The sequence below is a fragment of the Euleptes europaea genome, chromosome 3 (assembly GCF_029931775.1).
Source record: "Euleptes europaea isolate rEulEur1 chromosome 3, rEulEur1.hap1, whole genome shotgun sequence".
NCBI classification, from domain to species: domain Eukaryota; kingdom Metazoa; phylum Chordata; class Lepidosauria; order Squamata; family Sphaerodactylidae; genus Euleptes; species Euleptes europaea.
The window spans coordinates 26,765,470-26,837,558 of NC_079314.1; the positions used below are offsets into that span (position 1 = coordinate 26,765,470).

The 72,089-nt window shown below is 45.6% G+C and overlaps 1 protein-coding gene across 1 annotated transcript; it reads right to left on the minus strand.

Moving 5' to 3' along the window:
- Window positions 1-1,436: 1,436 nt before the first annotated feature.
- On the minus strand, window positions 1,437-55,067 carry KIAA0319L (KIAA0319 like). Its single transcript, XM_056846126.1, has 20 exons — window positions 54,926-55,067; window positions 38,590-39,275; window positions 32,608-32,899; window positions 30,850-30,951; window positions 30,001-30,098; window positions 29,409-29,496; window positions 24,797-24,889; window positions 23,577-23,709; window positions 17,890-18,118; window positions 14,485-14,608; window positions 12,735-12,867; window positions 11,601-11,749; window positions 10,951-11,102; window positions 9,055-9,193; window positions 7,783-7,942; window positions 6,011-6,153; window positions 5,221-5,343; window positions 4,899-4,989; window positions 3,456-3,547; window positions 1,437-1,646 (listed from the first exon to the last, which is right to left on the minus strand). Exons 1-20 carry the CDS (start codon window positions 55,065-55,067, stop codon window positions 1,459-1,461), a joined length of 3,357 nt encoding a protein of 1,118 aa, XP_056702104.1. The 3' UTR covers window positions 1,437-1,458.
- Window positions 55,068-72,089: the final 17,022 nt, after the last annotated feature.

A 72,089-nucleotide genomic window follows, 5' to 3' on the forward strand; every position in this document is an offset into this window, starting at 1 on the left:
AGAAGACCTAAATTTTTAGTTGTTAAAGTTAAAGCAAAGCCCCTCTACATCAAAGCTGAAGCATCAGGAAGGTTATGCTTTGGGGCTAGAGGGCAGCAGAGCTGAACAGGGGAGGGAAGTCCCCCCCAAGTATGTTTACTCTTCAGGAGAGGCACAACACTTGCCAAGTGCGAAGGGGGACAAAAGATGGGGAGAATAAAGCGGGGGGAGAAGATGAGGGAGGGTAAATCACACACAACCATCGCATTCCGTTGCCTCAAAAAAGGGGGGGGGCTAGCGCGAACAGTGGAGGTAGCTCTCCTTCTACTAAATTAGTGGTCATTCAAGTTTAGGAGGCTCGACAGAGGCTACTTTGGGCAAGCAAAAGGTGGGACGTTTCCCCGACACTGATAAAAAACCCAACAGTTCCCATGAGAAGCACACAAGGAACAAGGAAGAAGTGCAAAGTCGAGTGTGTGTGTGTGTGTGTGTGTGTGTGTGGGTGGGTGGAGGCACTGATCTACTGGGGATCAAAGTAGTCAATCAATCTAGACGCGCTTGGCTTTGACTGCCCCGTCCCCTTTACAATTGTGCAAAGATTTTTTCCCCATTATCAAAGGTTATTTCTCAACTGGAAGAGGAACTTGCTAGCCTAAAGACTACAAAGGTGAAGGCTTTGGGAATTGACAGGGAGTGTTTGGGATTGGGAGGGGATGGGGCGCAGATACGGCAGCACTGCCTTCATTCCCAGTGGCGAGACTAACAATAATTTAAAATGAAAAGGGGAAAAAATATGCAACCTTTTACAATCATAAACATGACCCAAAAGCGGATCCCCCCCCCCAGCCCATAACCCTTGAGGCCACGACACCTCGCAGTCTGAAAGGCCTGGCCTCCTCCTCCCCGTTTGGACAGACTTGGAAACTCTTCAGTGACGATGAGTTGCTTTCCTACAGTTGGAGTGAGTTTTTTTGGGGGGGGGGGGTTGGGGAAAGAGAGAGAGAGAGAGACCCAACACGTAGTCCAAGGCATCTTGACTTTCGAGGAAAGCGAGAGCCAAGTTCAGTTCTTGCAAACAACAACCAACCACCCTCCACAAAAGGGAGGTGTCGGGGTGAAGAGGGCCATCCCCACGGCAGGCAGGTTTGGGGGCCGGTAAGAAAAGGGGCCCGATACAGGCTGGCAATTTCACAGTTCCGGGAGGAGGTAAGTTCTGTGGCATTTTTGGAATGAGCGCCTGCCCTTCACAGTCTTTGTTTCACAGCTTCTTCCTGCCAAAGTTTCCCTTGAAGTCCAAATTCAAGTACGAGCAGTTAGAAAAAAGATCAGCAGTAAACAAAAGGTGTCGTCACGTAATACGTTAGCAGCGTTACCCTGAACGTGGCGTGGCCGGTTTCCATTGGCTCCTCGCGCAACGGAGAGGCAGAACGGCCCGCCTGTGGCCACTTGCTGTAGAGCTCAGCCAAGGCCGGCCTGAGGCTATAGGATTTCCTCTCGCTGGCTCTTCGGCTTGGGTGCCGCCTGCCCGTTGCGCAGGAACCCATTCTGGTTGCGCAAGAGTTTTCCTTTCTCCCGATCCGGCCATGTGAAGATTGCCTCGTCGCTGTCCAGCTCAGATTCTGAATGCATCAGACTGGTGTTCTGGACCTGAGCTTTCTGTTTGCTGCCTTTTTTTAAAAAAGGAAGAGATGAAAAACAAACAAAAGAAACCTGTCAATTAGATGGTCCTACGCATATGTGTTTTATTTTTGTTAATAGCCAGCATGGTGTAGTGGTTAAGAGCGGTGGTCTCTAATCTGGAGAACTGGGTTTGATTCCCCACTCCTCCTCATGAGCAGCGGATGCTAATCTGGAGAACTGGGTTGGTTTCCCCACTCCTACACACAAAGCCAGCTGGGTGGCCTTGGGCTAGTCACAGCTCTGTTACAGCTCTCTCAGCCCCACCCTCCTCACAGGGTGTCTGTTGTGGGGAGGGGAAGGGAAGGCGATTGTAAGCTGGTCTGATTCTTCCTTAAGTGGTAGAGAAAGTTGGCCTATAAAAGCTTGCTTGCTCTGGTGGCGTTTCAAGTTGAAATGTCCCTCTTGGCAACAGAAAGAACCGATCTGCTACTGACTGTGAGCCGGGTTATCCCATCAGTGACTGAGCTTCCAATGAAAGGGACTGGGGGGCAGCGGGTAGAGAGCAGGGCTGAGAGGCTGACTTGGAGTTCCGGGCACGGCCTCTCCCAGAAGGAGGAAAGGCTTCCAAACGACTGCCACGGCGCTCGCTGCTGCTGTCGTTAAGAGCCCGGGCTTGTTCACCTGGCTGGAACATCGTTAAATGAGGTAATGCTGCGATAAGCAATTGCTTTCAGCCCACAAACAAGGATTAAAGGGCTGCATGTCGCCCACCAGCCCGCCATTTTCGCTCAAGCAAATCTTCTCTGGGGGAAGTCTATTGGCCAGGACAGCCTGAAGGATTGAAATATTGAACAGAGTTCCACCCCCTCCCGGGTGAACTTTTTATAGGTTTGTCCCCCACAAATGACATTTTAAAAACTGTTCCACAAGTTCTGAAGAGGACTCCCCTTGGAACTGCACATCCCATTATGAAATTTGGGGGGAAAGAGCAAATGCCTGGAAATTTTTGAAAAAAAGAACAAATCACTCTCATATCCCATCTGATAAAGAAAATGAGCCCCCACTGCCTGAAGCAAATCACTCACGCCTGCAGCTGGTAACCCCTTTTTCTACACGCCAGCTTTTCATTGCCTGCTAAGGTAGCAATTTCTTCTTGTACCACAATTGGGGGGCGGGAGAGAAGGTAAAGAAAGAGGGGAGAGCAGGATCTTTCTGTAAAATGCAACGATTAGCACGAAAGGCAACTGGGTATATCCAGGCCACTGTGTCTACGGGGCTTAGCTGCCATGTTATTAGTATATACAGGCTTACCATTTGCCAGCCTGTGGCAGGAGAACCCCCACCCCTCCCCTCCTGTGTACTATCAAATGAGCAGAGGGAGAAAAAAATGGGGGGGGGGATCATGTCACGGTGTGAATGTCACTCTAGGAACTTCCTCTAATATCTGTGGCCCTTGCCATAGGATTGCCAACCCTAGATATACTGCCCAGGATGAGTACCTTAAAAAGCAAGACCGAGACACTCTCCCAGCTCCCGCCCGCTATAAAAGTTCTTCTGAACTCGACTTGGAAATGTACCATCACTAGATTATACCCATTATAGAGGGAGAAAAAGTGATTGCCCCAGTTTTACAACCAGTATTTTCTGGCAAACAGCCACCCCTGATGGACACATAGGCCCGTGTGTGTGTGTGTGGGAAGATCGGAGATGTCCACATATTCTAAGTGGAACCACTGAAAATTCAGCTTTCCAACAAATCACCTGCTCAGCCACGAGCTTCCCTCATGAATTCATGTCCACAAATAGGAGCCTGTGCAGGCGCTCTAACCAGGCTAGCCTCTTGCCTTACATTTTACCTGCTTTGGGATTTGGTTTCAGCTCCAGACTCTCTTGATCTGTGGCATCCAATATCTTGTATTTGCTCTTCCTCCTGGGTTTTCCTTTCCGTCTTGAAGGGGGAAAAAAAGAAAGTAATAGGTTAGATGAGACACAAAGTTCCAATGGAGGATGACTACCTAAGCAGAGTCAAGGCAGTTAAATTAACATGCAGCTATTCTGAGTCCCAAACTGCTTGCCAAAACAACCATCCCGTGGAATTTTAACAGTAAATTTACTGCAGTATGGGCCCTTGGAACCAATAGTATACTTCATCTGAAGCATGAAATGCTGGGATAGATCCAGGAGTCTGAGGGAAATACTGGTTTTGCACAAGGAGATTTAAAAATGAATGGAAAACATACATGTACCGGCTTGGATCCAGACGAGACGTTTCCATGGCTGGAAGGATTTCTGCTCACAGAGGGTGGTTTTCTTGCCTCCCTCCTCCCCGAGCAGCCCAAAATACCCCCCTGAAACTATGTTCTTGGAGGAGAAGAGACCCCCAGGAACAAGATTTCTAGTGGTGTATTTCAGGAAAGAAAACTACACTCCAGGAGTGGAAATCCCTGAGCCTGCAGAAACATTTAATTGGGATTAAACCCACAGAAATCAGACGTATCGTGCACATGCCAATCAATTAAAGTACACTAGATTCGGTGGAAAGGGCTCATCAGATCCAAAGGTGGGACCTCACACACCCAAACCATTGCAGGCTGAGTCTCACACGCACAACTCCTGACACACAAACGCACAGCTGAAACCCTCCACAGTGAGGAAAGGCATTTATTGGGCAGGCTTGTTTAGAGAGGAGAAACGGTTAAGCATCTCCTCATACCTTCCTCCCACTCTCAATTTCACTCTCCTGAAGCTAAATTTGAGTCCAGTATCTCGTCAGATCTCAGAAGTTAAGCAGGGTCAGCCCTGGTTAGTATGTGGATGGGAGACCCCCAAGGAATACCAGGGTTGCTGTGCAGAGGAAGGCACTGGCAAACCACCTCTGTTAGTCTCTTGCCATGAAAACCACAAAAAGGGGCCGCCATAAGTCGGCTGCGATTTGACGGCACTTTACACACACACACATCACCTTAGAAACCCACAAGATTTTGTGGGTATAAGCTTTTTAGAGTCAAAGCTCCCTTTATCAGACCAACATAGCCACCCTTTGAAACTGAAGTTGTTTTTCTTTTTATAAAATGATACCGGGGCCCTGTTATACATGTCTGCATGCAAGGTGTAGTCAGGATGTCAAAAGGGCTTGATCGATCTCACTACAAACATTAAAATAAATAAATTAATTAAGGCAGGATTTGAGGCTAGAGAAAGTTGTGTCGAAATCTGCAAATGGACTCATGTTCAGCTGCTCACGCTCAAACAGAAGATGCAAAGAGGAACCCTCTTCAAAGAGTACCATAGCCACTCACTTCTTGCAGCAGCAGACCACAGCCCAGGAGAAAATCCCAAAGGACACCACGATGACGAAGGAGGCGATGACAACGTACAGCACGCTCCAGTCTAGCAGAAAAATGGGAGTGCGATCCAAGTGTCAGGAATCTGAGTTACCACAAGAGGAACGCTTTCCCAACACACCCTCCCCTAATGGTGGCTCCATCTTCATAGTGCGTCACAATCAAGAGATGGGGAAGGGTCAGACCCACGCTCTTGACAAAAGAACTCTTTGCAGGAGGCAGTCACATGGTCTACTCTGTCGCCCCGAGAAAAGCAGAGAGACACGAGCGTACGTACCACAGTTGCTCTCCCCATCGCCAATCTGCACTTTGATGAAGTTCTCCATCCAGAAAGGGTCGCACACACAGCGCTTGGTGAAGGAGTTGCAGTGCCCGTGCTCCGAACAGTTCAGCTGGCACGCTGTGGGGGGGGGGGGGGGGAAGGCAACAGAGTCAACATGTAAGAACTGTCAGAGTGAACCTGAGTGCCTGAGTGGCACAGTGAAGTGGATGGGGTAGGGGCTTAAGGGAAGGCCCACTTGCTTCAGAGCCTCAAGGGAGCAAAGCTTAAACCTCACTTCTTCTCACTGCTGTGGCACATGTAAAGGACACCCTTGCTGATCATTCGCAGGGCAGTTCAAAAGAGTACTGGTTAGCTGATCACTTAGCTCAGAAGTTTGGAGGGCCAGCAGGTTTTGAGGAAGAAGAGTTGGTTTTTATATGCCGACTTTCTCTACCACTTAAGGGAGACTTAAACCAGCTCTGTTAAACCAGCTCTGTTAAAACTGGTAACAGAGAAAGGTGAGATGAGAATGTGGAACTACAAACAATAATGCTTCTATCAACTTAAACTCTCTGGGGGAGGGAGAACCCCACTATCAGCCCAAGGGCTCTTGTTAGAACAGCTGAGAACGGAAGACACCTAAGCCAGTCTCCTGAGAATTCATTCAAGGGCTGCATGGGAGGCAGCCCTTCGGGTTGAGATTTGTCCATTATGGGATAGCCATGGAAGGGGAGAAATAAAACCTCTCATTGGAAGGAGATGGTATGCGGCGAAGGCAGCCGCCCCAGCTGCTCCGCCAACTTACTGACTGTGTTGATCTCCAGCGCTCTGAAAATGAGGAAGTCCGACTGCTGCTTCCGCAGCTCATTTCGGAGCGTCCAAGCAATGTCGCGCCCTTTGAAGATCTGGCGAGGAGGCTGGTTCTTTACGTAGAACACCATCTTGGTGCTGCAATGAACAAGAGAACTGGATATGCAGGGCAGCATAAACAGAAGGTGGCTGCCCAGAATTGCTACTGTGGGGTGAAGGAAAGGCAAAAGACAGGCTCCCAAAATACAAAATCGTCAGTGACCCGCAAAGCGTTTCTCGTCCTCGGCTCTGCTACCTCCTCCTCTCCAGTGATTCCTCACGTTTCTGCCAATAAATGAGAAGTCAAAGCTGGAAGCCAAATAATTATGCAAAAAAAACAAGGGCTGTGCGCGCACACATCTGCTCCATTTGCATGATTTATTTACATTGCAGACTTCAGATTTTTTCCAGGATGGAAAAGGCATAGCTCTGCTTATAAGGACAATGCGTATTAAGTCTCCCTCTCTCTCTCCTTTTTTTTAAACCAGTAACCCAAACAAGCAGCCGCAAAAACACGCTTTGCAAAACCCCTTCATGTCTTCTTGGCAAGGGTGAAACTACTCAGAGGGGTGGGGGAGGCACTGAATAGGAAAAAAAAATGTGATCCATTTACTTAATGCTTTCCTTCCTGCAGCCAAGTCTATATCGATCAGAAGCAAACTTCTTCCTCTCCTGCTCGGAGAAAGAACAGTAAATGACTGGCCTTAGACGACGACAACAACAGAACTGAGCTTAACACCTCTGTTTGTCGGCTAAAGCCTTTTAGGGAAAAGTTCATTCAGGCTGCTGAAAAACGACCTTCACATTACTGCATGAAAATTTTTAACATCTGTCTCCAGTAGCACCTTAAAGAATAGCAACATTTCCCAGGGTATGTTTTTATGAGCCAAAGCTCACTTTGTCAGATTCCGAAAACGTCATCTTTGGGAAACCTGGAATCGACTGGCAATAGCCGCATTAACATCAAGGAAGACTGGGGGTGACCTCCTATCTCCAAGCATGGACTCAGCCAACGTGCGGCTCTTCCTGAAGGATGGAGGTTTCATCCTCCTCCACAGTGCAGCCTGTAAGGTTTCAGGGCTTGGTTCACCTTCTTCTTATCCCAATTCTTTGGTGGTGGAAAGCACCGTCAAGTCACAGCGGACTTATGGCAATCGTGGGATTTTCAAGGCAAGAGACAAATGGAGTGGTTTGCCATTGCTCGCCTCTGCGTAGCTACCCTGGACTACCTTGGTGGTCTCCCATCCAAGCTTCTGAGATCTGACAAGACTGGGCTAGCCAGGGCCATCCTATTCAAAGAATTTATTTGCACATGAGGTGGAGCCTAGGAGCCAAACTTGGGAGAAGGAGATCCAGCAAAATCATGGGTTAAGAACATTGGTACTGGTGGATGCTGACTCAGCTCTTTATCCTTCACTTCTGTCTGGCCTTTTAAGTCATCCGATTGCATTGCCAGACCTATGCAGAGCCTTAAAAGCCTGGAGAGCTGGCAAGATATAGCAGCTGAGAAATCTCTGATGCAAATCTTGCCTCAGACAAGCTGCTGCTTCTCAGCCTCGGCCTTCCTATCTGCAATATGGGAATAATGATACCGACTGAGCTGTTATCAGCACTTTTGCCATCTCTATTTGTTTTTAAAAAATCGCTGATATCCTTCTGGACTTTGACTAAGTCATCAAAATTCAACAAGAGGGCTAAAGCGTCTCCCCCGTAACCACCGCTTCCTACCTCTGCTCAGTATAAGGCTGAATCTTCTGCACGGTAATGTCTGAATCCAGGACGCCCAGCAGAACACCTATCTGACGGATGAACATGCCCTTCTGCCGTTCCGTCAACTGGCTAACATTCACATCAAGGATCATCTCCACGAGGTTGTTTTTCCTTGGATCTGGAACATGCAGCGATTGGAGTAGGAATGGTGAGAAACAAGGAATACCCCTAGAACTACACACCTTCCTGCCCCTGGCCTACTGAGTGCTTATTGGACATGAACTCCTTGTTTGCCCATGACTTCATTTACCTGCCTCGGGCCTGGCCACTCAAGCTTTTGAAGTAAACAAACACATGATTGTGAACCCACGGAAGGAGCTGGTATTAGTTTAGCTCATGTACTGTGATAAACATGAACACATGAAGCTGCCTTATACTGAATCCGACCCTTGATCCATCAAAGTCAGTATTGTCTACTCAGACCAGCAGTCTCAGGCAGAGGTCTTTCACATCACCTACCTGCCCAGTCCCTTTAACTGGAGATGCCGGGGATTGAACCTGGGGCCTTCTGCGTGCCAAGCAGATGCTCTACCACTGAGCCACAGCCCCTCCACTGTGTACTGGGAGTAAACACCAATGAACGCAGCGGGACTTACTCCTGAGCAAATGCGCACAGGACTGGGCTTCAAGTCACTCGGATCGCATAACCAGACCAATACAGAGCCTTAAGCCCGGACAGCTGGTTGGGGGCAGTGGCAACCAGTCCAAGCAGGGAAGCCCCTCGATCAAATATCCCCCATATCAGGTAGCCCTAAGACATGCCACTGTTTTTCCTCCTCAGCCTTCCTATCTGCCATATTGGGGGGGGGGGGCAAAACTCTGGCCCTCCTGTTACAAGGATCATGGAGATAAAGGCTGAGAAGTGCTCCGAACACTTGAAGATTAAAATAATAAGAACTTAAGATAATAGCTAATCTATGATGACAATAAAGACAATAAGTAAGATATAGAGAATAAAAAGTAACTAAAGAGCTAGCAATAATTTTGTTATTATAGATATAACCTTTTGCAATTGAAAGCAGAAGTCTTATGTATATGTATATGTGTGTGTGTGTATATATATAGTTTGTTTTCTTGTGTTGTTTTGTTATGTTTGTCTATGTTTATGTATTGAAATAAAAAATTATAGAAATCAAAAAGAAGTGCTCCGAACACTGAAAGAACGATATAAATGCACAACTTTTCTCAGCAGATGAGCTGCTGCACTCCCCCTCAGGGTGAGGTCCTCACCAGGCTTCACTTCAACTGTGGCTCTGTCTGTGTCGCTTTCTCCTTTGGCATCTGTCACTTTCAGGTGAAACATGTACGTCCCTTCCACCAGGTTGGAGAGAAAAAGCACTGAGTGATGATCCGAATTATTTAACACCTCCTGTATTTAACAAAAAGGGAACGCGTGTGTATTAAAAGATATACAAAGGCAGCGTATTTTTTATCCCAGTGCAATATAGTATAGAACGCATCAGAAGTTTAGGGCCCAATGCCAGCAGGTTCCTCAGAGCATGTACAGAGTTTCTTGCAGTAACAAGGTGATGGTGGCGTCTTTAACCCCTCCCCAACCTCTGGTGGACCCCAGTTTCCACTGAAGACAGGGGGAAATCTCAAATGTCCAGATATTTATGGTCAATGGAATTGGACCTAAGCCAGCCTCCTCTCTAGGTAACATGTACTTAGCTGAGTTATTTTTATAAAGACATTTTTTGCTTCATTCAGTATAATCTATTTCTCTGAGATATTTCTCTTAATCTCTTCTCTATGTGCTAGATTGCATGGGTGTTACAGTTTGTTATTTTCCAGGATTTCTACTTTGTTATTGGTCTAGTACTGAGCTGGAAGTATACCTTCTCAGTGGATCAGTCTAGATGTTCTCAGGAGATCCCTGAGTACTGATGGCTGGTTACCAACATGCCTTCCAGGGAACCCTTGGTCTAAGGGAGTTTCCCAGCAAAGAGCAGCAGACTGTTTATTATTATTAATACGGTTCATGGACCATCACAAATCACAACAAAATCCAAAACAGGTAAAAGAAATGATTAAAATTAACCCCCACACATTAGTTGGCTTATAATTTAGGGGAAATACAAGTACAATAATAAATAAGGTTGTTAAGCATTCGGTAATATACAGCTAAAATTTCAAAGTGCCAGTGTTTGACGAATTTTATGAACTGCTCAACGAACCAAAACCAGCGATTTTTCAGAGCTTCCCAGGAAGGAAAGGCACCTCCCCTCTCCCTTCCATAACAAGTTCCTGTGAAGGACAGCCCACCACCTCCCTAGGCAAATCTGTCCCAATGCTTAACAGATCTTAAGACAGAAGGGTCTCCTAAAATCTACTTTCCTTTTAATTTCCGCCCATCACTCCTAGCCCTGCCCCTCTGGAGCAAGAGAAAACAAGCCTAGGTCCTCCTTCATCTTTGAAGAAGATCTTTGAAGACAGCAATCATGGCATGTTGTCCAAGTTAAACACGCCCAGCTCTTTCAACCATTCCTCACCATGGGGCTTCGGGTTCCAGGCCCACTCGCCAGCTTGGTCACCCTTCTCCGTACACGCTTTAAGTTTGTCAACCACCTTCTTAAGATGCAGTGCTCCGAATGGGGCACAGAACTCCAGATGAGGTCTGAGCAGACAGCATGCTTCCCTTAATGCCTCCCGTCTGGGTGGCCTTTCATGGCAGCCTTTCCTTCAAAGTCTAGGCTACTGGCAGAGCACTGTACCTCTCAGCCTCTGGGGTTGAGGAAAGTTCAGAGTGTGATGTTGGGGGATTTGGGTAGCCTTCATTCAGAACTTAGATTTTAAAAAAATAGTAAGTACTAAGAGCCCTGGTCACCTGACACAACTGCAGACAGGGTCAAAAAATCAGGAACAGGGACAGAGGAACAGTTTCAAAGATTACAAGAACATTCCAAGTATATAATGCAAGGTAACAGCTGCTATTATGAAGCTCTTCTGTGGAACAGGTTGCAGAAGGTTTTTGCCAGGTTCTGAAGAACACTTCCAGAACATGGGACTGGTAATTTCCCTATGAGCTCAGAGCAAGCTACATTCTCTGAGCTTCAGCTAAGCCACGATGGGTCTTTTAAGGTCACATTAACCCAGCAGAGGGACACCCCCTTTCACATTACTCACCCCAGCTGCAGGGCTGCTGTCATCCCGAGTCCACAGGAAACTGACGATTCCCTTGTCGTCCATGGACCTCGACCCATCGAGCTCAGCTGTGCTCGTCGGAAGGGTGACAACAATGCCCCCGGCAATTTTCGCAACAGGGGGCTTGTTCATTTCTGAACAGAAAGGAGAATGAAGTGGGAATGGTAAAGCAGCAGATGTGGGTATGCCCCCAAGGTACGAGGGGCTGTGGCTCAGTAGTAGAACATCTGCTCGGCATGCAGAAGGTCCCAGGTTCAATCCCCGGCAACTCCAGTTAAAGGGACTAGGCAAGTAGGTGACGTGAAAGACCTCAGCCTGAGACCCTGGAAAGCTGCCGCCGGTCTGAGTAGACAATAGTGACTTTGATGGACCAAGGGTCTGACTCAGTATAAGGCAGCTTCATGTGTTCATGCATTCATGTGACCATCAGCCACATCCTTCGCCAGCTGGAACCATTCTCCCTATCCTCCCTTTACCTGCAGGTGAGTTTTTCATACAGTGGTATTCAAACATGTGAGGCCCACCTACAAAGCAGCATAGCTCAGACACAAGCTGACCATCTCAGTGAGAAGCCCAGCCTTTACCAAGGGCCACCCCCCCCCCAAATGCCTCTGCCCTCTCCAGCTACCCACCTTCCCTGACGATGACCATCACTGAACTCTGGCTCTGCAAGTTCCGCTCGTCCTTGACAGTCAACGTGAATTCATACGTGCCGACCTCCAGCCCGGTGACCGTGGCAATGCTGCTGTTGGCATTCTCCAGTTTCACGCCGTCTGGGCCCCTAAGCCAAAACTCAAAAGGTTTAGCCTGGACTATACATCACAGAAACTCCTGCCTGGAGAAAAGAGGTGGTGGGATGGTGTGTGTGAGGGGAAGCTCTCTGGGTGCTCCCACAAGATGTCAGACTTCCACACACATTATTGTAAAAGCCCCATCCCTATTTCCAGCCTGTACAAGAGCCAGCGTGGTGTAGTGGATAAGAGCGGTGGTTTGGAGCGGTGGAGTCTGATCTGGAGAACCGGGTTTGATTCCCCACTCCTCCACATGAGCAGTGGAGGCTAATCTGGTGAACTGGATTTGTTTCCCCACTCCTACACACGAAGCCAGCTGGGTGACCTTGGGCAAGTCATTTTCTCTCAGCCTCACCTACCTCACAGGGTGTCTATTGTGGGGAGGGGAAGGGAAGGTGATTGTAAGCCGGTTTGATTCTCCCTTAAGTGGCAGAGAAAGTCGGCATATAAAAACCAACTCTTCTTCTTCTTCTTGTTTGGAATGTGGGTTAAGTTAGGACGTAACACTGAAAACTCCAGTGGGGTGGGAGGGGAGGAGGAAATTGCTCCCACAATTCAGACCAAGCCCCAGGGTGCTTCCTTTAGAGCAGCGGTTCCCAAACTTATTGAGCGCTAATTTTCACCTAGCACTTATATACTAAACCAAATGACAGTAGTCTTTTTCTTTCCAATCTCTTCGCGGAGCACTAAGAGATGCTTTGTGGAGCACCAAGTGCTCCGTGGAGCACAGTTTGGGAACCGCTGCTTTAGAGGATTCCGCCAACTTGACTGCAGCCTTGAAGTTCTGCTACTCCAGGCAGCCAGATGCATCACCTACTGGGTTGGGCAGGCCCTGCTTAAGGCAAACGTTGTTTTTGTAGACTGTGCAAACAAGTATGATTGGAGGTGGTGGGGAATGGGGTTGTAGGGTTCCTCCTCTTTTTGTGTGTGAAAGAGCAGGCATGCGCACAAGAGTGTACGTAAGAGACCACATACCTTGTTTTTTCCCAAAGGTAAGAGACTATCTTCTGGTCATCTGAGCTCTTGCTGCCATCTAGAGTAGTGCTGTCCACCGGGAGGGTGAGCTCTTTGTCTGGACCCGCATCTGCCTCAGGTGGTTTGTTGTTTTCTGGGCAAAAAGTCACAAAATGAGATGAGAGTAAAGGCAGACTGGAAGGAAGGACCAAACAATTCACACGAAGCGGCCTTGAGTTTCCCAAAACACTGCTCCTTCGAGCTTTGTTCTTGCTCACTGTGCACTGGCTCTGCCTTGCCAGGATCTTTGGCCACGTCTATTCCCAGAGGATTGGGAAACAGCGCATTGGGTCTATTACTGAAACATCAGCACGGACTTGCATGTGACTGAAGAAAGGACTATGAAATGGGAAATACCAGATTCCCCCTTTCGCTTGATCAGTGGTTGCTGACATTTTTATTTGTGACCTAGCTACCGTGCCTGAGTACATGGCATACGTGATGCTCTAGACCTGCTACTCCTCTGATGGATACAGTTTAATTTGTTGCTCATTTAGATTATATTGTTAGACAGTTGGTGTAGGAACAGGGACTACACAGGTACTTTCCACATATTCATGTTGGTAATGTTTGTTATTGCGGTATGTCTGTTATTGTAACTTTAGCAGCATAGTTGTTTGATAAACCTTTCTTGTAATATAGACATTGCATCCTAAGGCGTTTTATTGGCCAAAGTGCTGTATTTGCTTTTCAATTACATAGTTCAGCATGAGTTTTTCCGTTTGTTAACCTTGCCAGGATCTCAGGCAGAAGAAAAGTTCTCTCTCTTCTAACCTGAGACCAGTGACCTTCTATGTACAAAGCATCTTGTTATGGGCCCTTCATAAACGAACAGTAAAATAAAACAAGACTGTACAGACTGGTTTCCTAACCAGTCATTTGGAATCGGGGCCCAGGATTGCACACTCCTTTCCAGTTCCAAATTTTGGGCAAAATGGGGATCTGGCAAGTCTTATCTGCGGTGAAGGTGGAGGGTAAGGGCTGTACGAAAGCAACCCCGGAGCTGTGGCTTCCCCCTGATCTCTCAGCTGCTGTTAAGATACGTGGTTCTCTGCACCCAACTCAAAAGTGCAGACTCTTCCGTTCTGGACCAGCCCAATATTGAGCACCTGACAAAAATAGGCAGGCAGCAGGTGACGAATACAGAAAAGCTGGTGGCATTTGCATGGAGCCAACCTCCATTTATGGCTACACTGAAGGATCTGAGTAGCTCAGTGGCAGAGCATCTGCTTGGCATGCAGAAAGTCCCCGGTTCAATTCCCGGCTTCTTCAGTTAAAGGGACTAGGCAAGTAGGTGATGTGAAAGACCCCTGCCTGAGACCCTGGAGAGCTGCTGTCGGCCTGAGTAGACAATACTGACTTCGATGGATCGATGGACTGATTCAGTATAAGGCAGCTTTATGTGTTCAACAGCGGGACAAGCTTCAGTATGTCCAGAGGGGCTTTTGAATAGTCTTTTACCTGAACAGCAATTTATTACACTGCATAGTAAACGTCTTCCGAAACTGTATTGTATTGTGTTGTGCTGTACTGTATTGTTTCTCCTTCCTCAGTCTCTCCATCCTCACACTGCCCAGATATTCCTCTGTGCCACCCACCAACCCTAGGAATTATCTTTCCGGGGCTTGGAAGGGGTGGCAAAAACAGGGGGAGTGGCATTCCATGCACAGAGTGGCAGGATACTGTCCCCAAACCTCCTAGTTAAGCTTACCGGGCTGCACAATCACAGTCACCTCAGCAGTGGACTGGTGCCCAGCAGAATCTGTCACCATCAGCTGGTAGGTGTAGTCACCTTCACGCATTGCAGAGAGCTGCAAAGTTGACGTCCTCACTCCCTTGGAAAGAAGTCAACAAACACCAAGAATGATATTCTCCACTTTGCAAAGACAGAGAGGAGTAGACTGGTGGGCAGATTGCCCAGTTCATTCAGATATTATTGAGCATCTCAGACTTGACATCCTAGGTCAAGGCAGACAATAAATTCCATTCGATACAAGCACGAACAAGAAGGTTTTTTAAATCACCTATTCAGAGCATCTGTCTTGGATGTTCAAGATTAACCCAAACTTCAGAGAAATGCAGTCATCTGCTTTATTCTGAAGGCAAGGAATGTGCTTATAGGAAGGCTCAGCTCTTAGAGCTCCCATTTGTCAACCTGTTTTTGACTCTGAGATTCTATGGGAATATTTTCGGATAAGAAATGAGAAATAAACAAGAAAATGAAAACATGGGATTTCTTAACTACAGACAGAGTGATGTAGGAGTAAGGTGGTAGGATTGGGCGTTAGTGGGGTTACCAAAAAAGGAAGATAAGAAAAAGAACAAGCAAGCCTCAAGCTGGTGCTGAGAGGGGTGGAAATCAATGAAAGGAAATCATAAAACACCCAACATGTTTCAATTGAAACTCTTCCTTCTGATTTAATTCAAAGGAATTGAGAGAATATTTTAAGAGCTGGAAGTGATATGAGAAAGGCTTTGCTTCTCTTGGTGTGTCATATCAATCAATAATTTATTTGCAGTCATAGACCATCAAATAAAGCAAATTTGCATAGTTAAATAGGACAGAATAAAAACAAATACAAAATAGATTTGCTATTAAAAATGGTTAAATGGTTAAAATGGTTTAAAATGGCAAGATTATCAAGGTGTGTACATATATTACAAATACAGAAACATCCCTTTATCATTTGTCCCACTATTGTCTTAGTCAAACCAGTATGACAAGGTTTTTTTTAACAATACAAAAGCTTGCCAGAGCTGTTTATCAGAGGATAAAAGTGGGAAGAGTGATTATATATCATAAACTGTGATCCCTCTTTCAAATTTCTTTGAGCCCGCCAAAGAATTGACTATTGTCCATCTCCAGCCTTTGAACTTTCTCAGTAACCTTCCTCTACCCAATGAAGTTCCTGCTGAGTGACCATGGATGTTGCTAGTTTGTAAATTCATTTCCCCTTTGCTGGTAGTATTAGTATACTTCAGCTTCCATAAGAATGGCTGGATACTTCTGCTGCAGCGGAGCCACAAAGACCAGAAAAGAAGAAGAAGAGTTGGGAGAACCAAACCGGCTTACAATCACCTTCCTTTCCCCTTCCCACAACAGACACCCTGTGAGGTAAGTGGGGCTGAGAGAGATGTGACTTGCGCAAGATCACCCAGCTGGCTTCGTGTGTAGGAGTGGGGAAACAAATCCAGTTCACCAGAATAGCCTCCGCCGCTCATGTGGAGGAGAGGGGAATCAAACCTGGTTCTCCAGATCAGAGTCCACCACTCCAAATCACTGCTCTTAACCACTACTCCACACTGGCTCTATTACAGTGTGAACTTTTCTAAGGGCTTATTTGCCTCACACAAAAGTGAGGCTTTGCTGAAGACAACACAAATTGTAATGAGGTGGCTAGACCTTTGGGTGACATTTGGACTTTGCTGGACTGTTTTTTCAACTGAGACCAACTCTCCACTGTTGGCTGCTTCTTCCCAGAATCCAACTGCTATACATAAACACCTGCAGCAATAAAATCACAAGCCAGCCAGCAATAAAATCAACACCAACACAAAATGCTGACAAACCAGGTGATCTTGACCTGAAAAATCTGCTTTTTTCCTCTTCCAATTTTTTTTTTAATTGTAACATCTGGCCCGATGAAAAGTTCTAAGAAGCATGAAAGCTGGCACAATGGCTTTGTGTCATTTTGGTTGTCCCTAACCAAGGACATTGCATGGATTTTGTGGGGGCCAACATGGTTGTTTACAGCTCTTTATTTAGTAAGGCATTTATAACCCGTCTTTCCTTGTAGTTCACGGTAGCTTATGATAATGTTTAACACTTCCAGTTAAACCAGAATAAAATAACAACCCCTCAATCTTTTCCTCCCTCCTCCCTTCAAAGATGCCTGCCATTCAAACCCCCTCAAAAGCCCTGGCAAACAAGGAAGCCCTGCAGCACATCCTAGAGGTCTCCAAGGAAGGGCCCCCCTCTCCCCTCTTCAGGGAGCCCATTCCACAGACTTGGAGGTACCCCAGGAGGATTCTGCCTTCTGGTTTCCCAGGACTACTTTGAAAGCAAGAAAAACTTTAAAAAGGAAAGCATCTAATATTTTAAAATATCCGGGGTGGGGGTGGGATAAAAGTTAAAATATTCTTGAGGGAGTCAGTTTCTGTTTTACCTGTTTAATCTGGCACACTAGCCGCAAATAAAATTTATTTATTTATTTACATTTTTGAGAGCTTACATGAATCAAACCAGCGGAAATGAACTGGAAGGGTAACGTTGGTAACCTACAGTTGCAGGAGGCCCTAACCTGTATTGACAAAGGGAACGTTGACTCTTGAAAAGCTTCTGCCCTGGAAATCTTGTTGGGGTTTTAAGGTGCTACTGGACTTGAATCTTGTTCTTGCACCAGTAACCTCTTGATAAATGACACATACAGGAACAAACACCTGGATTTATACAGTACACTATGCAATCCTATGCAGAACAACTCCAGCCTAAGGACATTGGTTTCAGTGGGTTTAGATTATAACCCTAGCGATCAAGCCAGCCACCAAACCCATTAAGAAATTATTAGAATGTGATGTTTAAGCATATATTTGCATGTCAAAAGGTTAAAATGGAGCAGTAAACTTTGACTTTGCGTTAATCGCCAGACTAACTCACCTGCTAAAAATGAACTCAATGGACGAATTTATGACAAAATGGCAACCTTTTATATGACCATTACTCACGTGCCAGGAATACTTATTAAAAATAACGAATTCAGGGAATTATTCTAGAAATTAATTAACGAGTGTCTATAACAGTGGTTATATGTTTAAGATGACTGGTGTTATTTTGACCTGACGATAGTTTTTGACTGTGTAATGCTCGGAAGTAGAAATGGATTCGATCCTTTCCCCCTTATTCCCCTTTTTACTTTCTGTATCCCTTTATAAAAACAATAAAATACATTTTTTAAAAGGTTGAACAAGGAAACACTGGGTCCAGTTGGAATGTAGATGTTGACAGGGATTGGAATAATGGTTTATATGAACATGATCTAAACATATTGGGAAGTGTATATGGAAACATCTTGGCTGCACTCAGAGTGGACACGATCCAAACAGCCAGCCTTCTCACCTGCATCTCCACTACTTTTCCTTTGCTGTTGGGGCTCAGGGACCATTCGTAGCTGACAATGCCGTGGTCATCGGTACTCTGGTTCCCATAAAGGGTGATGGAGTTTTTGGGCAGAGTGATCACTTGGTTGGGACCTGCATTCGCCGTAGGCGGGTAATCCACAGCTTTGTTCACAGCCAGGCTGGCGGTGGTGGAGTTACTGGCACCATCTGAGTCCACCACGGTGAGGCTAAAGAAAGAGGAAATTTAAAGTTCAGGATCGAAGAATTCAAGGAGATAAACGGTTTGCATCTCAACTTGAATGCTGGAGAATAGTGCAGAAGTCTGAATCTCTGAGGGTTCATGGGGGAAAATAGTGGTGAAATAAATAGTGGAGGGGTGGGTGGGGAGAGAGCAAAGACTGGGAAACCTAGGTGAAAATATACACAAACATCAAAACACTGAAAATATACAATGTGTTTATAAAGCTCTCTTCAGAAACAACTGTAATTGCACATAAAGGTAAGTCAGTGCCAGATGCAGTCACAGATTCCATGCTTATTAATGAATGCAAATCCAACCCTCTGTCATTCTTCCTGGGTCAAGAATTCATTAATGAATTGACTACTTCAAAGCAGTTACACTCACCACCACTTAATCTAACTAACTTTGCAATACATTCTGAATAAGATCCAGGCAGAGTCCTGAAAAAATCCCCCCTCCCCTTTCTATCCCTGATCATGAGCTCTGGGCCTTTTATGAATGGCTGTTTTCCTCCCAGTCACCCCCCCCCAATGACTTCGGAACTTTGTTCTGATTATGCATGCCGTTTCCAGCCTTCAGAGGTCACCTTGCTCCCCCCCCTCCTTTTCCCCTACATTTTCAAATTCGAGATAAAACAGGTCTCTGAAAATGTGGGCAAACCATGGGGAAACGCAGGGGGCGAGCGAGGCGACCTCTGAAGGTCGGAAACGGCGTGCATAATCCAAACAAAGACCCGAAGTCGTCAGAGGGGTGATGGCGAGGGGAACAGCCATGCATAAAAGGCCCTGGAGAATCTAAGAACATAAGAAAGAACATAAGAAAAGCCCTGGTGGATCAGACCAAGGCCCATCAAGTCCAGCAGTCTGTTCACACAGTGGCCAACCAGGTGCCTCTAGGAAGCCACTAACAAGACGAGTGCAGCAGCATCATCCTGCCTGTGTTCCACCACACCCAAAATAATAGGCATGCTCCTCTGATACTAGAGAGAATAGGTATGCAGCATGACTAGTATCCATTCTAACTAATAGCCATGAATACCCCTCTCCTCCATGAATATGTCCCCTCCCCTCAAAGCCCTCCAAGCTGGCAGCCATCACCACATCCTGGGGCAGGGAATTCCACAATTTAACTATGCGTTGTTTGAAAAAATACTTCCTTTTATCTGTTTTGAATCTGTCACCCTCCAGCTTTAGCAGATGACCCCGTGTTCTAGTATGGGAAAGGGAGAAAAACTTCTCCCTGTCCACTCTCTCCAAACCATGCATAATTTTATAGACCTCTATCATGTCTCCCCTCAGCCGCCTTCTTTCCAAGCTAAACAGCCCTAAGCTTGCATGCTGTTGTGTGACATTTAGGTTAGTTAGTAAAGGATATCATGCAACTTTTTTTTATTTTAGATATTCTGTGGACCAATGTAGATACCTACAACCTCCACACACTGGGTTCTTTCTCTCCACACTCTCTGGGAATGCATCCCTGCAGGCCGCCACCTGATACTGCAGCAATTCCAAGGGATAAACATGCAGATGTGAACCAGCCTTCTCGGAGGAGATGGCAAGAAACCGGAAGGAGTCACAAGAGATGAAATGTAGGAAGCGCTGAAAGAACTGGGTCAGACAAACGGTCTACCCAGCTCGATACCCCATCTGCTTGCTATGGAAGGTCAGATACCTCAGGTGGACCCACAAAATGAAAGAGGACATTATTGGTCCCCTATTACTCTTAGAATCTGGCAGTTTAAAAAATTCTATCTCTGAAGAGGCCCAGTAGGCTTTGATACTCATGGTTCCTGACAGAGCTGCCCCATGAATGGACTGAACCCCTTGTTGTGGTTTTCAGTACATTTATGGTTAAAGTATAGATAATTGCTAGGAATGCTAGGAAAAGTTGAGGGCAGCAGGAAAAGAGGAAGACCCAACAAGAGGTGGATTGACTCAATAAAGGAAGCCACAGCCTTCAATTTGCAAGATCTGAGCAAGGCTGTCAAAGTTAGGACATTTTGGAGGACTTTCATTTAGGGTCACCATGAGTCGGAAGCGACTTGACGGCACTTAACACACACACACATAGTTAATTGACAAACTGCAGCACTGATTTAAACTCCAAGTAATGATTTTAGGCTTCAGCATTTGAACCTGCATGGGAACAAATGAGCTGTTTGTCTGGAAGGATGTTTGGAAGGCATTTGGAAAACCACACAGAAAGGTCAGTTGAAGTCTGGGAATAAAAGAGTCAAACAGGATGCTGATAGCAGAGAAAAACACAGATGCAAACACATTTTTGAGGTTGCTTTCAAGTCAAATACAAATGCATTATAAACAAGTCCAATAATGACTTGTTTTGTCTTAGTGGTTAATAAGCCTTGAAGATGAAAGTGTGAAAACTGGGAACTTATTTTGAGAAAATATACTGTATCTATGGTTGGATGTTACTTCCTATGTCATCTATTTGTCTGACATTAGATCAAAGTTAGGGAAAAGATGTTTGTTAAAGGGATATTTTGTCTTTTTATGTCTCGGAATACTGTAGAATTCTTGTAACAATTTTTTCTGATTCTCAAAGCAATTTTCATTGGTTCTCAAAATAACTCTTTGGAAGGGTATATAAAGGGACTGAAGATTGTAAGAGGTTGGATATTCTTTGCCAGGCATGCTTGCATGATGTCTGTCTGAGAATAATCCCTGACATGGCACAGTGATGGGTATGTAACTCCATTGTATTTTTCATTGTAATTTTTTCTGGTATTTCAGATCTGTAGTAATTTATTAGAATCTGTTAGATTTTTCCATGTAATCTAATTTTCATATATTTCGTATACATTAGAGGGTTTTTTACTTTGTCATTAATAGTATTGAAGCGTTAACAATAAAAAGGAATTCTAACACAATTCAAAGTTGTGTCATTGCTTGAGGTGGCTGGTTAAGTAAGATAATGTATTTTTTAGTGAAATACAAGATCTAGAAACATAGCCACTTATCAACAGCAATTGATCTGCTTCACCCTTTTCACTATGATTTGTGCTAGTGGCCATCAGAGCACCCTGTGGCAATGAGTTCCACGGGTAAATTGTGTGTTACGCACTTCATTGTCTTACACAAACTGCCTGAGAAGCAGCAATACAACTTATTTAAAATGCTTAGGAGCCACCTTCCCTTGTAGCTCCTTTCTGCCATGCTGTTTGTTGGCCGCATGCTTGACAAAAGCTTCCACGGAACTTTCAAGTCCTTTAACTTCCATTTGCTGATGGTAGGAGGGGAAGGGAGGAGAGCTGGAGCCGCTACACAAATTCACAAGGGAAGGAAGAGCTTGGAACTGAACCAGCCAAATGGTTGCTCTCTTTGCAACAGAGAACACCTCTTTGTGAGGAGGGGGCTAAGAGCTCATTGGCAGAGAAGCTGTTTCACAAGCAGAAGACCCCAGAATATTGTCGAAGGCTTTCACGGTCAGAGCTCATTGGTTCTTGTAGGTTATCCGGGCTGTGTAACCATGGTCTTGGAATTTTCTTTCCTAACGTTTTGCCAGCAGCTGTGGCAGGCATCTTCAGAGTAGTAACACACTGAAGACCCCAGGTTGAATCCTCGCGTTCAGCTTGAAAAGGATATAACATAGCAAGGCTGAGCGAGACATTTCTCTGAATCTTTGGCAAGCCGCAGCAAGTACGGAGCCTACTGGACCAAGCATCTGACTCAGGGAGAGGCAGCTTTCCAAGAGTAGGTGGTATCTGCACCATTTTCCATTCCCCCACTACTGCTACTGAGCCAGGCAACATGTTTTTGCACGTGTTCCTGTTTGTGGGGGAGAAATTTACAGTTCCGTATTTAGCGTTAACCCCCTGGTGTGGGCAACTCTGCCTTATGGAATTCCAAGGGAATCTCTCCTAAGTGCTCTTACCAAATTCCCTGCAAAGTGGGAACAACAATTGGACTGCTTGCAAATGTGTTAACAGCAGCTTGCTGTTATAAACAGCTGGTTTTGAAGCCAGCATTGATTGCTGAACGTAACACATTTCACATGGCTCTCAGAGCACTAAAAGGAACCCCTTGTTATAAAACAACTGGCTAACTTTAACAAGCAATTTAACGTGAGCATTGGTGGATAATGCCTGGCAATGGAGACAACCGAAAATTCAAACCTCAGTCCAGGGCAGACTTAGTAAATATGAGCCAATAAGTCCTTGAAACATGGATTCGTATTGTTTTCCTGCACAATTGAGGCTCTACTTCCCCTCTCTCTAGGAGATCTAGAAAAAGTGACCAAGCATGGTATAGCAGTTAGAGTGTCGGACTAAGATCTGAGAGACTCCAGGTTTGAAGCCCCACTGCCCCATGGAAGCTCTTGCTGGTTTATCTAGGGCCAGTCACACACACTCAGCCTAACCTACCTCACAGGGCTGTTGTGAGGATACAGTAAAAAAAGAGAATGATGTAAGCTGCTTTTGGTCCCCACTGAGAAGAATGGTGGATTATAAATGAAGGAAATAAAGAGCCTCGAAATGGTTTATTGTTTGAAAACATTAGCCAAGAAGCCCTGGAAACAGCTTTTGAGATCAAGAACCAACAACAGGAGGCACTTCAAAGGGGCAACACAAACCTAGGGACCATACCATTTGACCAGTGATGCTCTACACACTGTATACTAGAAAAAAAGATTTTTTTACTAGCTTTTGCACTGAAAATCTATCAGCGATATGGGTTTCCCTTTTCATGATTTGAATATTTCCTCCAGAAAGAAAAACCAGATCCTCTTTCCAAATTATGCTGGCTACGCTAAACTAAACCTAGAGAAAACTGAATTGCTGCTGCAGGACTCGGGGCAACCCTCCTCTAGCAAACCTGAACCTTTTATGAAAGGAAAACAGAATCTCATCTCAAGATATCCACAGTTGTGCTTGTACATTAGAATAACCAGTTAAGCCCCTGAACCTTTTACCCCCACCCAGTAATCCATTTATGATATCTGTGGTGCAGTTCAAGAGACATTTTATGCCAAATCTCATTTTTAAATTACGTAGCCTGGGGGAGAAAGTGTTTTAGAGAAAGAAACAATTAAGGCCAATTTTTGTTACATTTTTGCCACTCCCCCCCCCCCCTCAGATCACTTTGCACAGTCTACTTGTTTTGTTCTATTTAACATAAGAACTTGCAAGGTTATGAAAATGGCAGCAGATTCCCTGATCAGAGGAAACAAAACATAGCCCAAGAAAGTTACTTGAGGTTTATTTTGCAAACTGTTAGCCAACACAAATAAACCGTTCATGCCTGCTAAGTAATAAAAATAAGCAAAAGACTGAATTGGCCCTTAGCCTCTTCATTCCAACACAGGAAAAAAGAACACAACATAAATCTGATTTCATTCATTGGCTTCGGCAATCTGGATCAGCACTGGATTTTGGACCTGGAGAATCTAGCAAAACAGAGGAGCAATTCCCACACTTGGCATTTTACCTGAATGTGTAGTTTCCAGGTACCAAATTGGTCAGTTTCAGAATAGGAGTATCTGCAGACACCTTTTCTTCCCGCAAAGGTCCCTTCAGTTCTTCCCAGTGGTAGCTGACAATCCGGTCATCGTCGGTGCTTTCTGATGCATTAAAAACAACCAATTAGGATTTCCTTTGAATAAAGGCAGTCCCAAATAAATGCAAATAAGGAAGCCAGAGGAGGGTTTAAAATCTACTTCACACCAATATGTCGTGCAGGTATGTCCGTTTTTGTCAAATGGAAAAAAGTAAATATTTTTAAACTGGGAATCTATGGTTCAGGTCAGGAATAATATGAGAAACAGATACTTTTAATTGGAATTAAAGTGGCTGCTGAATTAAAATGAGTGAGGTTATAGTTCAGCGGTCGAGTACCAGGTTCAGTCCCTGGCAGATCCAAATAAAAGGGGATCAGAGAGCAGGACTAGGAAAAACCTCTTTGCCCGAGACCTCTGTCAGAGCAGAGAATAGTAATCTAGTCTGAGCAAGTGTCTGATCCAGCATTAAAGTAGCTTTCACACTTCTGCCATCCCGCAAGTGAAGGAGAACAGAATTATTCAGGAGGGCATTTTTACAAAGGGAATAGGGCTATAGTATAACAGAACAGGTCAGAAAGTTGCTTTTATAAAGGGGCACAAGACCAGGTATGGTATTTATTGGGTATATTATTCTGCTCTTACTGCATTGTTTCTACATGGTAATTCCATTTTCTGTGCATCAGTTGACATATCATGTCTGATATCTTTTGCGCTGCTTGCACTGTCTCTAATTTTTGTAATCCTAGTCGTATTGCGTTGCTTATTAGATCCCTCATGCTGTTGAACTGCATTGTTTTACATCACGTCATCCCCCTCGAGTCTCAGTAAGAAAGAAGGGCTATGGCAGAGGACAAACTGCTCCGAGAGCACGGCAGAAAAGTAGTCTAGAAGTACTTTAAAAAGGTAAAGGTCCCCTGTGAATGCACCGGGTCATTCCTGACCCATGGGGTGATGTCACATCCCGACGTTTCCTAGGCAGACTTTGTTTGTGGGGTGGTTTGCCAGAAGTACTTTAAATGAATAAATATCCTAATGGGGTATCAGGCAGGGCCATCCAGAATGCTGTTCCTTAGCAGGCGCTCTGCCTTTCTCGATCCCTCTTCCCTACTGCTCTGCAAAGTAGATGATGCTGGCTGAGGAGGGTACTTACGGCTGCCGTCAATTACCGTAGAGGTGGTTGGCAATGAGATCTCCAGGAACGGGGGAGACACAATTGCCACGGGGGGCTGATTTACTCGAGGCTCTAAAAAAAATAAAAGGACGACAGAAGTGTGACAGTCACAGCAGAGTCACCACGGTATTCTGGCACAGCTGAGAGGCTACAAGATTGGATTACGAACCAGAAGTCCCCAGTTCCAGACTCTGGCTGCGATCCCTGGGTAAGGTGTTTCCATCAGGGGAATGGGGCTTCCTTGCCTCCTCTGCCCTCCCCCATGCAGCCTGAAATGCTGCTCCTAGGGGACAAGGGACCCTCAGGAATGGCACAAGCTGGGAGTATGCATAGGGAGGGGAGAGGGGCCGTGGCTCAGTGGTAGAGCATCTGCTTGGCATGCAGAAGGTCCCAGCTTTGATTCCTGGCATCTCCAGTTACAGGGACTAGGCAAGGAGGTGATGTGAAAGACCCTGGAGAGCAGCTGCCAGTCTGAGTAGACAGTACTGTCTTTGATGGACCGAGGGTTTGATTTAGTATAAGGCAGCTTCATGTGTTCATGGTTCATGTGTTCAACTGGGGAAAATGTCAGTGGAAGCTTACTTTGGGTTAAATTGTGGAACTTCCTGCCCCAGGATGTGGTGATGACTGCCAACTTTAAGAGGGGAGTGGACATGTTCATGGAGGAGAGGGCTATTCATGGCTACTAGTAAAAATGGATGCTAGTCATGATACATACCTATTCTCTACAGGATCAGAGGAGCATGCCTATTATATTAGGTGCTGTGGAACACAGGCAGGACAATGCTGCTGCAGTCATGTTGTTTGTGGGCTTCCTAGAGGCACCTGGTTGGCCACTGTGTGAAAGGATTGCTGGACTTGATGGACCTTGGCCTGATCCAGCATGACCTTTCTTGTGTTCTTATATGGGTTCAGAGTCCAAACCTCTGCCACAAACTCATCAGCCAGCCTTATAGAAGCCACTCTCTCAGTCCCCGCTTCATATCAGCAATATCTCATATCAGCAGTAATACTGATCTACCTTACAGGGCTATTGTAATGCACATGAAGTGCTTTGAACAGTCAGACAACACTATAGACATGCTCTTATTTTATGGTTGGCTGTTCAAACTTTCTTCAGCCATGAACCAGCCATTCTTCTCAGCATCAGCTACCCCATCTGCAAAGTGGGCAGAAAAAGTACTAACCTAGATTGCTGGTGAAGTAGTTTGAGCTCTCACAGAAAACAAACATTACATGACTACTGTTCTTGCCCTGACCTGGATGGCCCAGGCTAGCCTTATCTCGTCGGATCTCAGAAGCTAAGCAGGGTCAGCCCTGGTTAGTATTTGGATGGGAGACCACCAAGGAAGTCCAGGGTTACTATACAGAGGAAGGCACTGGCAAACCACCTCTGTTAGTCTCTTGCCTTGAAAACCCCATAAGGGGTCACCATAAGTCAGCTGCGACTTGACGGCACTTTACACACACAAAAATTCTTGCCATAGCTATTTCCAAAAAGGCCACTAGGTGCTGCTAAAGCAGCAATTCTTGAAGTATCTTATTCAAGATGAACAAGTGTATTGGGGTGTAAACTCACATGGGAAAAGTCCTAGTCCAAGAAAGTCTGCAGTAAACTGCTTAAGCATTCAAAGTTCTGCAAGAACTGTGTCGTCTTTTTGCGGCAAAATACTCAGCACGCCTGTCTTTCTGGAACTCCTAGGGGCTTCTAGCAGGACTTATTTGTGCCAGGACGTGTGAAGAGTCCTTTCCAGAGTAGCCAACAGTGGCCTTGATCCAGCAGAGAAAGCCTTTCCATTACAGTGAGTAACCACATGCTCCCACCCAATTTGGGATTAAGGGGAAGGGCCTTTCAGTCAGTGGGAAGCTCCAGTCCTGGCCCTTTTCAACCTAGATGTCAACCACTGGTTGCTATAGGCCCATTCCTGCTCCTTCTACAGAAAGACCGGCAAAAGATCCAATGGGACATGCGTGGGTGGGAAAAGATCAGCTCTCTTAACATGGCACCTGCCCCAGCCAGCTCTCAGAGTCAAGATGTTAAATTCTGAAGACTATATATCGGTAGTGGCCTCCCCCCCCCCTTTTTTTTTTTGCTGTCAAGTCACAGCTGACTTATGGTGACCCTGTAGGGTTTTCAATGTCAAGAGACTAACAGAGGTGGTTTGCCAGTGCCTTCCTCTGCACAGCAACCCTGGACTTCCTTGGTGGTCTCCCATCCAAATACTAACCAGGGCTGACCCTGCTTAGCTTCTGAGATCTGATGAGATTGGCCTAGTCTGGGATATCCAGGTCAGGGCAATGGCCTTTGGCTATGTGAAATAAACGCGATCGTATCATATATTGGGGGGTCCCCAACATGGTGCCTGCTGACACCTTTCTTGGCACCCACAAACTGTCTTTAGAAAGTGGGTGGAGTCAGATGAGGCTCTTGCCCAGAAAGGCTTTTGACTGGCCACTGGAGATCTCTGGTTGGTTGTACAGATTAAAATAACATTGTTTTAGCAGCAGCCACCACCACAGTGTTGGTTTTATTCTCCCTCAATCCTCTTTCCCAATTTTTTTAAAAATTGCCCCTCTTCTCCTCTGCTCTTGAGCTTCCTCTGTGTGTGTCGCTCTGCCCTGTGACAGCCATATTGTGATTGGTTTCACCTCCTGCGGCAGCAGTTTGTGGTTGCGCCCACCACCCTATATCAGAAGTCCAAAGGTGCCCAGAGGCTCAAAGAGGTTGGGGATCCTTGCCCTAATCACTACCTGTTCCTGGCCTTACAAAGGGATGCCCTGCCTGATGAACAGAACCAACACTGTTTAAAACTGGCATTTTCGTCTAGGGAAACACAAGTCCAGCTCCCACAACTTACCACCCACACAAACTGGACTTTCGTCTTTTGGCCAACCTAGACTCAAGGTATTTGGGGAAACTTTTTAAACTTTTTCAAGAGACAGTTAAGAATCTAGCTCTAGGCACATCCTGTCACATCCATGTTCCACTTTACTCGCTAATTTGTTAGGATCTGCTCCTCTGCCAATGTGGCCTAGCGGATGGAGTGCCAGGTTAGGATCTGGGAGACCCAGGCTTGAATCCCCACCCCCCGCCACAATGAAACTTGCAGAGTGACCTTGGACCAGAAACACTCTCTCGGCCCAACCTGCCTCACAGGGCTGTTGTGAGGATAAAAGGAGACAAGGGAGAAGAACCCCATATGCTACCTTGAACTCTTTGGAGGAAATGTGCTAGATACACAAATAGTCAATGTGATTGCAGCCCTGCTTTGCAAGATTTCCTCTTCCTCTTCTCAAAGAAATGAGTGCCTGGCAAGTGTCTGGAGACTGTAGCCATTGCCACACAGGTTATTTGCTCAAATTCAATGCTGTTGAGAGGTTTTTCGTGCTTCTCTACAGCACCATGGTGTATTCATGCACCTCCCAGGGTTTCCCTGGCTTTTTTCCAATCTTTTTCAAACCTGATTTGCTCCAAGGTTTTGGGAAAGTCCACAGTAAAGTATTGTCGAAGGCTTTCACAGCCAGAGTTCATTGGTTCTTGTAGGTTATTTGGGCTGTGTGACCGTGGTCTTGTAATTTTCTTTCCTGACGTTTCGCCAGCAGCTGTGGCAGGAATCTTCAGAGGAGTAACTCCTCTGAAGATGCCTGCCACAGCTGCTGGTGAAACATCAGGAAAGAAAATACCAAGACCATGTGTGACCGTGGTCTTGTAATTTTCTTTCCTGACGTTTCTCCAGCAGCTGTGGCAGGCATCTTCAGAGGAGTAACTCCTCTGAAGATGCCTGCCACAGCTGCTGGCGAAACGTCAGGAAAGAAAATTACAAGACCATGGTCACACAGCCCGGATAACCTACAAGAACCAATCCACAGTAAAGCCTAGGTGGCCGCTGTGTAGGTAGGAAAGTTCAGATTTTCCCGCCCACATAGCAGCCATTTTCCTTGGTGTTTTCCCCTGACATCCATTTTTCCCCCTGGCACTTTTGTCACTTTCATAGCTCTATAACAGTAAGTGCATCAGGTTCCCCGAATTCCCAGTTTTCATTTTAAAAGAAGTAAATCTCTTGTCCCTTTCCACTGCAGAGATATAAGGGGAAAGGCATGGAGAAGTGGCTGCTGCTGGGGGCCTGAGGCAAGAACCAGTGGGAAAACTGCCACGTGGAAGCCCAGCTGCTGCTGTGCTTTAAGAACAGCCATGCCAGCAATGGGGGAAACCACACAAACTCATCCCCATGTGGAAACTATCAGTGATGCCTCCAGAGAGGAGAAGGTGGGAAACAACCAGAACAACTACCCATAGTGTGCACACTCATCCCACTACTGGTTCTGTTCACTGGTTTTGAAGACTTCAGAAACTATGGCGTGACCAGAGAAGAAATGACTGGAGGCAGCATGGGAAATAAACAGCTCTACCGCTCAACCACTTTTTCTTTTTTAAGCATGCCCTCAATAGAACCAAAGACTTCTGTGCAACTAAAATGCCAAACAGCATACGTGTCTCTCAGTCTCAGGTGGAGAGTTACTTCTCCATGATTAAGCCCAGAAGACATCTAGTTTGTGAGCTGAAGGGACAAAATACCAGTGATGGGCATACCTGGCTTCACCGTCACATTCACTCTTCCTTCACCGTGTGCATTATCACCCTCGACTATTACCTTGAATTCATACAGGCCAACTGTGAGCTGAGGAAGAAGAGAAGCAGGGAACATTAGACTGTTCAATGTAAAACTGACTGCTGAGAAGATGCCGGTTGCTCAGCGATTTACTCTGGAGGGTATGCCCCAAACCCTGTGGGCACACACAAGGACAACACACAGGGGAATGCTGCAGCAGCACAAGCATATGAGGAACATATGTTTTTTAACATGCATGCAACCTCACCACCACACACACTGCAGCTCCTCCAACTCCAAAATCCCCCAGTCACTATTGTACAGCTTGAAATTTTCCTTATGATGCCTTCCCAACTTACCTGTGTATTTAACAGAAATCACAGCTAAAGAGCTGACTTGCTACTTACAGATGGAGCATATTAATTTACTATTCTGTTCCCCACTCTTCCACTATAGCACAGATAACCCTCTGCTATATTTGCCTCTTCCAGACCTATAGGTGCCAAGGCATCCAGTCAGTCACTCTCCCTCCCTCTCCCTCTTGCACTTAATCACAAGTAGCAAGATACTTACTTTGGATAACTTGAGGATCTGTGAGTGCTTGCCCTCCATTTCTCCGCTATAATCAGTGGGATGGGTGATCAGTCTCCAGTCGTAGGAATAGGAGTTTCCTATAGTCAAGAAGAAGAAACAATTACAAAATGAAAGATCAGGCACTTAAAATTTTATTTGAAGAAGCCATAATGATGTCCTTTTTTCTTTTTTTTTTTGACAGTTCATTGATTCCTATTCCCACAACTGTTTACAGCCCATGGGCTCTTTGGGAAAGAGTCATCCCATGGAGATCTACAGATGCTTGCATTTTCATCTGGGTCATTTCTGTCCCATGAGGTGATGTCACATCTTGACGTTTACTAGGCAGACTATGTTTACAGGGTGATGTGCCATTGCCTTCCCCAGTCGTCTACACTTTACCCCCAGCAAGCTACGTACTCATTTGACCGACCTCGGAAGGATGGAAGGCTGAGTCAACCTTGAGCCGGCTACCTGAAACCGACTTCCATTGGGATCAAACTCAGATCATGAGCAGAGCTTGGACTGCAGTACTGGGGCTTCCTACTCTGCATCACGGGGCTCTTATTTTTATGGCTACAAGCCATTTAAAAGGTGGGTCCAGCAGAAGGAAAGAGGCAGTGTGCAAAAGGCTAGCTCCAAAACAGGCTGCTGTGTGTGGAATACTAACTTCTTCCTGAAGCCTCTGCGGCCATAACATTAGGTTCCTGGTGGCAAACATAAGGTTAAGAGGTCTCAACTTCATCACTCGACCCTGAGCGGTCATTAAACTGGCATCCATTTAGCAGTACCAGAAGCATTTTCAAGGGCTTCCTGCTCCATAATGAGCAGCATGGACTTAAATCCTACCTTCAGTTGGCGGAGGCAAGACATACGCATTCAGCTCCACTTCATTCTTTGGAAGGGTCACCTGTACACTGTCTCCAGCAGAAACCGCCAGTTTCTTAATAACTGTGAAAGAGAATCAGAATCAAAATGGTAAAGGTGGGGAATATTCATGTTACATTTTTCATCCCTACGCCTGGATTCAGAGCAAAAGAATTATTGTGTGAAGGGGTCATTTGCTTCTCAATTCAGCTTCACAAACTAGAATATTCCGAAACTCGGAATAGTGCAACACACGGATTTTGATGAGAAGGAAGCTGCATGTTATTGCATTAATATTGTAAGTCATGCATTCGACAACATGGGCTCTGGCTCACAAACGTTTCTGCCAAAATAAATTGGTTGATCTTTAAGATGCCACAAGACTATCTTGGTTGCATGAAATAAATATGGCTATCCCCTTGGAATGGTAATCTGCAGTATTCCATCTGTCAATTTCAATACTTTTATTGGCATACCTATTCCATCTGTCAAATGCAGAGCCCAGGTTAGATCGGAACCTCAAAGTGAACAACAACAACAACATTCACAGAATGACTCAGACAAGAACCATTGCTGCCTCTTTCGGGGACAGATGAAACATGCCTCTTTTGCCCAGTACTTGCAAAACAGGGGAGGCCTGTTCAGCCAGACACAGCAGGAATATGAAAGGTTCAATCAGATACATTTCAGTAGACAATCTAGCTGCTCTCTTACAATGGTGGCCAGACAAAGAAGGCCAATTTAGCTGCTCTCTGACAAAGAAGGCCTCTGTTTATACAGCAGTAAAGCTGAGCCGTTTACACACATGCCGAGAATTCATAGTATTTTGAGCTGAAACCGAGAACCATTTTAAGTTGAAGCAAGCATGCAGACCCCACATAAGAAGAAGAGTTGGTTTTTATATGCCGACTTTCTCTCCCACTTAAGGAAGAATCAAATAGGCTTACAATCACCTTCCCTTTCCCTCCCCCGACAGACACCCTGTGAGGTAGGTGGGGCTGAGAGAGTGTGACTAGCCCAAAGTCACCCAGCTGGCCTTATGTGGAGGCGTGGGGAAAGAAATCCAAGTCCACCAGATTAGCCTCTGCCACTCAAGCGGAGGGAGGAGTGGGGAATCAAACCCGGGTCTCCAGATCAGAGTCCACCGCTCCAAACCACTGCTCTTAACCACTACACCACACTGGGATGTGGTGGTTGTGGTCAGAAGAAATCGAAAACTGCCATTTTTTTGGTTCCTGAACCTCAGCAGTCAGTGTGACAGGCTGTCCAAGAAGGGAAGAAGCAGATAGCAGAGGAAGAAAATAGAAGGGAAGAGTTTAAAGCAAGCAAGCAAGCAAGCAGGTATCCTATTGAAAGTTGGGGCTAAAGATAGGTCCTGGTTGTAGAAGAGTTGAAAACTATAACTACACTGCATTTAAAACAGTGGAAAGTATTGCTCAGCTGGCGCTGACTACTGGTGAAGTAGACCAGTTTGCTGTACTTCATCAAGGGAAGTGGGCCACAGACGAAAAGGCAAGGCACGAGGACTGCTCCAGAACCGCTTGTTCTCTGATCTGATCTTCAGCCTTTGAGCCGAGGTAACAAGATTAGCTATTTTAAATTCACCACGGAGGAAACCCTTATTCAAAAAAAAATCTCTTGGCAAGAGAACAATCAGATTAAGAGGAGAAGTGGAAGAGCCAGGCCAGCATCACTGAGAGCAGGGCTTGTTACACCTCCCCGGAAAATGACTCCACTTACCCGGTGTTGGGGCAACGGTGCTGGGCAATGTGGCAGTATTGGTTGGGGCCACAGTAACACTGTCGTTGGTGGGAATGCCGATGGGAACAGAGGTCGCCTGCTGAACCGTCACAGTATCTTTCCCCTGAAGAGTGCTGGAACTTGGAACAGCCTCTTCCAAAGACAAAGGCTGGATGGAAGCGTTGGACGGCTTGGGCTTCTCAGAGTCCCCAACGGGCACCAACCCCGGTACAGCAGGACTGGAGAACGGAGCTACAGGAGACGGTTCCGGAGTAGCAGCTACTGCAGGGGCCTAGTTGGAAGAAATCACACATGGATGGATTTGTCCAAAGGCAAGAACAGCCATAATCACATGGGGAAACTGCCCTGAAACATGCTTGCATGATTCTCGTCCATCTCATCTCATCTGTGCCGGAATTATCAATAACATCACCAATGCTCATATTCTTTTGTTGTTGGACTTGATACAAAAGCAATTTCTATGCAGCTCAGCCAGCTCGGTATTATTTCCATTTCTCCCCAACCCACCCAAGGGTGACTTTCTTTGGCCATCAAACACACAAAAACTCTTCTTGTTGTCTTTAACATCCCTAGTTAAGTGTTGTTTGTTTTGAGCCTTTGCCTGCCAAGCATTGTCCAGACATAGCTCAACCTGTCTTCCACTTCCTGACAGTTCCTCATGTCGTGACACAAGGCTTCTGGGCTTCCTCCGGTTCTCTCTCTGGCCCAGTTCTGTTTTCTTTCATTATTTGCCAGCCCTTCCAAATTCTTGCCAAAGCACATGGGTTTTTTGCTAACTAACTCCACTGAGAACTTTTGCAGCTCTCCGGTGGAGCATTTTCAAAGTGCTTCTGACTTCACCAGTCAGTTCAGAGGTGGAACAAAGCTGCCTAGAATGTCTAAGCTGAAGCAATCGCTTTTCCAGGTCATTGGACACCGGAGCCACCATTATCTCAGCCTGTAAAATGGAACCTAATTTAAATTCATTTCTGGATATGGCCTCCTAGAAAGAGGGACGCCGGTGCAAAGAGCAGAATAGCAGCAACCATTAGCAGCTGTGGAGGAGGAATTTATGGCAGATGCAACTTAGCATGCACAAGCTATATCTTGCTGAGATCTGCAGTCAGCATCAACCCACAGCGCTACGCTTACTTCCGCCCCTGGCGTGAGGCCTGCACCTCAGGGAGCGTTGCGGCTCATCTGTTCCTCTGGCAGCAGGAACCTCCTGCTAACCAGAAGCCTCCCAGGCAAGGGCCTTGACCACTTTCCTGAAATATGGGGAAGATGCCACATTGGGAGAATGGTGCTCAGAAGAGCCACAGGTGGCACATCAAAGAGCCACCTGTGGCTCACAAGTATCACTGGTGTAAATATAAGTTTACATATGAAGAAACAGTGACAAACTTCATGCACGTTTATTTTTATGTTTATGGGAGGGGCCTTGGCTCAGTGGTAGACCCTCTGCATGTTCAATCCCCACCATCTCCAGTTAAAGGGACTAGGCAAGTAGGTGATGTGAAAAGACCTCTGCCTGAGACCCTGGAGAGCTGCTGCCAGTCAGAGTAGACAATACTGACTTAGATGGACCAAGGGTCTGATTCAGTATAAGGCAGCTTCATGTGTTCATGTGGGTTCATGTCATTCAACAAAACATTCTGATGCAAAATGATAAACTTTTGGTTTGACCCAGAGAGCTCTCTCTCTCTTTTGGGGCCAATTCTCTCCTTATTGCACAGCTCCCACTCCACATGGCGTTTGTCTATGCAGGTTGCATAATATCAAACACAGCCCTTCGGGGGGTCAAAAGGAACCCCTTCTTCCCTGGTGGAAAAACTCATTGGATCCTTCAAACTCGCACTGAGAACTGCTGAGGCACACTACAATAAAATAACTGCTGATAAAAAGAGGTAGCATGGCAACCTGGCACCTGGGATTTGCTGAGGGCCTGCCTATTCAGCAACAAAAAGAAAGTGATTGCGATGTCACTGGTGGAACATGATTGAGATCAGGTTGCAACCCACTTACCACTTGAAGAATAACATTTTAGGAAAGGAAGGCACCATGTGTATGCACGTATATTAGTGAAGCTGTATGAATGGAGGGTACATCTAGGGCTCTCTGGTTCACGTTCACCGTGGCTAGATTGCAACGCTTTGAGTAAGGGAAATTTTAGAGCTTCAAATACTCCAAACCAGTTGGTTATTTTCATATGTTTAGTTTACTCCCCCCCTTCTTTATCCAGATTTTTCTTCAACCTTTTTTTGAGGGGGGGGCAGTCTGGATAAGCGACAATTAAGCACCATACATAAGGTGCTGTGAGCTCCTCAAATAGGATAGATGTCTAATTTTAAAAAATGTATACACCATCTTATCTGAGGAAGAATGTTGACCCACCCATCCCTTATATCCTCCCTTCCAACTCTCAAACTGTATGATCAAGAGATGTACTGAACGGATAACCAAAAATAAAGTGCGGATACACAAAAATGAAGTGCTTTAGTTAAAGATCTATGTCAACACTGTGAAATGTTGGTAAAGATGCCATGAACAAATCTGATTTTAGTAACCATATAACACCACCTTCTTCATATCAGCAGGATCTCCAGGTTCATGGCAGAGACGTTAGTAGGGGGAGGTCATTTTATTCCCCTGTGAAATATTCTCTCTTTTCAGTATCGTGAGAGACAGATCAGACCAGGACAAACAAAACCGGCAGAGCAGATGAAAACAATTTCCTTCCTTTCATCAGAAAATTCTTTCACAAGGCTCTCCCCATTCCGGGGGGTTGCCTGGAGCAGAAAGAACCGGACATTTCAGCTTTAACTGGGCTTATCTTTATATGCTGCATACTTTCTTGAGCCAGTCTCTTTTGTATGGCATCAGCTGAACGTTTCAGTCATAGCATGCAGAAATATCTTCTCAGTCTGCACTTGATTTTTGTATCTAAATGGCAGCGAGGATTCCTTGCAGCCAAGTCAGTGGTGAAATGTAAAAAGTCAAACTGGGGGCAAAGAATCCACAACTTGTCACAATATGAAATTTGGGAAGGGGAAACAGATCAGAGTACGGAGCACTGAGTTTGAACTTTGGCTCGGGTCTCTAATTGGCAGACCTTGGGCAGCAAGGACGGGGAATGGGTTCGCCTCTGCCCAAGGCTCATGGACAAATAGATTTAAAGTGCTGAGCAACATGGCCGTTCAAAGTGAGGGAGGTTACCCAAGAGCCACTGACACAGCTGACAATGATCGGTTACAGGGACCACCGGGCTGATTCAACTTCGATTACTGATGCTGTCAAAATTTGTAACTTCCCAGTTCAGTAGTCGCATTTGCCCAGCCAGTAATACTTGGATGCATTATTAATTTTGCAGCATGCCCCCAAGAATTGCTTCTCCAGCTTGAAGCGTTAGAACAAAATTGTAAGCATGTGTGATCAGTGTTCAGGAGACTAACGGTGCAGTCCTCAATTGAGATACACCCTTTTAAGTCCACTGAAGTCAATGGACTTGGAAGGGAATTTGTTTTGCTCTGAAAACACCCGAAAGTTAGCTGCTACTTGCACGTTCAAAAGTTCTTTCAAATTAACCCCTTGTTTTTGGTGAAACTCTCTTGGATTGCTGCAAACATGACCAGACCACTCAACCAAACAGCCTGTAACTTTGGGAGCAATTTCATTATTTGGGCCTGTCATCTTTCTTGCAAGCACTTTTATGTGGATGATGTTCCCGTCTGATTCTTGAGTGTGGACAAGACTTTCTCTGATCTTGCACCTGTATCTGTTATTCTGACCAGCTCGTGAAGAATCATCTCTAAAAACCTGCACAAAACTGAGCATTCTATGACCTGGAAATCCAAGCATACTCCAGTGGTTCCCAACCTTTTTGGGCCACCGCCCCCTTGGTTCCACAAACTCAACCCCAGCGCCCCCCTACCCTATCCTATAAAAAGCATTATTCAAAATAGGGATTTGCATGACACACTAAAGAAGATAATAACAATAAAATTTCAAAACAGTAGAAATTAATTGCACATCTATTCAAAATCAAATTAAACTTTTTAGTTGAAATTTATTCAACAAAACTGATGAACCTGATCCAGCGGTACCAGCTCTTCAGAGTCTGGGAAAAAATTCTGATAGTTTCCACCAAATTTGCCAGCATGCTGCCATAGCTTGATCTATTGCAAATTAGTGAACAACACAGTTGAAGGGGCCCACCTCTAGCGACCCTTGCTGCCCCCTTGCCTCTTAGTGCCCCCCTAGGTAATCCCACAGCCCCCCAGGGGGTGGTACTGCCCACTTTGGGAACCACTGCTCTAGGGTAACGAATCGTAACATGATCTTTAGAGGCACTCTTGCTAAGAAACCTGGAAAGGTAAATTGCTCCTCAATCGAGAGGGCTTCACAAGGAGTCCTAGCTCCAACTTCTCTTGCTTTCCATTAGAAGAGCTGCATCTGAAGTCCGAATCTGGAGGGACTTCAGATCCAGGGCAGGAAGGAATGAACCTCAGGCGACAACTGAAGAGCAACCGCTGTCACACTGGATCATTTCCTAGGTGACAGCCTGTCGGGAAGAGGCCAGAGGATCCAGGTTTTGAGGAAGCAGTGTTTTTGTCTATGAAAGACCAAAAAATAAAAAATAAAAAAAATCAAACAGTAGTTCCTAAATAAAGCCAGGAAGCCAAGGACAGGAGGCCAGCTGAATCAGCAAAGACAAAGTTAAGCCACGTAATTCTTACACACATAAACTAGGCCATTCCCAAGTTTCTTAGCAGCGTCCTTTGGCTCTCAGCCATATCCTGTTCCACAAGGCTGGCAGTTCTGAGATTACAGGTGTGATGTGATCTGGTACTTGCAAGCTTTGCACAGGTACATCAAAACATCAGCTTTCAAGAACCGCAACCTACTTAAACAACGCTCTAACTCGCCCAACAAGGGGACTTCTGAGCACTGCCAGAGTTTCGCCACTTGGGGTTGTACGCAATGCTTATGACAAGAGCCTTTAATGCATGCCTGCCTGCAAGTAAGCAGCACCCAGCAGACTCCACGTCCGCTCTGGCTGAACCTCCATAAAGTACAGAGCAACATGTCAATTAAATGAAGACATATGACAAACATGAGAGAACTCAGGAACTGCGTCATGCTGGCACATGAGGTGAAATTTGCTTCCCCACTTAGATACCTGAGAAAATGTAGCTTGCGAATGGGTAACAACATATGGGTCCAGCTTGCAAAAAAACCCAAAAAAACCCTGGCACCTCCAGGATTCCCAAGTAGGCACATGCTTATGTTTTCAAGCAAGTCAGGCCTGCCAAGTTCAGACAAAAATGTGCCATGAACATAAAGGCAGATCAAATGTAGAAGAAGTGAAACCATATGAAACCAGAGAGGTCCCCATTAATGGCGGTAGGGAAACAAAAACCAACAAGAGGTTGTCCAACCGATCTCAATTTCCTCCTCCCCCCTACCATCAGCCAAAATAACTAACTGCACGGCTACTATCACTGCACAGAAAAGGAAGGCCACTCCCTTCACCTGACACAAAGGCAAAAAAGGGAGAGGCAGCCATCTTTCTTAGCAAGCACCTGCTCTCCTTTGGTAACAAAATGTGGTTCAGTCTACCCAGGGAAGGTGACAGTAATTCAATGACAATTAAGGTGGCATTCAAACTGTTAAATGATACACCACCAAATTCCCAACAGCACATTTTCTGCTGATAAAAGTGACACATACCTGATCACGCAGCTGTGTCATACAGCCCATTAAACGCATTTTTGGAAACAAGACTTACACCCCAGCTTAGCCACTGATTTACCATGGGAGTTCTGGGCAAGTTACTCTCCCCTTACCTGGTTTACCTGTCTGACACAGAAAACAGAACACAACCTGTTTCTCAGAGGTGTGGTGACAATCACAGAAATAAGTATACCGTACGCTGGAATTCTGTTGGCATTAACGATGCCACCATTGCAGACAAAAACTTACCCCCTCGGCAACACTCCCAGCAAGACCGCTTGGGCTGTTCACATTATTAGTCAGAGGAAGAGATGGGCTTTGAGATTTTGAACTCTTTAAATCTTCACCGTTTTGCGGCGCGACCCTGTCTGGGTTCACAGGGTCTCTGGGGAGGTTTGTGCCTTGCCCTGAAGACTGAGGCTCTGCCAGGTCCTTACTATCCGAGGGCTGAGATGGAGAGGGGGGGCTCGCCGGACTTCCACTGCTGGAACTTATCTCTCTCTTTAGAGAGCGCCTGACGTCATCCGCTTTGTGTGCTCTCCCAGTCATCAGATCTCGGAAGGACCTCCGCATCCTTGCACTAGTTCTGGCATGTCCCTCCCTCGAGTCCAACCATTTAGGAAGCTGAGCTTTCCTCTCTGCCGCAGGCTGGGAGGATAATGCATTGCGGGGCTTCTTTACAAATACCAAGATGGAGTCTGTAGCGTTGGTCCGTATCGCCCGACACGCGGGGGGACTGGCGCAGTTCACCTGGACGCACGTTTTGCCCATGAGCCAGAAAGCATCACAGTCAGGGCTCTGACAGCAAGCCGCTCGACAAGAATAGACAGAATGAAACCCGTCCAGCAGCTGGAGGTGGACTCCGTCCAACGACCTCAAGTGGCCCCCCACCAGAGGCCTCCCGGGCTGGCATGCACTCCTGTTCCAGCTTGCATCTGAGGAAAGAGAAGCAAAACCATTAACAGTTCTCAAAAAGCATTATTTTGCCATTCCAAAAAGAACAGAGATAGGATAGAGAATGGCTTCTAAGGCAGAAGCTGCCCTCTACCTCAGTGATAAATGTATGAACTAAATAGTCAGCGTGCTGCTCTTCAAGGGGATACCAGAATCTGCCACCCAAAGCAGGCCATCCACCACTGGGGCGCTGGAGTTATAGTGTCATATTGGTTTATTTCTCATTAACAAAACCATAAGCAAATACACATAAACATATAAAATACCTAAAATTCATAAATACATAAAAATATATAATAAGATTATACAAGTTCAACAATATCACTTGGAGCAAAATACCTGTACCATTTAGCAGGAGAGTTTTAAAGTCATTACTTGAGTTAAGTATTTTGCCACCTGATAAATTTTCTCGGTATCTGTCTCTAGATCTGATAAGAGAAAAGGGACGATCCAGAGTTCTAAAGGAAGATTATACTTTGTTAGAATGGGTATGATCCACCTGGTTCTTATTCCAATTTTTACAAAAAAGGAGTAGATGCCCTAGGGATTCAATTTCACCAACTCCGCAGTCACACAGGCACTCGCTGAATGGGATTTTTAGAAAGTGGCCATTTAAAACCTGTGTGGGGAATGCATTTAGTCTTCCTAGGGGGTGAAAGCACATCTTTGGGTTGGGGAAGTTAAGAGATTAAAGTATATGGGAAGAACTGGTGGAGGAATTCCCATAGTAACAATGGGACAGACTCTGTGTGTTCTACATTGAGTACTACAGAAATCCAAGTTAAAAAGTCTTCTCCTTATTTCACTGCTGAATAGAGTGTTATATTTGGATCCAGGAGACCCAGATTCTAATCCCCACTTTGCCATGGAAGCTTGCAGAGTCACGCACACACTGTCTCACACTAACCTACCCTCACAGGGTTCTTGCGAGGATAAAACAGCGAACAATGTAAGACGCTCTTGGTCCCTATTGTAAAGAAATGAAATAAATAAATAAACAAACACCTAATGGAAGGTCCAGAATTGGCAACCGAATTGGCTGAGTTCAACCCCAAAAGCAAAGCCAGAGTAAGAAATTAGGAAGAGGTCCCAGGGGGCCCAACTCTGAGATGCTTAACTAATGCATATGTTACACCACCTTGTCATACTCAAAACTTCAGCAGGCAGAAGAGTGGTACGGAACCACTCTCCTGCCCTGTGCGGTGGTTTTCAATGACAAGTCTTGTGCATGGACCTATTTCACCATCACCTGGCGACCACAACAAGGGTTGCATGCTGTTGTTGTTACAGCAACTGCCAGGGGAGGGCTTTTATATCAGGCTTGTGTGTGCATTAAGTGTGCTGTCAAGTCACTTCCAACTCATGGGGACCCTATGAATCAATGTCCTCTACAACGTCCTAGGAGAGGGAGGGGCATTATAGTTTCTATCTGGGGTTTTAACAGCTCCAACACCAGGCAACAATCTCCAACAAGGATGCATGTTAGAAACTGTTGTATTCTACTACAGCTACCACGTACAACAAAGTCTGCTGGAGCAATCACAAGATTTCCTACCTTTTTGGGTCAAACCTTTTGGTTTGTTGGACTGGGGGGGGGGTGTCTAAACACCACAAGGCACCTGCCTCACAAGCGAGCCAATCAAATTTCAGCCCGGAGCACTTTTTAATGACTAACTTTTTAAAAGGTTTTTGAATAGAGGTTTTCGAATGGAAAACAGCAAAGAGTGAACATATATAACCATGGGTAATGATGTGCTTGTAACGCTACCATCTGTTCAGCCCTGAAGAGCCTGGAACGACACAACAGCAATTACAAAACTACATACATTACTCTCTTCTCCCTTGATATTAGAGTACATTATTGGCTCGGATTCAACCCTAACTTTTAGCCATATAAAATGTGCAAATGCATGTCCCCCCCAAGAGACTTTGTTTAATGAAAACCTTCTTCATAGCACTCCAAGAACCTGAACTACGTTTTCAAAGCCTAAGTTAAATGACTAAACTTCACAAATCAGATTCCATGAGCACATGAAAATTGCTTCCCTGAATGTATGGGAGCGGTATCATCTATGCACTATTTCTCAAGTGTGGCCATCTGCGGATATCTAAATCCACGGATCAGGGTTACGCTTACCCAAAACAGATGTTTCCCCAAACTTGGGAGACCCCATACTTTTGCAGAAATATCTGACAGCTGAAAAATACACTGGGGGGGGGGGGTTCAACTACCCCCAAAATAAAAACTCATTCTCTGTGCAAGTGCAGAGACTGCACCTACCTCCAGTGGTCATTGGTTGATTACCATCAGACCAATAAAATTACCATCAGACCAATAAAATTACAGATTGGTGAACACAGAGCGCGCATCAGTGCGAGAGTATTAGACGCAACCCTTAAGAAGGGACATTCGGACAATGATCTACTTTTCTTTGTCATTTGGCAGTATAAACCCAGCATGTTTTACCAGCAGGATGTCAAAAAGATTCTTCTTAGACAAGGAATATATATTCCTTTTTAAAACCCTACCACCCGCTGGCTTGAATACTGAATTTGATCTCTCCTGTTTTCTGTAATACTTGTGCATATAGGTATTGCCCTGGTAAGTTACAAAAAGATTTTGAATGGTTAAGTTTAGTGATAAAAGCAGGGCAAATATTTCTGTCCCTTTAATTGAGAAGGGGCACTGATAATGCATCACAGCTGGGAATTCACTAGCATGGTAAAAGACCAAGGGGAGGTGGCTTGAATTATCAAACCTCTCGTAGAAGAGATAGGAACCCTAGGTGGTCCAGTGTTCTCCAATTTTGTGGTAAGCTTGTGATTTGTTCGAATTAATATAAATTGTCATAACGGAGATTGGTTTTGTCAATGCAATTATGCCAGTAAGGATATATATGTTTTGTTTACAGAGGTGATTTCACCTGTGGGTACTTGTGTTAAACATGGGCAATTTGCCCGGAAAAACATCTTTGTAGAGGAGACCAACCAGCTGATGAAGCTGGCGAAATGCACAATGATCTAGAGGTGGCGTCCGGGTTGGGCTCTGCCTTTTGAGGTTTGATTTACCATCTTCTCTCATCAGGAGACAGGATGAGCTCCGAACAAGCTTCGACTTGATATACTACACCAGCAGTGCACTTATCCGTCTCCAGCGCCACTTTTGCTATTAATCAGTGGTGGAAAAAAAACTTTTTTTCAATAATTCTATTACTTTCATCTGACTTTATTATTTATTATTCAGTGTGTTTTCAATGTATATTTATGTACTGCACTAGTACAGTGGGTATTAGTTTATGGTATGAGTGGATGGTTTAGGAGGGATTGTTAGTATTGTAATTGTTAGTATTGATGCCTTTAGAATAAGCTAATAAATTGTTTAAGTTAAGCTGAGCCTGTGTGCTGTTGTTTGGTTTAGTGCCTGGAGGTTGGCAACCCTAGTCACCGAGCAAGCTTCCATGGAAGATTGGCGATTTGAATTTGGTTGTTCCAGGTCCTACTCTAAGCCTCTAACCACTCACTACACCACACTGGCTGTACCACGTACCATATACTGCGCAATTTATTAAGCATGGGGCTCAGCGTTATTAAAGACTAAAACTGGAAAAGACATTGAAGGACAAGGTGTACTAGGCAAGAATGATAACGGCTTCTGCAAAGAGGAATCTGAGGGAGTCAATAAGCACGAGTAGGTGTTATCAGGTTAAACATACAAGTGAAAGATTGAAAACAACTCTTGTCAAAGTCCCTCGGTGGTGGTAGAAAGTGATGTCAAGTCACAGCTGACTTAAGCGACCCCATGTGGTTTTCAAGGCAAGAGACGTTCAGAGGTGGTTTGCCAATGCCTACCTCTGCGTCACGACCCTGGTATTCCTTGGAGGTCTCCCATCCAAACACTAGCCAGGGCCAACCCTGCTTAGCTTCCGATGAGATTGGGCTGCCAGGTCAGGGCAAACAGAAGAAATGAATAGGAATAAACCATTTTCACAGTGAAGGCAATAAAATGACCCCCCACCCCTGGATCTTTATTGTTCCCTTTTATGCAGAATCAGTTTCCTCTAATTCCTGGATGCGAAAACCAAAAATGGGAAATCTGTTTCAAACTTTCCTGGTTTGCAAAGCTTCCAAGGGAATCTAGCTGACCCTTGGTCTGATCCAGCAAGACAAATTTAGGATAAGAGCTACAAATTGCTTTATGAAAGACTATATAAGCTTTCCCACTGGAAGTATCACTGCAGGATTTTCTCGCTATCCTGACCGTTGTGTTCAGTTTCCTTTTAAGCTTGCCTTGAACAGAATAGATTTAACTGCCAAATTTAAGTGAGGATAAAAATAGGGGAAGAAATGTGGAATCAATTGAACTTCAAGAGAAAAAAACCCATACTAATCTAGAACCAAAGTTTTATTGTATGTTTATTCTGTAAAGAAAACTATTTCTGATGTTTGCAGGAACCTTTTAAAAAGAAAAATAGCCAGGATTACCAACCTCCAGGTACTACCTGGAGATCTGCTATTACAATTGATCTCCAGCCAATAGAGATCAGTTGCCCTGGAGAAATTGGCCGTTTTGGCAATTGGACTCTATGGTATTGAAGTCCCTCCCCTCCCCAAACCCCGCCCTCTTCAGGTTCTGCCCCAAAAACTTTCCACCAGTGGTGAAGAGGGACCTGGCAACCCTAAAAAGAACCCTGGAAAGCACATTTGCTTGGTCTAATGGATTTCATTTTAACACAATCCTTACCAGTCTTTGCACCAATGGATTCAGTTCCTACATTCAGTGCCACAAGGATTAAGAGTGCTCTAAAACACATAGCCTATCTATGGGACTGACAGTGTAGGCCCCAGGGAGATTTCTATGCAAACCATGCTTCCTGAGGCTGGAAGACTCTCAGAGAAAGCTCCCAGACTTGTTCAGGTGGCCTAGCTGTTATAAAGGTTATTAGTTACATGGGGTGCAATTTAGTTGTTTAAAACTACAAGCAAAAATTATAAGAACACAGAACTATCTAGGGGCAATGCAATGCCTTTACACACCTCAAAGGGCTCCCTCCCCCACCCACCACGTTTCTCTGACTGTAACATTTAACTTCTGAGGCTTTTACAGTGCGGAGTAAGACCCCTTGGTTCACGGAAATCAATAGAATTAGAGTTGCACTATTTAACAAAGCATGAATATTTTACTCGGAATTTGATTCCTATTAAGCTTTAATGTTGTGGTTGGGCGCTACATCCCCTCCCCTCTTGGCATTTTGTGTCCTGCCATTTCTTGCCTTTCACTGATGTGCTATGCCTTTCTCACTCTATTAGTTTTCATCAGGCAGGTGATTTCTTTACTTTTTATTCATTCTGGACACTACTCTGATTGATTACAGTGCAGCAATCTTGCCTGTACCCTTATCCAGATGTAGAAGGAAATAAATTGCCAGTGTTACAGGCTGAACTCATCAGATCTCAGTTGATCTCGTCAAATTTCTCCTCCTTCCCCCACCCCGCCCATGTAGATCTCCCACACATTCAAGTTAAGCGACACAGACCTATGGACATTTCTGATGTGCTTGTTTCAAATTTTGAGAGGGGGGGAGATCATTGCACTCGAGACTTTTGTATTGAAAACGCAGCGCAGGAAAGGAGAGATAGATGCTAAAATACAGATGCGCTGTATGTTAACTCTGACGTTTGCTTTCTTTTTTCCTGAGGGTTGTCTTAACTGGCACAGCAGCTAAGCCTCTGTTCTAATGTCAGGCCACACTCTATGCCCGACGAAAATAAATATCAGGCAACTTAAACTGAGGCTTGCTTTCGTTGTGGCGCACACATACAAACATTGCGACAGGCTGGAGTATGACTGGAGACTACACGCTTTGGTTTCAGGATGGAATGCACGAGACCGACAAAACCAGGTTCGTGCTCATCACACACACAAAATGTTGATTTCTGACATCTGAACAAAGCCTACGAATATGAACTGGGATGTTCCTGATTCCCACCAGGCCAACTCACTAAGCAAACCCATTATCCCTCAAATTTAGCCCCCATTCTCAATACAGGGATAATACTGTGGAGAATGCTATATAGTGTACCATTACTTTTAGAATTACTGAGGGAAATCTTGGTGAAGAACTCTGAGGACTAATGGAGTGGCGAGAGTTTTGCCCTAGGATCTGGGAGGCCCAGGTCCAAACCCCCCTCTTCTGAGGAAGCTTGCGGGGTGACCTTAGGCAAGTCACACACTCTCACCCTAACCTACCTCACGGTGTTCTTGTGAGGATAAAAAAAAAAGGACACAAGGAGAACAATGCAAGCTGCTTTGGGTCCCCACTTGGTCAAAAGGCAGGGCATAAATGAAGTAAACACATTTCTTGGTTAAGGATATCTTCCTACAGAAAAGTGCTGCATAACTCTTAATGCTTGCTGCTAACTGACCCCACTGGTTCACTGGAGCGCCTGGCATCTTTGTGGACATTTGTAGAACTAAAGCCCAAGGTGGGGAGCACTAGGTATGGGGCAAGGGGCGAGAGAATGTGTTCTACGTAGCAGCCCTAGGTTCCACATAAGGGGAGGGGCTGTGGCTCAGCGGCAGAGCATCTGCTCGGCATGCAGAAGGTCCCAGGTTCAGTCCCTGGCATCTCCAGTTAAAGGGACTAGGCGGGTAGGTGATGTGAAAGACCTCTGCCTGAGACCCTGGAGAGCCACTGCCGGTCTGAGTAGACAATACTGACTTGGATGGGCCAAGGGTCTGACTCAGTATAAGGCAGCTTCATGTGTTCACATTGCTCCACATTGGGGCACAGCTGCTCCTCGTTCTGCTGCGAAGGGGAGGAGCAATACGAGCATCCCCAGCACCGGCTGCAAATACTTAAGAGAAAGGGCAGGTGCCGCTATAACTACTGTGTGAAGTCAGTCAAAGCCAAAGTTTCCATGATACTTCCAATGTGCTATGGAAAATGTACCGGCCGCTTTAAATAAATAAATAAAATTAAATGGTGTTTTGATGGCTCTTACGAAGCGTGGATTTAAGGGCCGAGGCTCCCCCCCAACAAAAGTTCACCTAAAAGGTGACAATAAACAGGCTTTTCAAATGAAAAGGGGCCCAGAGCCAACTTTCATGGGTTTATTTCATCAGAACTCAAGAGCACCCAGACGGGTCCCTCCAGCAGATGTATTTAAAAATATAAACCAATTTAATTGGAAGCAAAGCACAATTTAGAATCTTAAAGTTTGGTATTGGTCTTTCAGGCTGATTAATTTGCTTGGCATCATAAAAAACACACAGCGTAATTAAACAGGTGACACAATGTTCTTGCCAACTTTGGGAAGGGGGAAGGGGGAAGGAGGGGGGAATTTGATTCTTGAAAACTGTCTATAAAGGTAGAATATTCCTAATATTTATTTTTGCCTTGCCAGATGACTCCCACCAAATATTTAAAACATCATATACATTTTTTTGTTTATTTGCATCCCTTCCTATCGCACTGTCAGTTAATATATGCTTGACCCCCGTTACTAAATTCCAGTCTAAACAAAAGTCTTTTGCTCTTTCCTGAAGTTGATCGAGCTTTGGCGAACCTCCAAAAGAAACAAGCTCCTTCTTTATGGAGCAGACATGCAGTTTCTCTCTAGGTGGAGCTCTGAGATTTAAGAGGCTTTGTTGGAAGCATCAAAGTTATACCAGAGAGAACCAAGTGCCATGGACTCTTGGGCCTGAACTGGTACTCTCACTGTCCGTGGCTGGGACAGCCTGGTGACCCAGGACTGCGCATTCAAGCCTCAGCACCTTCTTCAGGCACAGAAGAGACATGCAACATCAAACCTAACAGCAAGCAATGTAATAATGCCTCTGGACTGGTCAGAGCCAGTAGCAATACTAGGACCCTGGCTTCCTGACCCATCTGATGAACATAGTATCATCTGCAATCTTGGGCGGTTATCAACAGAACTATAGTGTCCAGATCACTCAAAGTGATGGTATCGCTTTACTCTGCTCTGGTTAGACCTCGCCTAGAGAACTGTGTTCAGTTTTGGGCATTGCAATTTAAGAAAGATGTAGACAAGCTGGAACATGTCCAGAGGAGGGCAACAAAGTTGGTGAGGGATCTGGAGACCAAGTCCTATGAGGAAAGGTTGAAGGAGCTGGGTATGTTTAGCCTGAAGAGGAGAAGACTGAGAGGTGATATGATAACCATCTTCAAGTACTTGAAGGGCTGTCATATAGTGCCGAGTTGTTTTCTGTTGCCCCAGAAGGTCGGACCAGAACCAACGGGTTGAAATTAAATCAAAAGAGTTTCCGTCTAGACATTAAGAAGAATTTTCTAACAGTTAGAGCGGTTGCTCAGTGGAACAGGCTTCCTCGGGAGGTGGTAAGCTCTCCTTCCCTAGAGGTTTTTAAGAAGAGGTTAGATGGCCATCTGTCAGCAATGCTGATTCTGACCTTAAGCAGATTATGAGAGGGAGAGCATCTTGGCCATCTTCTGGGCATGGAGTAGGGGGTCGTTGGGGGTGTGGGGGGGGAGGTAGTTGTGAATTTCCTGCATTGTGCAGAGGGTTGGGCTAGATGACCCTGGTGGTCCTTCCAACTCTATGATTCTATGATCTGCCTGTTGCTCTTCAGGCTCCAGTGACAGCAAGACAAACCAGGAAGTCAGAGTCATGCTTCAAACCTGAGAGTTGGGTACCACTGGTCCACAGCCCCAGCCTGGGCTTAACATCAATTAATATAAGGACTCATAGGTCAATGCTAGCTTGGCACAGCTGCTAAAGCCTTTTGGGTTTGGATGCACGGAACCCAAGTTAAAACAACAGCTCATCTATGAAGATGACTTGATGGTCCTTGGGCTGGTTATATATTATGCCTCCCCATCCGAGAGCTCTGATAGCTGAGAACACTACAGGTTGCCCAACAGCAAGCAGAGAACAGATGGGGTCAGAAGTCATGCGCGCGCACACACAGCGGACCTGAGCCACCAACTACCTCTTTCAATGTTACCTATCTTCATTTATTGATTTGCTAATGGAAATTAGCCTAAAGGGAAATGAGCAGACAGACTGAAAAGAGCAGCCAGCAGCTCCTCCCACACTGTGGGCTTAATTCCACACAGTTCTGGCCTAATTTTAAGATGCTGGCGAGGCAAAAGCGCTCGCTGGTGGGACTTTGCACTCCTACGCGCTCGGTCGCTTTAGACAGGTAACAGCAGCCCAGGTTAAACGAGGCCACCGTGCAAGTCTAAAGTCCAACAGGCGAAAGCTTTTGCCTTAGGCCGTGCCATGGTTAAAACTCGGTCCTCTTTTTTCCGCCTGCTAGAGAGGGAATCCTGTGGAGTTCTCCGAAAGCGCAGGTCCCAGGTGGAGTTGTAACGTATACAGCCAATGAGTTCAAATGCTCTTCCACTGTTTCTGAATATTGCCTTTTTAGGTGCCAGATATGCATTTATTCTTTTGAAAAGACCTTTGCAGAGAATAGAAGAGCCCTGCTGATGCAAGATGGCATGGAGCTTTTTATGTGACAAGACACTCAAAGCTAGAATCCACAACCTACAATCTGAAGCCCTGTTGTTTACTGGACTTCCTCAGGGCTTTACCACCTCATTCTCTTGCATGTGTGAACCAGGCCTTGACCTCACAGATGTGTCATTGCTCTCAGCTTCTGGAAGGAAGGGGAAAGTACAAATTAAAAATAAATAAATGCCTGGACCCCAAAGATTCCTGGAAGAAAGTCTACACACGACATTTCCTTCCTGGACTTCCTGAGAAATCTAAAGAATATGGTCAAACGAAGCAGACAACTCACAAGTCAAATAACACCAGCTGACCACTTTTCCAACTCTATACTGAAGTGTTTACTTTGTTATCCAAACACATATGAAACAACGGCTTCCAAAGCCTTCCAGTCATTTTTGTAAGTACTGCAGTCATATGACAGCTTGTTAAATGCTGGAACAACAACTGAGAAGGAAGTAAGCTGTACCCACTTTACACAACTCATGCACACCCTCTCTAAGGGGGGGGACAGCCAAGGTTATTAGCATATTTCAGGTGGAGCAGCTCTAAGGAGAGCCCTTAAAGCAATAACTGAAAAGAGTCACACATTGGCTCTGAGGGCAGATTTAGCAAAAGGTGGTTAACCTTAAGAGGGCATTTGGTGTTAAAGAATCCTTTAACCCAACAGAAAAATGTGGGTTCCAAAGGCCACATATTTTCAGTCCGGGAAAATGAATACCTAATAGAACAGACTGTAAAGAATATGCCTCAGGGATGGGGCTACTGAAAGGGAACAAAGGAAAACAATGCCCAAATCAGGCCAATCTACAAGCCAATGGCTACAAATGACTACTGGTAGCGACATGAAAGAGCTCTACTCGAGACCCCCGGGGGAGCCGCTGCCAGTCAGACAAGACTGAAGTTGATACACCAAGTGTCGTAGTATATGGCAGCTTTACGGAAATATTTCTGTGCAGAACATGAGACCTTTTTGCCTCCCCATGACCAAAATACACATAGTTTTTCAATTTAGATTTAACTACTACAGAACCACACTCATTATGATGAAAAAAAACAAACATGAAAGATTTGGAAGACACGGTTGAAAAGAAGCCCAGAGTCATCCTGCGACCCAAGTCCCACAATTCCAGGATTATGGGTCAAAACCTTTCCAGAATATGCTATATATTACTTATGCCTAAGGATAACAACTTCCAAAGCAAAGCAGAACGCTAAAAGGTATGTTTGCAACGGCACACAGTACAGCGCTCAGATGGCCGTTTACCACAGTCATTTAATCAAAGCTGATCAAAACATCACTGTACACTAAATGTGAGCCTAAGACAAGTTGCTCTGGATCACCTGCAAGCTCAAATAGTTAAGAGCATATGATATGTGCCTAAAGGTAAAGGTGGGCCCCTGTGCGAGCACTGGGTCATTGCTGGCCCATGGGGTGACGTCAGCTGGGCACTCATTTTACCGTCCTTGGAAGGATGGAAGGCTGAGTCAACCTCGAGCCGGCTACCTGAAACCGACTTCCATCGGGATTGAACTCAGGTCATGAGCAGAGCTTTTGACTGCAGTACTGCAGCTCACCACTCTGCGCCACGGGGCTCCTAGACCCCACTCTTTAAATACTCAATCAGCCCACAACATCTGTAATACATGGATGGTAATGCTGAGCCTATTCTACAGGGTTATTTCCTACATAACCAATATACAAGAAATACTCTAAGCACTTAAACATTTACGGTATGTTGCACTTTCTTAACAGTGTGGGGCAATATTATTTTCCAAAGCTTTATTTTTGTGCCAATACATTTCCCTTTCTAAAGTTTCATTATTTTATAAAGTTCATAACAAATGGGTCCCATTGCTAATACAATTTTAGGAAAGCTTTGCCATTTCAGACTTAAAATCAAAGTTTTTCAGGTGATTATTTGTAGTATTGGAGTGGGACATGCATATTTTATTGATTTGTAAAGAAGGTGAGGTGGGGACTTGGGAGTACAACCACAAAGATCCAAACTGTAAACATTAAATTATGAATTCACCTTATTGGTTGTGCAAGTCACATCAAAACCAATGCTAAAATTCTTATTTATGCGTCTCCCCACACATGCTGGAATTGATACTGTAATCACCAATCTGACATGGAAGTAACAACTGGTGCAATTCATGCCAAGGACAGCAGCAGTGGAACCGAGGCACCAGTTTCCTCCGCAGAACAGAGCTGCATTCTGATCAAATGTGAGCGGACAACACTATCCGAAGCATATTATGCACAGTTCCTTATGTGTGCGATGCATACCCAGAGCAGGCATGAGCTCTGAAACAGCTGTCCATCCCAGATTTCAGTGTTGCGTGACAGCCTTATGTGAACTCTAGTTCTAGATAAAATCAGTTATGCGAGAAGGAAACTCAGTCAAATCAGTTTCATGAACCGCTCCCCCCATAACCAGCCACCATAATCTGGAGTTGACTTGGAGAGGGGAACAAAATGGGGAAAAAATGCCAATTCAACAGAAACCATTTGCAACTGCATTATTGTTTCAAAACAATACAAGCTTTTAACACTTCAGCACTGTAAGGGCTAGACAATACCTCCTTGTCCACATACTAAGAGTGAATAGAAAGCTTCCCTGGGCAAGTAAGAATTTCTTCAGAACACAAATATACAACTCGGGGTGGGGGAGATAAGAAGAGGCTGATTGTGCTGGTCTACCCTGGACCGAATCTGCCAAACCCAGTGCAATTTTACAAGTTTCAAATACCTCTACAATTGTCCATCTAGGAAATCTTTGGGACTAATTTTGTTGTGTGTATAAAATAGAGCATGACATGGCTTGACATTGAAACAGTGTCGTATAGTGGTTAGAGTACTGAACTAGGATCTAGAAGACCCAGGTTTTAAATCCCAGCTGTATCATGCAACTTGCTGGGCGACTGTGGGACTCTCTCAGTCTCAACCACCTTACAGGGTTGTTATGAAGCTATAATGGGGAAGTGAAACATGCACGCCACCCTGACATCCCTGGAAGAAGGGAAGAATAAAAATGTACTTAATAAATAGAATTTAAGGACATGATCCTGCCAATAATTTCCACAACAGTGATGGGGGTGGTGGAGAGAAAGAACATGCACTTGCAAGCTAATCCCCCAAATACAAACAATCTATTTTCCACCTATTCTGGCTCATGCCTATCTTCAGAGTCCTCCTGAAATTTAAAGAGGACAAACCCACCCCCCTTTCATCCAAAAAGCCAATGGTTTTTGAAACATATCTCTGGGGAGAACAAATCAGGAAACTAATCTCAGAAAAGCAAAACTAGCCAGCAGATAAAAATCGCCTTAACACACAATGATGACTGTGCTCTACAAACCAACCCACTCACCCTCCCCCCCTCTTTGAAACATAAATCCAGGGTCTTAAATCAACTGTGTGTGTGCGTGCAAGCCAAACTGGAGATTAATGATTCACTTACAGCACATCAGCTTAATCAGCTTAATCCCACTTGCCAAATGTCAAACCGGATAATTATGGAGACTATAGTAATATCTGGGATGGGAGAGGCGGATGTTTCGCTACTTGCTACTCCACTGAGCTCAAAAGCAGCTGCCCCCAGTGTAAGTGATCAGGAAAATATCCCTTATGAGGGTTACTCCCTACAAAACCTAACCTTAATAATTTGCCAAATTGAAGTTTTATTTTGCAAACAACCTGCTCTACGCAGGGCTGCCTACGTTGCTCTGGAAGCTTCAACGGGTCCAGAATGCAGCGGGGCGGGTCCTAACCGGGACCCCCTTGGAGAGCACATATTCAACCTGTGCTCCGGCAGCTGCACTGGCTCCAGATTGAATATCGGATCGAGTTCAAGGTTCTGATGCTCACCTCTAAAGCCCTAAATAGTCTGGGACTTTTGTATCTGCAGGAGCGCCTCTCCCATTACACCACCCAGAGAGCCTTATGCACTTTAGGGAACAACTCGTTGGTAGTCCCTGGCCCCCAGACCATCCGGCTGTCCTCCACCAGGTAAAGGGCTTTTTTTTGGCTCTAGCCCCAGCCTGGTGCAATTCTCTGGAATTCCCCAGGCCCTGCGTGACTTAACTCAGTTCCAGAAAGCTGTAAAATGGAGATGTTAAGACAGGTATATGGTTGAGGCAGCAACAGTTAATAGAGCAGCCTGGCCTCCCTTATCCCTGTCTCCACCCCCTTGAAGACTGTTACCAGACTAGATCATTGGCCCTCTGTTTACGACTGTGATGGGCTCTCCGCACCTTAGGAAAATGTTTATATTGCAGCGAGTGCAATGAGATGGCCTTCTTGAATGGTATGCGTTTCAATCCTGTGCTTTAACCTATGTTTTAATTACAGTATGACGTCTGCTGTTGGAAGCCGCCCCAAGTCCAATTTGGGTTGGGAAGGGGTGGGGAATAAATTGAATAAAATAAAAATAAAAGTAGCAAGCAGAGGGAAGGAGCAGGGCTTTAACTGAGAAAACCTGACTGTGAAATGACTTACTGTTGAACAATACCCCACCACCTTTTCAGACTTCCAACCAAGGAGCAAGTACTCTTAACGTGAATAAATCAATATACCTCTGTTTCAGAAGTTAATTTCTTCAATCCCTTGAAGAAGAAAAATCAGAGATATGGGACAGATTTTTTTCAGTAAAAACCTCTGGTGCTTTATTTTTCTGTAGAAAAATTCAGTTTCAAAAGATTCCTTGTTTCATGAAATTGGTAACAATGAACGGATTCCATAGCCAACACAGTATCAACAAAGCTTGGCGGTTTCAAACTTGGAATTAATGTTTTTCAGGCAATTATCCCTAGCGATATTGAAATTGCGTGTTTTAAAGCCACAAAGATGTGTATAATAATCCAAATTTTAAAAATCAAATTATGAATTGACCTGGAAGGTTTTTAATTTGACCCGCTCAGCCAAAGCTGTTCCTATTTATGTGTCTCTTCTCACATGGTAGAAGGGATATTGTAATTACCAATCTGATGTGGAACTACCTCCTCTGTGGAAGAGAGTTAAATTCTTTTGAACTAGGTATGCTAATAACCATGTCCACGTCATCTCACACACAGCTCTTTGGGTGTGCTAAAATTTAGTATGTCAGCTGTTTTCAATGCTTTTAGGTTTTTTTTCTTAGATGTATACAATGTAAAGAAAGTACATACTGTGTATCTTTAAACGTAATGTTATTCCAATAAAAACAATTTCCATATAAAGTTTCGCATTTGGTTGACTGTAACATTTGAACCACACTTGACATTTTTTCCCCTCACCAAACATTTCAGTTAAGGTATTTGATGCTATTGGGAGATAAAAATTAATGGAGTAATTTTTAAATTTTATCTATGTCAAAATAAATATCATAAATATAAATGCAGATCTTACTTTTTTCGGCATCAGAAAATTCATTGTTCCATCAAAAACCCACATCACTGCTGAAAGCTGGCAAACCAAATATCCCAAATGAAGAACTGTTTCATGGAGAGAGGTGCCTAATGCTACTTTCTGCACATGGTTGCACATACCCAAAGTTCAAAAGGCACACAGACTCCACCAAAGATGAACACAGCACAGATATGTGAATTCACCACAAAGGCATGCAGGGCAGTGGCAGGAAAAGATCAGCACTGAGAAGGACGAAATAACAAATACAAATGTGGAACCTTCATATTTGCCATATTTATTTTCATACATTGTTGTGCATGAAAATGTGTCCCTGAAGAGCCATGAAGGACAGCAGACTTGCTTTACAAAAAAAAAAAGAGGAAAAGCTGTAGTCTGAAAGTCCAAGGCCCAAAGATGGTCAAAAGACTGATAAAAGTGGAGACCTTCGCAAGGACCAAAAGCAGGCAACAGGGCATCTTTTATCTTTAACACCGGAAGGGATGTCAACATGCACGATGACCATGGCACTAATCTTGATGGGACCAACGTTCACCCTTTTGGAGAATTTTAGGAGCAATTCTAAATAGATCTGCCCAGAAATAAATCCCATTCAATTAAAAGGGGCTTACACCCAGTAACGTGTTCTTAGGACTGCAACCTTTGGGTGGCTCCCAGTCTGAACACCTGAACCCAGCATTCAAACAGCATTACCAAAAATGGCTCAGAAAAAGAATTGTGAACTGTCACCTGTATAGGAACAGAAAGCGTTGAGGCAGGCACACATGTAGAGCAGGTGAATTCGGCCCAACCACTTGGCAGCTTTTCCAAGGAAATCTCCCAAAACGTGCAGAGAGCTGATGCTGAAATGGTCTTCCAGCCTCTTCTCCATGGCCTTTGAGGGCAAACCCAGAATTCTACAAATACAAGACAGACATTTCACCTTACAGAAAGATGGAGGCAAGCAGTAGCCCACTTTACTTTGCACAACCAAGACCACCCTCAGTTAGCAGCCTCAACAAGGGGTGCAAATCAAATGCACAGAGCGGAAAAGCATGCCTCAAGGTTCGCCGCTTACTTCACCGAGGGATAATTTGACATAACGGTTAGTTGGGATCAAAGAAGGTGCCCTCCACAGCCATTTTCTGAGGACTAAAAATCAGTCTGCCTTGAAGCACGGAACCCCTACACACGGAGATGCAAGTCACCTCTTCTCATGTCTCCAGAGCAGTCACGCACGCAAACCTAACAGGCAGCCTTGGTGTTACTGATGCCTGAGTGCTTTCATACATCACAATAATAAGCTCAGAAACAAGCCCATATTTGGGAATAAAAAGCCATCAGGAAATATTCCAGGCATCATGAACAAAACCCTAAGCAGTTCAGTGGCTTCTGGAAAAGAGGGAATTTTGGATACACTTTTCCAAAAGTCTCCGGCGGCAGCCATCTCTACCTGGGTATGCCCAACAAATTAATTCCATCTGCTAAACAGGTGGAACTAAATGACTGCTTGCTTATTTGCATAGCCAGGCACTGGCCAGGAAGCAAAAGAGAAATAAGAGCTCAACAGCCCAGATTAACTTAATTGTTTGCCCGCCATTTTGCTCTGGACGTATCCCAGCGTTATTAAGCAAGCTAAGAGCTTCCTGACTCTGCCAGGAGAAAGAAGACAACTGTCCAGAATGAAATTTCTGCAATCCTGTGCAAACTTACCTTGGAGTAAGCTGCGATGAACACAATGGTATTTATTTCAGAGAAAACATGCATTGGATTGGCTAACTAAGGAGGCAATGCTATAGACTGACATCTGAACAGAACTGCCAAGAGAGCTTCTAAAATTCATCTCCAGCTTACAATGGCCGTTTTGTTTTGCCTTTTCTATTCTTTGCTTCAAAAGGGCTCTAACACACATGAATAGAACAAAGGTCATACTAGTCTCAAGTCATTATATTTTCACTTGCCACAGATTTTTCTCTTTACTCCTTTGTCAACAGAGGGCCTGTGTAACTCATACAGAAAAGGAACAACCAGAGCGATAAACACCCCTACACTTCGGGTAACAAATGGATATCTGCATTTTTAACTCCCTCCCCCAGCTTGGATCCTACATTTCCACTGAGGGAAGTTCTTCAGTCAGCAGAAACACTCTGTGGGATACAACCTTTATGATGGGTTACTTCAATCAATCAATAATCCTTTAATGGCATATCCATTATCACAAAGAGGGAAAAAACAGTATAAACTATCAGCTAAAAAAGCTAAAACAAACATAAAATCATAACACAGAGTTTCCCAAATTTTCCATTGTTAACACATTGACTAAAAAATTGGCCACCGCCACAGTGATCTCTACTGTTGTATCGTTCAATAAAATTTGACATTTTATTTTATTAGGAAGATAATATTTAGAATGTATCCAAGTATTTAACCATTTCTTCCTAGTGGACGCGTATAGTGAGCAATCTAGCAATATGTGCTCGATTGAGTCCAAAGAGTTAGAGCCACATTCACATTTCCGTTCATGTTTAGGAATATTTTGAAACCTTCCATATAACAACTTTGATGGGAAGGCATTTACTCGCGCAAGAGAAAAAACTCTGCGATAGCTAGGACTATCAAGATTGTATAGATAATGGGGGATACATCCCTCAACATTCTTAAGTTCTAGTATGGCTGATGAACAGAAAGGGGGTTGAGACGGCTGTATTTTTTGAAGTTCAATATCTAAAAGCCTCTATTTAATCATCTTAAAAATATAAACTTCCGAGGAGAAAGTTAACTCCTCCAGGGAAATGCCAATGGATCTTATTTTAGATCGAATGTTATGATCCCAAGAGGTATTATAAATTTCCTTTAATAAAAAAACCAGAAGGGTGCCATCATCAGTATTAAAATACAGTTTAAGCCAATAACGAATAATTAACACCCATGCCTTAGTTTCAATTAAATTTGATCCTAATTCAGAACACAATGCATAATAAGAAACACAGTTTGGGAAGCCCATACTTTGTCTAAAAAAGGATGCTTGAATCGCCTCCACTTCACGATTAAAAGCGTTAAACCATATAGGAACCCCATAAAGATCCTGAGGTAAAATTTTAGAGTTAAAAACTTTAATAGCGGCAGGAACAAATTGATTTCCTTTGGGAAAAAGAAGGCTTTTAATTGATTGGAAGACAATTTCCCCAAATTAATAAACCTTCTCCTATAAGTTGCCCATTGAAGGTTAAAATTAAATGTAACGCCTGTCAGCGAGGGCATGCCCAAATATTTATAACACTTAACTTGTTGGATCTTATTCTTACCAATATGCCATCTATAGGAGACCCACTTTCTATTTAAAACCATAACATTGGTCTTGGAATAATTAATTTTGAGCTCATTAAGATTGCAGTATTTCTCAAAGGCCATCAAATAACGCTGAAGGCCAACTTTGGTAAAAGATATAATTGCCATATTATCTGCATATAGGAGGCAAGGCACTGCTCTGCCACCTAATCCGGGAGCATGGCCGTCCACAGACTCCAACGGTCCAGGCAGATCAGAAAGCAATAAATTAAAAAGAAGGGGGGCAAGAACACACCCTTGTTGGATGGGATTTTGGGGTTACTTATTTATTTAGAAAAATTATGTGCTGTCTCTCCAGACCTGCTCAAGGCAGCTCACAGTTAAAACAGTATAAGCAATAGAGACCAACAATCAATAAGAACAAATAAAAAACCCCTAAGAGATCCATATCTATTAAAAAAGCTACAGTATAAACAAGCAGTCTGAAACGTTGATAAAATAGTTTGTGGGCTAAGACCAGACTGTTGTTCCAAGTCAAAAAACACTCAGAGGTACAACAAAAACACAGAGAACTGTTGCCACCAAGCAGACCCGTGTCCCCCCGCCCCATATCTTGGTACAGAGACCAGCTCATCAATAACACTCAGGTGGGGGCCCCCTACCATAAATACACAGTTTAAGGCAGTTTCAAAGACAAAGCTGAGAGCCAGCAGAGGAGGGTAGGCCAGGTGCACCTACCACAACCCCATCACAGCTCCCTGGAAAATGATGACAGCCTTAGAGAAATCCAGGCTCTCTTTACATTGGGGTTTTCAGGCAATTCATCAAAACAGCTCTGCACTTAATCAAGGTGCATAAACAGTCCTTCTAACAAAGAACTCCAGCCACATATTAGCATCTTTGGCTAAAAGGCTTTTCCTCCACGTCTCAATAAACTCGACATCCCACAAGTAAAGTAAACAAGAAGACCTCAAATGCACGACCTCCTCAACCCAAGACTTCCTTTCCTTATCTGGAAGACTTCCCAGGACTTGGAAACTCTCCCCATCATACTTCCCCCCAATCAGGGAGCTCTCTTGGATGGTTTTCCCCTTTCCCAGGCTGGGGTGGGGGAGGAACCTTTTGTGCCCTATTCAAGTTAAATCCATGTAACTAAAGCCAGGATAATCCCCCAAATTATGCTTGGTGATCAAATCCTGCTGCGTACTGTCCTGCTGTCAGGTTCTAGGACTCCGTTGCCTCTCAGGAATCATCAACTTTACTCCAGACGTTAGCAGAGAGTTTAAAGTAGAATTTATTTGAAAGGAAGGGTACAGTAACCTATGAAACACAACGTTACAATGGCGCCAAATCATTTGGAGGGTATTCTTATAGAGTACACAAGCTAGCATGTTTACAAGTAACATCTTTGAAATGCAAAACATCAGAGGTTCCCCAATACCAAGAGAGAGAATTCACACCTTAAGATCAGAGCAGGATTACAATCAGGAAGTCACTTTGAAGTGGAGATCTCTCGAGCCTTTTGGCTGTTGCCTCTTCCTTCCCACGGGAAGGAGAGATGAAACGAAAGTCACCTCGCTATCCAGGGTCCGATTGCATGCCCTCGCTGACACTCCGCCTCCCCAAAGGCCCCCCCTCCAGATTTCCTGGTTTGTCCGGGTAATGGCGATGGAAATCCGCTACAAGGGTTGGAGCCTGTACGTGAACAGCGGACACCCACTCATCGTGACTGGAATTTAAATGTTTCCAACGCACAAGATATTCCAGTCGGCCCCTGCGCCTCCGAGAATCGAGCACCTTGGAGATTTCAAAGTGCCGTTCGCCCTGTACCATGATGGGAGTTGCCGCTTCGGGTTCGGGGTGCCATTCTGGTGCTTGTAGAAAGGGTTTTAGTAGACTCACGTGAAACACCGGGTGCACCCCTTGTAAGGATTTGGGTAGCTCCAGCTCTACCGTAACCTCATTGATAACTCTGGAGATAGAAAATGGGCCCACAAACCGTTGGCTCAATTTTTTACACGGGCGTAAAGACCTGAGGTTCTTAGTGGAAAGATACACCTTTTCTCCGACCCTCAATTCCCACTGAGGTGTTCTGTGTTTGTCTGCTTGTAGTCTGTACCTGTCTTTAGCCTGTTCCAGGTTTTTTACAAGCCAGGGCCAAGTGTTCCTCACTGTGTGAGCCCATTTAGACACCTCGGGGGGATCGCCTTCTGGTGGGGTAGGTACAGCCCCTAATGGTCCAAAATCCATTCCATAAACTGCTTTGAATGGGCTCACCCCGGTTGCAGAGTGCACCGAGTTATTGTAGGCATATTCTGCCAGTGGCAGCAGATCAACCCAATTGTCTTGGTGATAATTAACAAAACAACGCAAATAACATTCCATCACCGCATTAACCCTTTCGGTCTGCCCATCCGTCTGGGGGTGATAGGCAGATGACAAACCCAACTGCACACCTACAATTCCTAAGAACGCTTTCCAGAACTTGGACACAAACACGGAGCCCCTGTCACTCAGGACCTTCCGTGGAAATCCGTGCAATTTGAATATGCAGTGCACAAACAAGCGAGCCAGTTTATGTGCAGATGGCATCCCTTCACACGGCACGAGATGAACTTGCTTAGAGAAAAGGTCCGTGATTACCCACAGGACAGTCTTCCCCTGACTGGATGGGAGGTCTGTTATGAAATCCATCCCAATCACTTGCCAGGGTGCCTCGGGAGTTTCTAGGGGCTTTAATAATCCCGGGGGTTTTCCCATCAATCGTTTACTAGTTGCGCACACAGGGCAGGATTTGATAAATACTTCGATGTCTTGGCGCATCCCAGGCCACCAAAACTGTCTTCTTATTAGGTGTAAGGATTTAGCAAACCCAAAATGTCCCCCTATTGTTGAACTGTGGCTCCGTTCCAATATCTCCCGCCTCAGTTCCCTGGGCACGTAATGTTTGTTCTTACAGAGACCGTTTTTGTCCGTCACCTGGGATGGGATAGATTCTTCCTCCCGCTCCCGTTGAAGAGCCTCCCCCCACCTTTTCTTGACTACCTCCGGGAGGCTTTCTGGAACTGCCCAGAGGCGGGGAATGGCAACATCCGACCCCGGCAAGGAGATGGGTATCGGCCCTTCAGCCTGGTCCCTTCGCTCTATTTGGGAGTTTTCCCCCCCCTCCCCAGCGGTTGTGGTTGAAAGTTCTCCGGGGACTGCTGGGGATGAGGAGGTGGGAGCGACCACATCTCGAGGGAGACTCGAACTCGAGTCTTGTGCCGCCGCGCGGCTTTGTGCTCTGGTCAGAACTCCTGCACTATTCCCCTCTGGAGTCAAACCCAGGTGTTCCCGTGTGAAGAGAGAACCCACCGGCCGCTCAACCTGACACTCATATTGCGGCATGCGAGACAGTCCGTCTGCTAAGCAATTTTCTTTCCCAGGCATATGTTTGATGGTAAAGTGAAACTTAGAGAAAAAACTCGCCCAACGTACTTGTTTGGCGGACAGCTTCCGCTGACCCAAAATCGATTCGAGATTCCGATGATCTGTACAAACCACAAAGGGCTCGGCCGCTCCCTCCAGGAACTGTCGCCAAACCGTGAGCGCATGTTTAATTGCCATGGCTTCCTTTTCCCCAATCGGCCAGTTTAGTTCAGGACCAGAGAACTTCTTAGAAAAATATGCGCAGGGTCTAAGCCTCCCTTGATCATCCCTCTGAAGGAGTGCGCCTCCCATCGCCTTGTCCGAGGCATCTACCTGTAAAGTGAATGGCCTGGAGCAATCTGGGTGCGCCAGAATGGGTTCAGAGGTAAAGCGCTCCTTAAGAGTTTCAAAAGCCGCCTGACACCTGGCGGTCCAAGGTACCTGGTATTGTGCAAAGGTGGCCCCTTGCCCCTTCCCTTTGGTTTTAAGCAAATCAGTAATAGGCAAAGCTATTTGAGCGAAATCCTGAATAAAATTTCTATAAAAGTTCGCAAACCCCAAAAACTGCTGGACCTGTTTGCGAGTTCTGGGAGGTTCCCATTCTAACACTGCCCGCACCTTCTCCGGATCCATGCTTAACCCTTGTGGCGAGATCACATAACCCAAAAACGACAATTGGTCCTGGTTGAATGCACATTTTGATAACTTAGCATACAAATGATTGTCCCTTAGACGACGCAACACCTCCCGCACCAATTCCCTGTGCTCTGCGGGATCCTTGGAGTAAATGAGCAAATCGTCTAAAAAGACTACCACACCTTTAAATAGGAGATCGTGTAGAATCTCATTAATTAATTGCATGAAGCACGAGGGCCCCCCAGACAGACCGAACGGCATGACTAAAAATTCAAACAACCCATAACAACAAGAAAAGGCTGTCTTAGCTTCATCCCCCTCCTTGATCCGGACCCGGTAGTAGGCTTCCGCCAGGTCAATTTTCGAGAAAATACAACCCTCCTGTAACACACTCAGGAGGTCTGGGATTAAGGGAAGGGGGTAGGCATTAGTTTCAGTAATCGCGTTAAGCCCCCTATAGTCTACACACAGTCTGAGATCAGATGTACCTTTCTTCTTCACAAAGAAGCAGGGAGAAGAAAATGCAGCTTTGGACGGTCGTATGAAGCCCCGCTCCAAGTTCTTGTCCAGAAATTCTCGCAGCACTGCTTTCTCTTGAGGACTCATGGCATAAACTCGGGCCTTGGACGGTTTAACGTCCTTAATCAGTTCGATGGCACAATCCGTAGTGCGATGAGGAGGCAATAAGTCACAGTCCGTCCCCTCAAATACATCTGCGAAATCACTATATTCTGGGGGCAACGTGGGTTCCTCCAAGGCAGCGGCGCTTCCCCCTTCGCCTCCGGGTAAATCATCCCGGCTGTGTTTTTCGCACTGAGGAGCTCCAAACACCACCCGCCTTTGTTCCCAGTCAATGCTCGGGTTATGTCCCGCCAACCAATTAACGCCGAGGACCACCGGGTAGGAAATCTTAGGCACTACCGTGAAGTGGATCTGTTCCCAGTGGTTTCCCACCCCCAGCCACATCTTGCGAGTGTGCAAATGAACCGGCCCCCCCCCGCAGGTCACTCCCATCCATTTGATGGAAATGTAAGGGCTGATCCAGTTCTCGAGTCCCAATTTTCAGACGTTCTACCACCGCCTGATCAATTAGGGTCCGGGAGCACCCGGAGTCCACGATAGCCACAACGGCCACCGGTTCCCCCCCTTGGGGATTTCGTAATACAACAGGTATCAGCAATGTCTCTCCCTGGTCACTCACCCTACATGGAGCCGGTTTGGTTTCTTCCAAGGGTGCCCTCTGTGCCGGTTCCCTCACAGAAGGCCGTCCTCGTTTTTTGCCGGTGAGGGGCTTCGGAAGCTATCTCGGGTACCACGGTTGTGGAGATCCGATGAGGTTTCCGCTTGCAGGGCCGCCGCCCCCCGGCGACCGTTCGTCCCCTCCGCTCTCCTGTGCTCCAGGTTCCGAGGTGGTGTCGCCTCCCGCTCTTGTGTCGCCCTGTTGCTCGTCCCTTCTGACGGCGTGTTGGTACATCTTGCTGCAAAATGACCCATCTTCCCACACTGAAGGCAAGCTCCCTCCCTGAACCGACGTGCCCTGTCGAGACTGTAGACTCCTCGATGTCTTCCCTCTCGCCGGGGACCTGCTGCGCTGTCCCCTCTCGTGGGCGGGATAGGGATCGTCTTCGAAGGACGATCCTTGGAGAACTGGAGGGTAAGCTTGCGGTTCTCCACTAGAGCTGCCAAATTTACCCACTCTTCCACTGACTCTGGATCTCCCAAAGTCAAACAGCCATCCAGCACTTCCCACCGCAACCCTTCGCGGAAGTGCTGGACCTTTGTGGCCTCACTCCACTCCCTTATCTTGCACGACAAAGATAAAAAGTCCTGTGCATACTCACTTACTGAGCGGGTTCCCTGCTTCAAACGACGCATGGCAATCTTTGCCTTTTCCCCCCGGTGGGGGTCTTCGAACCGGCGTCGCAGAGCGCACAAGAACTCATCCAGGGATGCCAAAACTCGGGGCATAGTTTCTGCCGCCGTCACTGCCCACTCCACTGCCTCCTTCTCCAGCAGGCTGATCACATACCTGACCCGAGCTTCTTCCGAGGCAAAGGTCTCCCCCTGGTCCTTCATAAAGCCGGAGATTTGGAGTAAGAAGTGAGACAACTGTGAGCTGGACCCGTCGAAAGATACCTTCAGGTCTCTGGCCGTAGGGCGTCTGGGCGTGGGAGCCTCCCCAACAACGAGCGGCCCTGTAGTCGGCCGTGAACCCGTTTGGGGTTGTTGCACGGGCTGTCCAAGCCCCCTCACTGCCCCTAGAACGGCTGCCAGGTCTCGCTGCAAGGTATCTAGCTGAGTTTGCAGGTCCCGATTCTGCAGAACGAGCATCTGATTCTGTCCGCGTATCAGAGTGGCCGCTTCTGCAGTGAGGGTCGGGGTGTGAGCGAGTGTGGGGTCCTTCCACCCTTCCCCTTCTCCATACCAAGCGGCCAGCGGTCCCCGGTAGAAGTCGCCTCCTGGTTCTGACGCTGCTCTCTGCCGCTGCCCGGTCTCCGAGAATCGGGGGGTCCACTTCGGCCTCCCAGGGACATCGGTAGGCCCGGGTGGGCGCTGCTCCGGGGTCGCTGCTCCTTGACCAACCTCAATATCAGCGGGAGTCTGCCGAAGCTCCTCTCCCGCGTTGAGCGGGACCGAGGGTGATACCGACATCCTAATACTACTTCTAACCCGAAAACAAAAAAGGTTGGGATTGTAACGTACTGTCAGGTTCTAGGACTCCGTTGCCTCTCAGGAATCATCAACTTTACTCCAGACGTTAGCAGAGAGTTTAAAGTAGAATTTATTTGAAAGGAAGGGTACAGTAACCTATGAAACACAACGTTACAATGGCGCCAAATCATTTGGAGGGTATTCTTATAGAGTACACAAGCTAGCATGTTTACAAGTAACATCTTTGAAATGCAAAACATCAGAGGTTCCCCAATACCAAGAGAGAGAATTCACACCTTAAGATCAGAGCAGGATTACAATCAGGAAGTCACTTTGAAGTGGAGATCTCTCGAGCCTTTTGGCTGTTGCCTCTTCCTTCCCACGGGAAGGAGAGATGAAACGAAAGTCACCTCGCTATCCAGGGTCCGATTGCATGCCCTCGCTGACACCTGCCAGGTGCCCTAAGTTTAGCTCCCTTAGAGCACCTAGGCCTGCTTTGCGCAGCACACTCCACATGCCTTCCTACTCTCTCTTCCCTTAGATTTTCACCTGCATTTTGCCTGTGTCTCTGCCTCTAACCAATATCATTCTGTCTGGTTCCACACTTTCCTGGTTAGGGTAGACAGAGGTTCCTTTTTTGGACTATGGGCTGCCCAGATACTTGGGACTTTCCCCTGAAGAACCTCTACTCAGGAGCACTTGCATGGAGAGGTAACAATCAATCTGTTTCCTTAACCCCTATTAGACCCTGCACCTCCTTCTTGTTGCACAGTACATGTTGTACAGTGCATGTAGGTGTTTGGAATATGTGCATCTCAAGGTGACATTCTAATATTTTGGTGCTGGTTTTTCCCCCCAAGCCTGACATTATCAGGGCTACTTGAGTGTATTATTATTCCCCTCACTAAAATCTCTCTCTGATTTCACCACATCCACGACTCAGAACTCTTTGCAAGCTTACCTTGGAGCTTCATTTCTTTGCCAAACGATCCTACAGTTATTTGTGTTGCTGTAATCCCCTCAAGTCAAGTTTAAACCAGCACGTCCTTTTTAAAACAAGAGGGAAAGGTGGTGGAAAGAATCTCTTCCTCAGGCTTCCCCACAGTGAATTCAGATCTGTCTGGAAAGTGGCTTCATTCACATGGACATGTGTCTAGTGCAGGGATGGGGAACCTCAGGCCCGAGGGCCGTATGCGGCCCCTGAGGACATTTTTTGTGTCCCTCGGGAGCTCCGGGACACTGCCGCGGAGGCATGGTGCAGGGTGGCCCTCCCTGAGGGTGTTCCTGGGGCCACGGCTTGCAGGGGTGCTGCGGCACCCTTTGGACCTCCTCTCGCCGACTGATGGTTGTTGGTCGGCAAGAGGAGGGGGAGGGACGCTTCCCCCAAGGCTGCCCCCTATAGCCGCAGCGTGCAGGAACGCCAGAGCACACTGTAAGCCCCTCTCACTGCCTGTCGGCTGTTGAGCAGCGAGAGGGAGGGGGGAAAAGAGGCCCGCGGCTCCCGGCGGCAGAGCATGCATGCAGGAGCCGATTGGGCTTCAGGGGGCCTTTTGTGGACTCTGGGGGGGGGGGAAGGCATGGAGCCTGGGGCCACGTTGCGTGGGGCCGGCAGGTGTGTGAGTGTGGGGGGGAAGGCTTTTCTCTCTCCCTCTCTTTCTTTGTCTGTCTCCCTCCGTCCTTTTCTTTCTCCCCCTCTTTCCATTTCTTTCTCCCTCTCTCCCTTTTCCTCTCTCTGTTTTCCTTCCTTCCTCCCTTTCTCCCTTGCCGATCGACCGCGGGCTGCGCCCCCCTGGCGCCTTGTTTGTGCAGGCCCACCGCTGGCTGCCTTTCCGCCTGGGAGGGGGGAGGACCGGGGAAGCGGAGCCGCCCTCCAGGCCTTCTCTGCATGGCATCCCCTGGGGTTGCCAACCTCCAGGTAGTGGCCAGAGACCTGGCAACCCTAGCCTCTCTCCCCCCACCAGGAGATCTACACCTGGAATGGCCCCCGAATTATGTTATAAATGTGCAAATGGCCTTTGGCAGGAAAAAGGTTCCCCACCCCTGGTCTAGTGTCTTCCTGACTATGCATGGTAACACGTAACCACCCATAAAGCAGACTCCAGTTTCCCTCTTTAGCATTTTAAACACCTGTACTGTTTGACTTTGACATATCATGTCTGACACTTTTTCTGCATTGTTTCTAATTTGTACTCCTAGTCCTATTGTGAGAGCCAGTTTGGGGCAGTGGTTAATGTGTCAGACTAGGACCTGGGAAACCCAGGTTCAAATCCCCACTCACAGCATAGAAGTTTACTGGGTGACCTTGGGCCAGTCACACACTCTCAGCCCTCACCCTGGTTAGTACTTGGATGGGAGACCTCCAAGGAATACCAGGGTTGTGACGCAGAGGCAGGCAATGGCAATCCATATTAAAATATATCTTATCTTGAAAACCCAATGGGGTCACCATAAGTCAGCTGTGACCTAATGGCAAAGAAAAAAATCCTATTGTATTACTTATTACTTTTGGTCACGTCATGAGACGACAAGAGTCACTGGAAAAGACAGTCATGCTACGAAAAGTTGAGGGCAGCAGGAAAAGAGGAAGACCCAACAAGAGATGGATTGACTCAATAAAGGAAGCCAAAGCCTTCAATTTGCAAGATCTGAGCAAGGTTGTCAAAGACAGGACATTTTGGAGGACTTTCATTCATAGGGTCGCCATGAGTCGGAAGCGACTTGACGGCACATAACACACACATTACTTATTAGATGTCTCATGCTATTACACTGCACTGTTTTACAGCATGTAACATGGCTTGACTCTCAGTGTGAAAAGGCAGCCTACACAATAAATACATAAAATGCACCTAATTGAGAATTAAAAACCCACCTGTAACTACTACTCAGCAGCATTTCTACAGAAAACCCTCCTTAAGAAAGGACTATTTGAGGGGTTCTAAAACATCAGCAAAACTGAGCGAAGGTGGGACTTCTTATGGGAGGGAGTTCCAGGGCCATAACACCACTACAGAGAAGACCTTCTCTCTCATGGTCATTCTTCATACTGTAGACAGCACACTGAAAAGGATTTCCTGAAGATACTACATCTCAGACCACTTAGGGCCCCTTTGGCCCGTTTCATACACACATACCTGGGAGTAGTCACCACTGAACAGCGGCACTTATTTTTGAGCAAACATGCATAGGATCAGGCTGCAAAGGTTATAACCAAAAATCTCAACTGTGTCCAGAAACAAAATGGCAATGAACATGGACTGAACGATGCAGGAGCAATATGCTCCCAAGGGGCTTACAGTCTCAAATTTAATCCAATGGCCGCTTCTGCGGATGTCTGTTTTATAATTAGCAATAAAGTACGCAACAGCAACTCCAGCCTGAATGCCAAAACTGTCTGCGTAATTATGGCCAGATCCCTCCTGCCTAGGTAGGGGTCCAGCTGGAAAACCAACCAAAACTGGTTAAAGGCAACCCTGGTCCAGAGGCTACCTGGCCTGCCTGCAAGCAGCGGTGAATCCTGGAATGCTCCCAAGGTGTGAACCGGGGCTTCAAGGGGAGCAAAGTCATGTCCAAGAGCACCCACACACAGGTCAGCCATGTTTTTGACTGGAAGGGGGAACTCTATCTTGTCTAAGTGTTTGAATGGTGCCCCCAGGACAGAGATAGGGAATGAAGAAGAAGAGTTGGTTTTTATATGCCGACTTTGTAAGCCGGTTTGATTCTTCCTTAAGTGGTAGACAATCACCTTCCCTTCCGCTCCTCACAACAGGCACCCTGGGAGGTAGGTGGGGCTGAGAGAGCTGTGACTAGCCCGAGGTCACCCAGCTGGCTTCATGTGTAGGAGTGGAGAAACCAACCTGGTTCACCAGATTAGCCTCCGCTGCTCATGTGGAGGAGTGGGGAATTAGATTCTCCAGATTAGAGTCCACCGCTCCAAACCACCGCTCTTAACCACTACACCACACTGGCTCTCATTCTATCCCTCCAACCCACATTCCTACTTTTCTATGGTATAAGCCCAGGCTTGCACAATGGTGTAGATGAATGGAATGTACCTATTAGACACACTGTAGTGCTGCATGCAACTCTGGGAGCCCAATTTCTGTTTGCATTGAGAGCCACCTATGCTGGAAACAACATGAGGGCCTGGACTCTTCGACTACTTCCAACACAGCAGTTACCCATTGAACTGTTACCCAGCTGCCTTATCAGGCCATAGGTTAGGGTCAACCTTGTGATCTTTCTACTTGTAGAATCTCTTTCTATGCTTTTCTCTGAACACTTATTCTTGATGACGAAGACAATGAGATTGTCGGTTACTGTACTCATCTCTAAAACATTTCCAAGCCACGGGAACTGACCAAAGTTCAGCTACCAACGTGGAAGTCTGTTTACAGAGAACTGAGAATATCTGTTTGATTAAGCACTTAGCAATTGTGAAATAGGGTATTCAGCTGCAATAACAAACAGTAAACACACCCAGTTTGAGTTAAACCAGCAGTGTCAGGTGTCAATTGAGAATGTGTACGCCGAGCTCTTGGAGTACTCAGTGAAAGTTTGAATACCAGCGGTGCCTTTCTCAATAGACTCTTCTCACAACTTGTGTGATACCCAGTTTGAATCTTTCAAGGGGGGAGGATGTCCTGTCATCACACAGTGAACAAGGTATAATGCAGCATGTGCCAAATGACCCACAGACCTGAGAGCACACTGATGTTTTAAAAACCACACACAACATTGTGTTCTGTTAGACGTTTGCTGCCACAATTTAAATCCTAGTTAAATTGTGGAACTCCCTGCCCCAGGATGTGGTGATGGCTGCCAACTTGGAAGGTTTGAAGAGGGAAGTGGACATGTTCATGGAGGAGAGGACTATTCATGGCTACTAGTAAAAATGGATACTGATGCATACCTATTATCTCCAGGATCAGAGGAGCATGCCTATTATATTAGGTGCTGTGGAACACAGGCAGGACCATGCTGCTGCAGTTGTCTTGTTTGTGGGCTTCTGTCCGCTAAGGCTTTCTGGCAACCCCGGATAAGACAAGATGGTTCCTCACATAAACAAAATGGAGTTTTCCTAGAGGCACCTGGTTGGCCACTGTGTAAACAGACTTCTGGACTTGATGGACTTAGTCTGATCCAGCATGGCCTTTCTTATGTTTGTCCACTGTTCAGAACAAAACTATACAATGTTCCTAATCTGCCATCACACACAAACCAGCTGAAAATATGGATGGCTATTCTTAATTTGCATATCACAATGTGTTCCCGATATGGTCCTTGGCACTCAGCGTAGTACTTGCTTCTGAATCAGATGGGCTGTTAAATGTATTAACTTGTTGCCATTTCGTACCATTTACTGATAAGGTCTTAATTTTCTCAAGTTGGCTTTTGGAATGTATTCACACAATATTTGCAGTTTACTCTTATTCACTGTGTAACAAACATTAAAATATAGAAAAGTCACCTTCATCAACATGGTATTCAAGTCCACCTGATTTAATCTAAAGCTCAATGATTTAAAAGGCACTTTGTAATGTTTTTAAGAACTTGCACCCAATGTCTAAAGACACTGAATTCATGAGAAACACACCTAACTTTCCCACTGATGAACATTTAGTTGCTCACTATCGCTGTACATAATTATCCTATTTTACACCTTCTGAGCTCTTGTTCAAACATATATAATTACGTTTAGCACCACAGTTATAGCTGTGGACAGAAAACACCAAAATCCTTAATCCTCATGGCATTAGTAGTAGGTTCTAACTTCACTATGAGGCATTGGGGCAAAAATCAAAACCAGATTTCTGTGGCCAACAAGACGTCCATTGCAAAGGCTCCCCAAGCTGCTTCCAAGCATTCTTAAACAACTGCATCTTAAGGGTAAGGCACTTTTTCTCAGACTTCTGATAGTTGATGGCACACTATTCCTCAGGATTAAAACTGGAGCCACACTTGCATATCCCAATAAATTTACCTGATGTAAGAATTAGCCACCCTTAAGTGCTTCTGGGTGCACCACTCTCCTGGACCCAAATGGAAGTTTAAAAAGCCAAAGCAGTAAGACATGCAAAGATACGAAAGGAGGACAGTTCTGCTATACCTGTAGATCAGAAATAGTTGGATAACCCAGTTAACACCAATCCAAAAGTACGGCAAAGTTATATGCCCCTGGGATTGATTGAGAGGAGGATACGCCAAAATAGTAAATCAGCCAGGGTGGACAGCATTCTTGTGGGGTGCAGAACACCCTGACCCACACTATGGGAATTATGGTCTCAAGAGGAAACACTCACAGCTAGGGCTGTAAGATTCCTTGGGAATTATCCAGACCAGAGCATTCTGGTATGAGGTACTCTTCTGGAAATACATGAAGAAAATTTCTGCAATCAGCACTGCTCCTTCTCTGACTCCTATCCTGATCTTCCTACCGATTCTCATGGGATTAGTAATCCCTATTCCTCTAAATTTCTAAATGGTATTAAAAAAACAGGATTGGGAAGGCTATGAAGACCTCCCCTATGTCCCAACAAATACTCATGAGTTTTAAAGACACAATTTCAAAGAGTACAGGATAAATTTGAAGCTCCCACACATACCCTGACTTTCTAGACGTGAAACAACATGTAAGCAAACAATACACAGAAAATTACTTTCACAGAGACCCACAACTCTTCTCAGCCCACAGTCAAGATTCACCAAGGCTCTCACTTTGATTGTTGATTCTATCCGAGTGCATGGGGGTGGGGGGGAGCAACTTCAAACTTTTTTTTAATTTTAGTGATGCCAGCTGGGCACAGGAGGAGAACAGGATTAAACAATTCTTAGGTCAGAGGCAGACATAACACTCAAGTGACTCGGTAAGTAGTATATAAAACCCAGCCACAAACAATACTCCCAATTAAACAAAGGATTGCAAGCTGGGGATTTGCCAGTTTCCTTATTAATTTTACCAACAGGTCTGGCTTCCTACAGAAGCCTCTGCAATGCCCAGGCAGACTCCATTTCCCCACTTGCCTGCTTTGGCCCGACAGAAACATTTTCCAGCCAGACAGGATACTGTCAAAAAGACACAAAAATCAAACAGGAATCCAATGGTTCTCGTAGGTTATCCGGGCTGTGTAACCGTGGTCTTGGTATTTTTTTTCCTGACGTTTCGCCAGCAGCTGTGGCCGGCATCTTCAGAGGAGTAACACTGAAGGACAGTGAGAGAGAAAGACACTGTCCTTCAGTGTTACTCCTCTGAAGATGCCGGCCACAGCTGCTGGCGAAACGTCAGGAAAAAAAATACCAAGACCACGGTTACACAGCCCGGATAACCTACGAGAACCAATGAACTCTGACCGTGAAAGCCTTCGACAATATTAGGAATCCAATGGTTCTTTCAAAACTAAGAATACATATTCCAGCTTAAGCTTTTGTGATTCCAGAGCTCACTTTGCCAGATGCATGAGTGCCCACCAAATGCAGAAATCTTTACTCCTAAAGATACAAGCAACACTCACCTTTCTGCTGCTCATAACGTTGTACCATACTTCACACACCTGAGGAAATGAGCTCTAGTTCACCAAAAGCTTTCATTAGAACAAATTCAGTTAGTCTTTAAGAGGCTACTGGACTCCGGCTGCATTCTGCCAATGCAGCTACCTATGTGGGGTTATCAAGAAGACAGAAAGAAAAAAAAGAGAAAGGAAGCCCACCTCCTCCCTCTCTCTAACTCATTTCCCATCCCCACCCCAAATAGGACTGCCAACTTCCAGGTGGGGCCTGAAAGATCTTCCAAAATCACAGCTGATCTCCAGGCTGCAGAGACCAGTTCCCGTGGAGAAAATGGCAGATTGGAAGGGAGGGATTGTATGGTACCCTCCCCAAATTTCCAGGAATTTGCCAACCCGGAGTAGTTGGCAAACCTACCCCCCCCCCA

Coding starts and splice junctions, on each gene's coding strand:
- KIAA0319L (XM_056846126.1), bottom strand. CDS start 55,067: ATGGAGAAGAGGCTGGAAGACCATTTCAGCATCAGCTCTCTGCACGTT. Junction 11,750..12,734: donor TACCTTTGGGAAAAAACAAG/GTATGTGGTCTC, acceptor GTTTTGGCTTAG/GGGCCCAGACGGCGTGAAAC. Junction 7,943..9,054: donor CACAGTTGAAGTGAAGCCTG/GTGAGGACCTCA, acceptor TGCATGTTCCAG/ATCCAAGGAAAAACAACCTC.